At 43.4% G+C, this 69,677-nt stretch overlaps 3 protein-coding genes across 11 annotated transcripts in view; 2 read left to right on the forward strand and 1 right to left on the reverse strand.

The window, feature by feature from the left end:
* Positions 1–3,223, forward strand: part of htr2cl1 (5-hydroxytryptamine (serotonin) receptor 2C, G protein-coupled-like 1) — a 101,589-nt gene extending 98,366 nt beyond the window's left edge. For all 3 annotated transcript variants that reach the window (XM_079371986.1, XM_079371987.1, XM_079371988.1), the window contains 2 exons: positions 709–938; positions 1,494–3,223. In XM_079371986.1, the coding sequence (XP_079228112.1) occupies positions 709–938; positions 1,494–2,066 (803 nt within the window). In that variant the 3' untranslated portion in view covers positions 2,067–3,223. The remainder of the gene's footprint in view (positions 1–708; positions 939–1,493) is intronic.
* Positions 3,224–9,074: 5,851 nt separating this feature from the next.
* LOC306841953 (actin-binding protein WASF3) lies at positions 9,075–35,357 on the forward strand. Of its 3 annotated transcripts, none has more exons than XM_079371989.1 (11): positions 9,075–9,771; positions 22,411–22,555; positions 24,142–24,276; positions 28,542–28,695; positions 28,944–29,061; positions 29,934–30,002; positions 30,457–30,501; positions 31,454–31,587; positions 32,256–32,543; positions 33,290–33,705; positions 34,318–35,357. In XM_079371989.1, exons 2-11 carry the CDS (start codon positions 22,423–22,425, stop codon positions 34,473–34,475), a joined length of 1,650 nt encoding a protein of 549 aa, XP_079228115.1. In that variant the 5' UTR covers positions 9,075–9,771; positions 22,411–22,422; the 3' UTR covers positions 34,476–35,357. The 3 variants fall into 3 exon arrangements, with proteins under 3 accessions (XP_079228115.1, XP_079228116.1, XP_079228117.1); XM_079371990.1 differs by having other exon boundaries at positions 9,075–9,765; XM_079371991.1 differs by lacking the exon at positions 29,934–30,002 and having other exon boundaries at positions 9,078–9,771.
* gpr185b (G protein-coupled receptor 185 b) lies at positions 24,590–52,483 on the reverse strand. 5 transcript variants are annotated; one of them, XR_013781640.1, is made up of 3 exons: positions 52,112–52,404; positions 35,418–39,477; positions 34,556–35,371 (listed from the first exon to the last, which is right to left on the reverse strand). XR_013781640.1 is itself a non-coding variant. In XM_079371999.1 (2 exons), the coding sequence occupies exon 2, from the start codon at positions 50,328–50,330 to the stop codon at positions 49,260–49,262; it is 1,071 nt and encodes a 356-aa protein (XP_079228125.1). In that variant the 5' UTR covers positions 50,331–50,332; positions 52,112–52,434; the 3' UTR covers positions 48,730–49,259. The 5 variants fall into 5 exon arrangements, 3 of the variants coding, with proteins under 3 accessions (XP_079228125.1, XP_079228124.1, XP_079228126.1); XR_013781639.1 differs by lacking the exons at positions 34,556–35,371; positions 35,418–39,477 and adding an exon at positions 24,590–25,387 and having other exon boundaries at positions 52,112–52,483; XM_079371999.1 differs by lacking the exons at positions 34,556–35,371; positions 35,418–39,477 and adding an exon at positions 48,730–50,332 and having other exon boundaries at positions 52,112–52,434.
* Positions 52,484–69,677: the final 17,194 nt, after the last annotated feature.

Here is a 69,677-nt window from a genome sequence, read left to right on the forward strand (position 1 = left end):
TTTTTGATAACCCTTGTGAAGTGCCTTTTGTTGGTATTTTTCTCTTCTCATTCAGGAGGTTTTAATCTCTTAATTAAAATCACTAAATTAAACAAAGACGTTGCACAGACAGCTTCACTGATTTTTCCACTCTTGAGATAGTTGAGTAAACACAAATTGTGGTCCAACTGTTGCTGCAAATTAGCATTTTTAATAATGTCGATGGTTCCTTGGAAACCCAGAGCCTGTAAACCTATTTCTTGTTGTGCGTCTAATGTTTAATGTTGGTCTAATGTTTTTGTAGCTTTCTTTCCCTACTGTCTGATCTGTCCGATTTAAAGGTATAGGGCGTAGAATTGCATTAAAATGTAAAAAAATTCAGTCAACCAATTTTGAATATATTTTTTAAGCTGAGTACATCACCTCAAATCATTTGGAAGAGAAAATCACTCCCATGATTCCCCGCGAGCCTCAACGTCATCTTATGTGATTGCTTACTGGCGGCGGCTTTTACATACTGTATGTGGAAGAAAATCTGAGAGGGCTCCAGACCCCCCCGCGCCCCCCTCCCCCCTCTTTTCGAATGGGCACGACGCCCATGTACTTAGATAAATGATCTCATGTGGTAACCGAGTCGGAAGGAGTCATGCTGATAACAGAAAAATACGCTCCACTTGTACCCCTATATGTAGCTGCGCATGCTTGACTCCACATTTACCCCTCCCACAGAGCTAAAGCCCCCGCCTATTCAGAGCAGAAGGAACACCTTAAGCTGTCTTAAAGGCGCAGAGCCCAGCATGCTGCTCAGCGTCTCAACACCAGACAGCCTCAGCATCATCCCCAGCTCGGAGGTGGCGTCACAGCTCAGCTCGCCAGCAGCGGGGCCTTCACGGAGCGACGGTTGCAGCGGGCGGCGGGGGATGATGCAGGCCATAAAGAACGAGAGGCGGGCCTCCAAGGTGAGAATTAAGAGCGGAGAATGACAGCTGAGGGGCTTGTCGGGTGATTTAAGGTAAAGTCCTTTCCGGTCTCCAGGGCATGTAGTGTTAGCAAATGTACAAAGAGAATCTTCCAGTGTCTTTTCTGTTACTCTTATATTTCCTTATCTTTATATTTAAGGCTTGCACCAATACCAGTCGATGTGTTCGAGGCACTAGAAGCAGCTAATGGGATTCATAAATCTGTTTTTGAAGAACAAGAAAGACAAGTTCTTCAAAGTAACTCCCAGACATTTTCACTGAGTTTGAAATGTTTCGTCTGAAAAGTTCGCTTTCAGCAATGTCGAAAAATATGAAGTGTCGAAGGGAGCGCAAGAGGGCACAGTGGGTGATCCGCGTCGACTCTCACATAAATGCTAGATGAAGACCAAAGCACTTTCATATCGACATCAAAAATTGAAATCCCAGTAGGAACAGTACACTTAAAAAGATATTAAAAAACATCAATCTATGTGATCCTATCTGCCTTCTTCAATCCGTCTCATTTTTCTCGCTCGTTTTTTATTCTACTTTCAGGTCCTTGGGATCGTCTTCTTCCTTTTCCTCATCATGTGGTGTCCCTTCTTCATCACTAACGTCACTTTCGTCCTGTGCCGGGGCTCCTGCAACGAGTCGTTGCTCAACGACCTCCTCAACGTCTTTGTGTGGGTGGGCTACATCTCGTCGGGAGTCAACCCTCTGGTCTACACCCTTTTCAACAAGACCTACAGGAGAGCGTTCTCCAGCTACATCAGGTGTCGGTACAAAGCCGGGGCCAACGCGGCGGGACAGAGTTGCAAAACCCTCCTGGTGTCCCCGCCGTGCCCGTCTCAATCCGTGACTCCTCTTCTGATGGGCAGTCACGGGAAAGCAGGCATGGACCGCAACAGTAACTGTCGAAACGGCGGCAGGGGGGACAACGGGAGGCTGCCGGTGGACCCGGACGACTTGACGGACGACGGGACGCAAATCGGAATAGTCACGCAAAGCCTCTCCGAATGCCACAACATTGGCATGCTTTCGGAGACGGAGCCGGAAACGGAGGTGGAGCAGGAGCTGTCGCTAATTAGCTACAGCCCCTCCTCCAGAGAACACACAAGCAGCGTGTGACTGAGTGCTCTTTTCAGTTCGAGCTACATCTTCTTTTTGAAACCTGCAGATTCTGGGCCGAGAGGAAATTTGCCGAGGATGAGTTGATTCGCGTTGGCTATCTTGGGGGGGGGACAGGATACGTGTTGGGTGATGGGCCCTAATCCCATGACTGAAGGGGGCCAGAGAAAGTCCAAGAGGGTTGACCAATAGGATGGAAAACCACCAATGGGGTCAAATGGTTGTTTTGTTTTTTTTAACACCAAAAAAGGCGACAGGTGCTCGGAGGGAATGAGATGGACTGAGACGGTACCAGCAGAGATCCAGAAGGACTTAGTGTCGCTGTTGACCTTGGATGAAGTCCAAGGTCCTCAATAGAGCCCTGATGATGCAGGTTACGGAGTCATGGAGTCTAAACGGAGTCGAACTACTTCTTCAAGCCTCCACACTGAGTCACAATGGAGTCCAAGACTCCGCACCAAGCAAACCAAACCAAATCTATTTTTGTTGCCGGGTCAAGCTTGACATTGACGGGTCCTAAAATATATCCGAATGAACCTTTCCAGCATGTGTAATGAAACTGTTCAACCGTCAGAAATGAGTTTTTCTTCCTCCAAAGGAAAACTTTTCTAATGGCTGCAGTCAAAAGTTTGTCTGCAGAGGACCAAGATGAAGGAATGTACGACCACCGGGTCTCAGGTGGACTCACAGTGCCATCTGGTGGTGGCATGACACACAGATAGGTTGCATCCCTTGCAATGAACAAAGGGGTTTTAAAAGAGCTAAAAAAAAAAAAAAAGAGAGAGAGAGAGAATAAGCAATGGCGCAGGCCTTTTGGTCCAATACACCTGGCTGGCTCTTGCTTGTTTTGACCAAAACAACCAATCTGGATCGAATCAGACTCCCACAATCTAAAGGTTTCTACTGAAAACAAAGTCTCTTAGTAGTCATGTTGAAAATTAGATGTGAAGTTTTTTAATGTAAGGGTGCACAAATGTTCCTAAGATGTCATTCTTTTAAGGGAGGAAAAAAGAAAATACAGATTTATGACGTCACGTTTTTAATGCTCCATCAAATAGCTTTCGTTGTTGCACATTCGTGCCCCTGAAACAAAACCAAAATGTTCCACAAATTTTTTTTCTCATATTGCAAATGAATGCTTTATTTCTCACCCCTCCCCCCCAAAAAAATAAATAAACGAATTGAACAAATCCCAGAAAAATCCACAAAGCCACATTTTCTCACCATGAATGAGACATTTAAATGCGTCCCACCACATGCAGTGAATCAATCACAGTGATGAAGCAGAAATGAGAAGTTAAGACGTCAGACTGAATATTTCCAGCGCCTAATGAAGGCCTGTTAATCGTCCATCCGACAGTTATCAGCCTACTTAATATACATGTCATATTATCAGTTAACATCTCCGAGCGTTTGCATCATCCGAGGGCAGAAAGAGCGCCGTTTATGATTCATAGCGACGTCTCTGGAGGGTCATTTTTTTTGGACGACTGGAATATAAACTTCCCCGTCATTACGTGTTTTTATGCACGGTCAATCGTTAGTTCAGTTCTTCTCCCTCCAAAAAAAAAACAACGTACGTTTTCATCTTTGCTGCTGGTTTCAAGGATGGAAAACTCTGTCTTAACCTGTCCCAAAAAAAAAAAAAAGTCCTATTTTGACCCCTGACATCTAAGTCAGACTCTTTAATGTCAGACTGCTCTACGATTGGTTCAGCTTATAACTTAAGATTCCATCGGTCGCACGAAAATAGACAGGAAATCGATCGACTAAGAGACAGAACCTCGACTCCATCAAGACAGGTCAGCAGGCCTCACACCTCTGTCATGTTGAGTTTGTTTTTTTTCCGCCATGCCCCCTCTCAGATTAATCAGTGTCTGACAGGCCGTCTGATGCCTCCACACTGCGTCTCTATCAGCCAACGTGATGCTTTAGAAAATCATTAAATGTGTGGAAACCTTCGTACTGTAGATAAGGTCCCGGTGGCAGACGAGTTCAACCATGCTGCGTCTTCCCAAACGATTTCAGAGTCTGTGCAAAAAGTCCGATCGCGACGGAAAGAATCCAAAATCCCAAACACGTATGTCGACTGCAAACGTGCTGCAAATGCATCATGCTGTCAACGTATGCAGGTTTTTTTCTTCACTCTTTGTTGAGTTCATTCATTTTTTGTTCCCACACTTTATGGAATGCGACACACATTTTTTTAAGTGCCCTTTAATTGCAAAAAAAAAACAACAAACAAAAACAAAAAAAATAGAATGACATATTTACTGTGTTTGTGTCTCTTCCTAACAAGCTATAAAAAAAAGATGGAGTCCTCCCCAGTGATCAAATCAATAGTTTCTTTTAGATTTAGGACATCAAGAACTACCAGCACCTGAATGTACAACACTTTTTATTTTTTTTTATTTTTTTTTGTACGCATCATCTCCCATTTAAGGTCAAAGAGCTAAACGTCAAAGCCTGCAGTGGACCAATAGAATTCAAAGCCTGAGGTCTGCAGCCGCCTCTGCATTCAATTAGAACGAAGCAAAACAACTGGGAGTCGCTTCGTTCTAATTCAATGCTTCTCTGTATAATTGATCCACTCTTTGTATGCTACAGACTTACACAGTGGTCCTTCGCACCACTTCTCTCTCCACAAAGAGAGGTCCACATGAGCTAATGTTGGTAAGCCGGCACCATGGCTCGGCCTACAAATATCATGCATGTTTGAAGTGATGTTCAAACGGTCCTCTCTGCCTCACTTTTTGTTCTCTGGAAGGAATGAAAGGAAGGGAACGAACGAACGAAAGAGAGAGAGAGAGAGAGAGAGAGAGAGAGAGAGAATCGCTCCTGCAGGCGTTTCATCTTTATGAGAGTGAAAAAAAAAATGCCAACAAGAACAACAAAACAACAGAGAACAAAATGGATAAGGGAGGACTGAATGTTTTTTTTGTTTTTTTTGTTTTTTTCTTCAAATGGGTCGTATTTGATCCGTCCATCAAGGTGTGGGGCGAGCAAAGAGCTACAGCCAGGCCAGCCAACTCAGTATGTCGCAATGTAATAAATGTTCCCCCCATGTTGTTGTGTGTACCAGACCTGGCTCCAATTGTCATCTGAGATTGATTTAGTCACTTTCTTGTGTTTCATCGATTGGCGTCTGGCACGATGGATTGAATCGGAGTTTGTCTCTGCAGATGCCAATCCCCGGAGCGTCTTCGGGCTCCAGACAGATGAAAGCAATCACTCAAAGAAGGTGTCTGAAGAGGATTTCTGCTAACAATTCGATCCGGGTCTCTGGTGTGTGTAGAAATTGTTTGAGTCGTTTATTGGCAGAGTTTTATCTCGTTACATTTAAGCGGGGGTTCACTCGGACTCTGCTGTTGGTTGCCATGGTGATTTCCAGGGGCAACAAAATGCTCTAACTTCATGAATGAGATGTTTGAGCTCAAACTGTAGGAGCCTATGAAAACAACTCACAGAGATGAAACCATAGAGAGAAATCTCAGCACAATATTGAAAACAGGAAGTGGTGACATTTGTGCTTCTATGCTAGAATTCCCCTTAAATTGTCCTCTTTATGCTAGGCTAAGCTAAGCTAACCGACTGCTCGGTAGTATTGTATCCTTTCCCTAAATTACAAACTATCTTGAACCATTTGTCAGATGGAAAGGTAGTCGATTTCCAACTGGAGCATTGAAGAAGTTACAACATTTACAGTGCAGTTATTGTTCGCGTCCGTCCGATAACGTGGATTATTTCTTCTAATATTTTGGAAACGAGGGATTATTGTTGCGTTTCTTCCTCTCTGTGAAAGCAAAACACCTCGTATGAACGGAAACTTTTCTCAAATCTAAAAACGTAAACTTGCCTCGACATGCTGTTTTCAGAAGGCCTGGCATCAAACGTGTTCTTACCGACACAGGGTGCATAAAGACGTCACTGACTTCACCGTCTTCTAACACCTGAAACTCTGTCACTAAACGCCTCTCGTAGGATTTCAGCCCGAGCTGCAGCTTGTTCAAGAGTTTGGCAAACCGCACATTGGACTCGGACTCTTGAACCATCCGATTCCCCTTTTTTTTTGCATTGACACGGATGGGTTGTCTGGTTTGTCTCGCTCTTGTATGATCCAGCGCTCATTGGTTGGTTTAACTTCTTTTTTTTTTTTTTTTTTTGTAATGCAGTGGCTGTTTTTTTTATACCATTTAAATTGTGAATGTTTGTCTCAGACATATCTTTCTTGCATTTATACAATAATTATGCCATCATCAACACAGTGTATATTTTCTTTTTTCTGTGTGATGCTGCTATTTATTTATTAAAATATTATTCTAATGTGTGGACAATTGTCATAACTGCATTGTAACTTTGATGCCCATCTTTCGTCTCTCAGCGTCAGGGCTCTAAAACAGCTGAGTCTTTTAAATCAAAAGTTAGCTGAAGCAAAGCGCAGGTAGCCTATTTGTTAGTTTGCCCGCTCAAAGTACAGAGGCTGCAATCCTTGTGCGGTCGGGCAGCGTTCAAAAACCCCAATAATACCTGAAAATAAAATCATCATCATCATCATTTGTCGCATTTAAGCAGAAGTGAAACAACGTCCTGAACTGCTCAGCATTGTTCTGTAATTGTTCATTTGTTCATTTATAAAACCTAAAAAAAAAAAAAAAAGGTTTTAACTCCATGTGCTGTCTGCTCTCTTATTATGTTGTTTTCTACTCCAAACGAATCAAGGAGAGCTTTTAGCCAAAGTGCTTCAGAAAGAGCTGAGCCTGGAGCTCATTAAAACTTTAACCTTGGCTGAGTTTCAGTGTCAATGAACCCTCAGGATTTGAGAACGACAGTATGAAAGCCCGTTTTCAGGAACAAAAGAAAACTATGATTAAAACAAAACTTTCTTTGTGAAAAAAAAAAAAAGAATCAAACATTAAGTTGTTAAAATGACAACTATGAGGAATGAGCAGAACATGTGACACCTGTTGCCTCTCATGCTGGCATGTCTATCACTTCAGCTTTGTAGTAAAAATTTACTTGATTGAAATAATTAACTATAATCTATAATAAATGTTCTGCAGAAATGGGTCAAAACAAGCTAGCCTATACATACACCTATACACCCTTTGAAAAAGCCCAGATGAATTACCCTGCAGCCCAACATTGCTTTGTTACTGGATGTAATGACCACAGACAGCCACAGGGGGCAGCACATAGCATACAATCACATTAAAAATGTCCTTCCACAAAGCACACAAAAAATCCCCAAGAACCAAAAAAAAAACATGAATGCACAAAGCTGCTGTTTCATTTCATACTTAATGTAAGTTTCGATTTTTGGTTTAAGGCGAAGGTGATCCTGAGCAGCCTTCTCAAAGGTGAAGTGTTTCATGTTTCAAAGCTGCACAGGTCAGGGGCAGAAGTTGTAGCAGAGTCAGAAGTGATCTTTAAATGCGTTACAGAGGTTGATCTTTTTGGTTAGTCTTTGATCAGCACCATGGCGACAGCAGTTCCCACCACAGGCAACTCATCTAACACAGCACCATGGACAGCGACACTCTCTGAGGAGGCTGAAACCTGCAGGAGCCCTCCGTGTCAAACACAGAGCAACAGCGCCACCCAGAGGCGAACTGAAAAACATCCTCATTTATCTCTGAGGTGCAGTTTCAGGCACACAGACCTGTAGGGTCCACATGATGGTCAAAATGTTGTTATCTCAAATGAGCATTTATTTTATTATTATCAACATTTACCCAGAGACAGCGACTGTTATTTCTTGTAATATTTTCTCTGCCTTTATTTGAGAGACAGGACAGCTGATGGAGCCAGAAATCAGGAAGAAAAAAGCACCTTTTTCTAAACTTACTTTGAACCTTGGCTTAAATTTTACACTGAAAAATATCTGTCCGTGACTATTTCGCTTATAGAGCATAAATTAAAGCACCCGTAGTGTTTTCACGTAAGCCTCGTCCTCCCACAAGCCTGCAGCGGCTCTGCCTCCGCCCGCTCGCCCAATGGATGCTGCTCCTACGAGTGGGTGGTGGTCTCGGCTATCACCGGGAAACTTCGGGGCGGCGCATGCGCGGTTGAACCAATCCGCTGCAGCTCTCTGGTCCGTTTGAGCCAACAGCGGCGTCAAGCTAACCGGAGGTACGACGAGACATGAAAAAAACAGTCCGGATATTTAACGTTCAACATAAAGTCACTCCTCACCAATTCTGTAGTTTGGAACAAATAGTAACAAATAATCATGTGCAGAAAGTGTTGTCATGTCGAGAGAGATTTATTATTAGAAATAGCATGTGTATCAGTTAGCATCTTGAATTTCCCTCGGGATCAATAAAGTATCTATCTATCTATCTATCTATCTATCTATCTATCTATCTATCTATCTATCTATCTATCTATCTATCTATCTATCTATCTATCTATCTATCTATCTAGCATTAGCTCTGTCTCTCAAACATATCTAATCTCGCGATATTTTACATAGTTTTAAGTTAAAAAGTACACCTGGATGAAATCACATCTATTTTAATAAAAATCCTGAAATATAAATTAATTTCAACATCCTGGTAGTTAAGTTTAGGCCTGCATTTGCAATGAAAAAAAAAATTGCCTTATAAAACTAGGGCTTTTTTATCTCTCGTTTTGGCCACTTGCATAAACAGTTAAAATAGAGTTTTTATGTTACAAACAAAAGTCATCGATTTGTGATTTTTAAGATTTCCTGATGTTTTAAGGAAGCCTTGGAGGAAGGCAGACAATATTTGGTACTTTCTATTTTCTATTCACTTTAAATATCTTTTATATGATGGGTTTATGTAAGAGATAACGCTTGAAACACCAGGCCTGGTTCTTCGGAAAAAAGGGACTTCTTGTGCATCTGAGATAAAGATAGATAAGATAGATAAGATAGATAAGATAGATAGATAGATAGATACTTTTTTTGCAGGGGGTGCAGCTGAAGTGAGCAATGAAAAATAGTCTAATAAAGCTGATACAAGTCACTGTTATCATCTGAAATCCTTGATTATTTATTGTAAAACTAAAACAAAAAACGTCATTTCTCTTTGTTAACTCCCTTGGGGGTGCAGAAAAGTAAAAGAAGGGGGCAATGCAACCTTTTGCACCCTCGTAGAGCCGGGCCTGACACATACATGAGCTTTTAAATGAAAGTTTGTTCGAAAAAACGTTCCAGAAAATGTTAGAAATGAAGTAAATAATTGGGATATCAAGGGGTTTATATGTAAATTAATTGTATATATTATATTCAAGCTCCTTTTTTAAAAAGTACAACAGAAGTTCCCATTTGTTATCAGTTGTGAAAGCTCTCGCGAGACTTTTATTTTGAAATAGAAACCGGAAGACTGGGTTCTACATCAGGCTCAACGGGCCTCGGCTTGACGCTCGTGCGCTCGACGGACGCTGCCTTGGAAACGACATAAATCCAGTCCACGCAGCTGGGTCGCGCGAGCAGGGACCCAGATTTCCTCACTTCAAAGGCTTCCGCTCCTCACCGCCTCCTCCTCTTCCTCCTCCTCCTTCAACGCGTCCTCCACCTCTTCTCCATCCATCCATCCATTCATCCACCCAGGCAGAAAAAACGCTGCGAAACATGGACGATGAGGAGTGAAATGCAGAGCGGTGGAGAAGGAGAGGAGAGCAACCTTTAAATAAGCGAGAGAAGAAGAAGAAGAAGAGGCCGCGCGGCAGACAGGTGAATGTGAGCAGATTTTTAAATCGGCTTTTTGCATGTGACAGCCATGGTGTGGACACATGCCTCCTGTGGGTGCACGTACAGGAGGGAGGGTGCGTTTGTTATTGTTGTTGCATGCTACACACACACACACACACATAATGCACCCCCCCCCCCCCCCCCCTTAGATTAGAGGGGGAACATTGCGTTGAGCTGCATGTTTATTCATTATTAGATCTTCTAGGAGGCAGGTGTTACTCCCTTTCCCCCCCCCGTCGTCGTCGTCGTCGTTGTTTGACGCCCTGCTCAGGTGTCTTTCTGTTCTGCACGTAAAAAAAAAAAAAAGAGAGAGAGAGAGAGAGATGTCACCAGTTGGTCGATGTGTCATCGGATTTGGCTGCATGGAGACTTGACAGAGAGCAGCGGGGTTGATCATACAGGAGGTGTGCAGAGGATTAGTCTGACCCATTCAGTCTGTCACTGTGCATTTTGTTCTGGACTTATTCATCGTGTATCAGAACACAAGGTTAACCTTTGGTGTTTTTTAAAAAAAATTTTTTTATTGTCGATCATTAAGCTGTGACTTTGGCAATTCAGGTGAGATCTTTGACCCCAGGAAAAGAAAACAGGTTCAGGAAACCAGGGTCAGCTCGCCCCTGAGCAAGGCATCAAACATCATAACTACAGGAACAGAGTTGGGAGAAGTCGAGCCTGCACCACACAATACTCACCATGTTTTCATTTCACTTGATCCTATTGGATTTAAAGGTGAGGATCGGGAGGAGAGAGTTGGGGGGTACAACGTGCTGCAAAGGTCAGAGGTCGGATTCGAACCCCACGGTAGCCACAACAGGAAGTAAAGACTCACGTACATAACTGCTCGGCTAGCGGCGCTCCACCAAATATTCCTATTTTGTAAACGAAAGCTGATAGGTTTCCATTTTTTTTACCACTGGCGCTCGACTGCAGCGTGCATGAATTAACCACAGAGCGGGACAGGAAGTCAGACCCCGAAAAACAACACACGCTTTCAGAATAAAACGCTCTGTTTAGACGGTTCAGATAAAACGTTTGTATGTTTTTGTTAATGCGCTGATTAGAGTTTTTTTTAAAAGGTTTTATTCCACTTTCGACGTATTATCTCACGCCGTCACGATACTGATCTACGGTCACCGTGGGGCCGGGGCGCCCAACTCCTGTGTGGGTGCTGACGGACGACGAGGGTTCATTTCGGGGTTCGAGACAATCAACAAACCCACGATCAGGTCACGAGGCCGGTTGGGGATGATTTTACATGGATGTGTGTGTGTGGTTTTTTTTTTTAATTTCTCTGATGGTCCCGCTGTTCTAACACATCGCTAACGTTTCTAACTGGACGGTGAGCGTGAAGAGCGTGAAGCTGAGTCCGGTTCAAACCGGTCCGAAAAATGACTTCTCCATTTACCGGCTGAAAACAAGCAGAGCGTCATTAACAAATACGCTCACAAATGAGTCCTTTCAAGTCTAGACTCCAGCCGGGCCGAGAGCTGATTAGATAATATGTTTCCTTTTTGTGTGTGTGTGTGTGTGTGTGTGTGTGTGCGCGTGTGTGTGCGTGTGTGTGTGTGTGTGCGCAGTGTCTCCACAGTACAAAGTAGTATTCATAAGAGACGCTGCCGCTCAGATGAGTTTGTGCTGACTCCTTACATAAGTAAATCATCCAGGAAGAAAAAGGGTAAAACAGGCTGAGTGCTAAAGAAGCGTAAACGCTCAAACACATGAGTGCTAAAGAAGCGTAAACGCTCAAACACACACACAGGTGTATAAATAGACACACACACACACACACACACACACACACACACACAGTGAGTTAACTTCAGGGAGTGAAGCAAAGACAGCACGGTGATGCTGGATCCTAAAAGTTCACTTCCACGTTCACCAGATTATCCTCTCGTGCAGCCCTGTGACGCACGTTTAGCGAGTAAACTGGACTCAAATAAGGACTTTTGTTTTAAAGTCTCCAAAATAATCAATCAATACAGCTTATTGAAAGCTCCCGAATTCTTCTTCTTCTGCTTTTCGATGCTCTTTACTGTGTTTTTCAGATGTCTCGTTCATGTTCAGGCACATCTTGTATCTATCTAGTAGCTGTAGCAGCATGTAGCGCTCGGACCCCCCCCCCCCCCCCCCCCTCCTTGAAAGTGGGTTTGTGACATCACAAAACCCAAACCCAAAAGTTGCACATTATTCATTAAATAGCAACATGTCTTATTCTCTCCTTCCAAAAATCCAAACCAAGTTAGGGTGGGTGGGGGGGGGGGGGTGTTAAGTCCCTCCCCAGCCGACGCACCTGATTGGTCCTTTTTTTTCCAGTCCTCTCTTTAAACTTAAACACGGATCAGGATTCCAGAGGCACACGCCGTGTTTTCACAGTAATCTGTATTTGAGGAGTCGACCGTTATACGTTTTCCAGATGCACGGACCTTTTCTCTTCTGCCTCCCGGAGGACGTCCTCCCCTCAGATTTTGCTTGATTTTAAAACATTTCCAGGTGGGAAGGAAGTGGGATTGGAATTGTGTTATCCAAACAGCTTGCTTGGTTTTGACCACAAACACGTGTTTGGCTGCGTCTCGTCGCGGCTCTCGTAATGGTTTAAATTAACTGTGTAAGAAACCGCGCGGCCTCTTCAGGGTGCACTCAGACTGAGCGATGCGACCACTTAGAGATCCTCTCCGGGGCTATTCATAGTCTGAATAACCATCTGACACGTTGAATAGGATCTGTCATGACTCTTCCTCGCTCGGCGCTCCTTTGGAAAAATGCTTCCAGGGAAAACAGCTCAGAGTAGAACCTGAAAAGCCTCCTGCTCGGGTCACGTTAATGGACGCCACGAAATCCCATTTAAATGTCGTATTTTTACAAACTTTAATTTTGGCCGTCGACATAATTAAAGAAGAACGTTCATGAAGTGAATGAGTGTGCTCGAGCGTTTAAAGGTACAATACGTAGAATTTTCTGACATTTACTTTGAAATGTCTAAATTAATTTATCGAGTACTTACGTCACCTCAAATATTTCCAACATTTGTCAAAGCCGGAGGAATCTGCCATTATAAAGATGGCGGCCGCCATCCACGAAGGCGTGGATGTGACGTCGAAAAGGCCGCAGCATTGGGAAGCGTGAGCTGCTTACCGGAAGCGAAAAAACGTCCCGTAAATTCTTCTTTGGAATGCGTAGTTGGATAGCTCGTCGTCAACGTATTCTGGTCCTCGGGTCGGTTTGACCCGGTTGCCTTGACGACTGTTAACATGGAGTTTGTTGTCGTCGGCGGTGAGGGGAGAGTAGCGGAGAGAGAATCGCTCCCGTGATTCCCCCTCAAGCCACGACGTCGTCTTTTGTGATTCTTTCGATTTGGAGCCCCCCGGTGGCGGAATGAACACACTGCACACACGTGTGACGTTTACGTGATGTAGAAGCAACAGGAGGCTTTGACGTTATTTTTATTTTATTGACCTTGAAGACATAATTATGCTTGTGTGTGTTTTTCTCTCTTTTATCAGTCGGAGGATAACGTGCATGGACTTTATCACAATGAATGTTTCCCACTTTATTTCTGCTGGCAGCGCTACCGGAGTCCATTTATCATGAATATGTTCAGCTGGTGACCGCAGAGAGGGGAAACTTTTCCGGCGTCGTTCTTGTCTGGAAATAAAAACTGTATTTATGATGTGTTTTTTTTTTGCTGCTGGGAGCGTTGCCAGGTTGCGTCTCCTCTCTGAATTTATCAGAGCGTGTCGTCGTTCTTCCACCTGACTGTCCGCCGTGACAAAATAGTGTTGCTTCTTTTTTTTCGCCCTGGTTGAAATGATACAAACAGAGCCGGTCTACCCAGGATGCAAAGGAAGCGTTTAATCCGATCAGCTGGAAATCCGTCACTTCTGTCTAACACCCCCCCCCCCCCCATATCTACTTCTTCACCTGTTATTTCTACCTTTTCATTCTCATGCCTTCCACTGAAAGACGTCGGCATTACTCAGCGAATTCATCGCCCGTTTCGCACAATGTCGTCTCGTGTTCGCTCGCCGGTGAAGCCAATCGATCGGGCCGTTTGTCCTCTGAGTGATCGCACACGTGTTTAAAATCAGGCTCCTTTCTGGTCGGGGCGACTCTCTTCCCCTCCGTCTGCTCTGAGGTCAGATTTAAGAGCTCGACTTACGACTTCAGCGCCTTGCTCAGAGGCACTTCAGTATCGTATCATATTTTTCAGCATAAGAAATCCCAGAGCTGCGGTTTCTATCTCAGTGGTCTTAATCTAAATAATAATAATAATGTTCCACTTACTGCATGTTCTGTTTGTGATTTTTTATTTTTTTTGATGAAGATGATCGTGACCCTTTAATCCGATCCAAGAAGCCGAGCAGCATCGTGTCAGTAAACCGTCACGCCGCCGGACACGAGGAAACAAACGGAGGAAGAGAAGAGAGAAGATGAAATAATCCTTCATTTATCTCGTTTAATGGAGAAATTTACAGTGTAGCAAAATCGAAATGAAATTATGCATCAAAAAGGAGTTAAAAAGGAGCCATTGACGGGGCTGCAGTCGGTACTTAATGTTTGTCTCTCTCAGCAGGATCTCATAAAGACAGAAACAGCACCAAACGTGCTTTTTTAAAATGATTATTTAGGAGTACAAAGAGTTTGTTGGAGCTTCGATATTTGATTAAGGGGATTTATTTTTTCTTTCTGGTCTCGAATGACATGATGTCGGGGAAAGTCCGAGTTTTATTTTGTCGGTGAGGCTGTCACAAAGACTTGCATGATGGGAAACATGACGGACTGCCTGAAGGGAAACACACACACACACACACACACACACCGACAACATGCGCGCACACAAAAGCCGGCCATTCTTCGGGATAACTGCTTCCCTCTGTAGCTTGAGAAGACGGCGATGATGTAACGCTCTCCGCTCAAACTCAAAAAGGTTTCATATGTAGAGTCTCTCTCTGTGCTGGTTTTAAAGGCCGAGAAATCCTGAACGCTCGAGTCGTTACGGGACATGTTTCATCGTTGACACGGCCCCCTGGTGGTGGAATGTATGAACTTATCTCGGCAGATGGTTTTCTTTTCGTAGCGTGTCGTTCGTTAGCTTAAGTCGTTGAGTGTTTTTAAATAAAACGACCTTCGTGGATTATGTTTAAACCGTTTCAGAAATTCAATGATTTATTATTTTTGGCCCACTCTTCCCAGCGGATGATCCAGCCTCTGCCCAGTTCGACTCTTTGTGTCTTTTTCTGGTTTGTGTGTCACCTCTCCCAGTTTAAACTGGGACAGTGGAGCTCTTCTTCACGTCTCAGCCTTAATGTGACCTGTCTCTCCCTGCGTTCGTCCTCCAGAGGAGACCGTCCTGGCCAGTAACCCGCACCAGTACACCCACTTTAACACTGTGCGTGTGTTTGTGTGTGTGTGTGTGTGTGTGTGTGTGTGTGTGTGTGTGTGTGTGTGTGTGTGTGTGTGTGTGTGTGTGTGTGTGTGTGTGTGTGTGTGTGTGTGTGTGTGTGTGTGTGTGTGTGTGTGTGTGTGTGTGTGTGTCAGGTCACATGGTTCTGCCGGATGACTTGTTGCAATCGTGCTGAGGCCGACACATTTAATTGTGAGAGACCGGGTCGTAGAGGGGCACGAGGAGGGTTCTCACCACACACACACACACACACACACACACACACACACGTATACACACACACACGCAGAGTGAAAGGCTGAATGGTGTTCAGAAACATTGCATTCATTCTGTGGCTGACCTGTTTATTCACCACATTAGAACAGAACGGAGAGGCAGATTTTCAGGAACTTTAGAAATCAATCTTTGACGGATCCGATAAGTTTCCTTTTTTTCCACGCTTGAGCCCTTTACCTCCCTACGTCTGACAGTGAACGCCATCTTCTGGTTCCTGCCTTGCTCGTAGGCCCGTCAGTAGGACGTGTGCTCACTTAAGTCTGTTCATATCTTCTACCATAGGAGGGGAAAGACACATCGAACCGGCATGGCTGCTGTTGCCATGGTGATTTCAGTAGCCGTCTGCCAGTTTTCAGATGCAAATCAGGAAGAGGAAGAAGAAGAAGAAAAAAAACCGTTGGAGATGAGGAATCAGCTTTTGGCTCTTTTTTTTCGTGCAGTTGTAAGACCAGAATTTCAAACATATCAGATCATGTCATCGCGACGGGAGCAGCTGATTGGGCGGAGACTTACCCTCACGCCGCCCCTATACACTCCCCGACAAACGACTGTAACCCCTGACCTGAGGCCCGACCTGGAGCGAGGGTCACTTAGGGTTTCACTCCCTTGTCTCCGTGCGAGCCAGTGACATCACGTCCTCAATGAACTAACTAAACAAGAAAATCTCAAAACACAACGATTCAGTCATATTTCTCGTGTGACTTCCAGCCAATCAGATAGCGTTGTGGGCGGGACATGAGGTGAGACAGGGGGGTTACAACACACACACACACACACACACGTTGTAATTGATGAATTCAATCTGTGATAAAATACAACGCCAACACAGATAATCGTCCAAATGGCGAGCGTCAGCCATCTTGAGAGTTTTTCCGGAGTTTAGTTTGGTTCTGTTATCTTTGTGTTTGCTCGCCGTGTTGTTTCATAAAATCCAACCCATGTGACACACAAGTAAAAAAAAACAAAAACACCCCAACAAACTAATGAATTGCAAATACTACGAGTATCAGGAAAGCGGCAGCGTGGCGTTAGCTTGCTGGTGTTCCATGTTTTATTCAGCGTTTATTGAAATGGCTGTTTCATAACACTCCCATCAGCTAAGAGGCTCAATAAGATAAACACACACACACGCACACACACACACACACACACACACACACACACACACACACACACACACACACACACACACACACACACACACACACACACGCACGCACGCTGGAGACAATGAAGTTACTCGGGTCTCTTTGCAGGACTTCATTCACCCAAAATGTAAACTCTATTTTTTTTCCCCTCTCAGCTGCTGTGATAGCTTCATTATCATACTTCCAAAGAAACCGTCTCCGCAGAGCTTCTACTCCCCTCCTCTCTCGCTCCGTTTTGCATAATTTGTTTTTAGGGAGGATTAGTGCAAAAAGAGCAGAGGGGCGGAGGGGGGCATCATCGTAATTGTGATCATTTGGTACAATGGTAGCTCGCCCAAGAGCATCAACAAACAGCGACTTCAAAGAGAGAGAGAGAGAGAAGCTGGAGCAAGGCGACGGGATGGGGAATAAGGGAGATGGAAAGTTTAAGGATGGAAAAAAAGAGGCCAGACGGAAGCGAGAGTGTTGAAGGGGGGGGGGGGTGAGAACGAGGCTTTTAGTGAAGTCAAAGCGGTTTAAATTAAAACGTTGTCTCGCCGTGTGGTTTGAAAAAAAACCCCCATCAAACTAAATCGTTTCTCCTGCCGTATTTGTGACATCAAACAAAACATAGCAGCTTTATTTTTTTTTTTAACCTGATTTTTTTTCAAACATATGAAAGCCTGTTTTTCGTTTTTTTTGGGGGGGGGGGGGGGGTATGCGTGCTTTGTTCTCTTCATTCGCTGACGTTTGGCATACGACCAAGCGCAGAGCTTCCCGCGCCTGCAGAGTGAAACCAGAGTAATCCTGACTCAGAACAAAACATTATCTGTGTTTCACTGTGTTGGCTCAGGCTGCTGTTTTCATAGCTGTGTGCTCAGCGACACCCAGTCAGACCTGGATTTACAACACACACTTTCAGACTGTTTTTTCAGACTGCTTTCTTCAGACTCAACATCCAGCATCCCTACACTCCCCCCCCCCCCCCCTTTTCACTACAGTGGATCTGTAAGGCGGAGACACTAGAGCCCCGTTTCCACCAAGCGGTTCGGTACGGTACGGTACGTCTCGGTACGGTACGCATTGTGTGGCGTTTCCATCGACTAAAGCCGGGAAAGATCCCCAAATTACCGAGTCGTACCGTCCTACTTTTTGTTTCCCTTCTGTTGGGATGCAAAGTATACCGATCGGATCCCTAAATGTGGCGCTAAACACTGAAGTCCGTTCATTGGTTGAAAGGATCGTCACTTCCCGCGGCAAACACAACACGATTTTTTGTTCGTATTGAGTTTTCTAACAAAGAGCCAGTGACAGAGTAGAAGGACTGCTGGCGTTTTACTTCTTTGTTGAATTTATTAGCAGGGTAGCTGTTAGCAATTAGCTGCTAACGTGACGCTATTACGTAGCTGACGCGGCTATCGGCATCCGGCTTACACGCCGCCAACCAAATAGGGCACGGTTGGGCTGTGGAAACGCAAACAGGATCGGGCTTTACCAAACTGTACTGATCCATACCGGACCGCTGGTTGGAAACGCGGCTTTGCAGACTACCGCTAAAATATCTGAAAACAAGATTCTACGATCAATCTCAAGTAACGATATGCATCTCAAAGTTGATTAACTCGTTATGAGTACGGCCATAGAAAGTCTTTTCTGTGGTTTGGAAAGTCTGTCGGTTCACCTCCAGTCGGTGTCTTGCGACGACACGCCGCGTTAATACCTGGAGTCGCAGCTTCCCTGAGTGGGCGGGGCCAACGCGCCTCAGGTTTACATTAACCAAAACATGTCCAGCGATTAAATCACACACTTTCATTCAGAAAAGCCAGACTGCTGTGCTAATGTCGTTCAGGGTCTATCATGTCACATTAGCTCATCTGTGCAGAACATGGCGACCTCGCGCTGTTGCATCAGAGGACATAGCTCGGGCCCTCGTGCTGTATATCATCAAATTATGTCGTCATAAAGGATCAGTGCCAGTCATCTCCATTAGTCACTGTAGACGGCTGATTATCTGTGATTATACAGGGCCGTCCTGTGGAGCAGCGGGGGAGGGGCGACGATGGAAGGAGGCTAACCTTTCTCTGAGCAGACAGACCCAGTAGGAGACGTGTGTGTGTGTGTGTGTGTGTGTGTGTGTGTACGTCCAAGCAGACGGAGCAGTAATAGCATTAGCTTATGGTCGCTCGACCGCCTGTAGTAACGCTAAGTTTGGTTAAGGACAGTAATTAAGCCGTCTCTCTGTTTTTATCCGGCTGTTTAAGAGTCTATCAGCATGCGATTCCCCCCCCTCCCCCCTCCCCCTTCTTCTCCCCCGTGGAGATATTTGCTTCCAATCTGAGGGGTCGGGGGATATTAGCCCCAACATCACAGCGCGTCCTGGTAAACAGGCTGCAGTCAGCTTTGGATCAGAGGGTATAAAACACGCATCTGATTACGACTGTAATTACGGCCGTCAAAACACGAGGACGGGCCGCAGAGACGGGACCGAAGGATGAGGAAGAAATGTGTGAACGTATGAAAGGATAGCAGGTACGAGGTGGATGTTGATGTTGAATATATAGTTAATAGTTTGAACGAGACAGAAGGGTCAGAGACGTGACCAAAAAAAGCCCCTTTTTGTTTTTAGCTAACAGCCTTGATAGAGTGAAATGTCCGTCACTTTCCCCCCCCCCCCCCATCTCCTCGTGAATCCTCGATCCGAAGTGAGTTTGACTCGTTGAGCTGTCAGAGGAGATTCTCTGTTTTCATTCCTTCACCCTGTGTTGTGTACAAAGTGAAGGTGTCAGACGGCGATGAGTTCCTGAGGAAACCCCACTTCAAATTCAAGGTTTCTGGTTTTCCGCCAACTTCCCTCTTTTAGCGTTTTTTTTTTTTTTTTTCCCTCCCTCTCCTTCTCTCCATCCTTCTCTTTTCAGACTATTTTCGGCGGCGTCTGCGACAGGTTCCGCTTTTGAGCGGGCGGAGAGGATTCCTCAGCGCGTTGCCATGACAACGTTCCCACAGCTCTCTCCCCCCCCCCCCCCGACACACTTTTTGACTCTCACTTCTCGCGCTCGTCATCTTGTCAATGTTCATTTCTCTTCGTCGTCGGCTCGATCCAGAGAGGATGTCATTGTTGTTGTTGTTGTTGCAGACAAATACACAAAGGTACACGAGGTACAATTTAAGAAACATTTTTACATTCTAACGGGACCGTCTGTGAGTCAAATCCTGGACTCAGTCGTTCAAGCGGTCGAGCTAAAAACATCTGCATCCTAGAGACTCTGCTTCCAGGTCTTTTATTGGAGATTTAAAAACATTTAAGGACGCCATCAGATTCCAGTCTGAGGCTGCAGAAAACACAAAAGCCGTTTTTCCTGCTTTCTATTCGAGCGTTTGGGACAAAGAGCGTAAACAGGTCACAGAATACAGTCCAGTGATGTGAAGAGATATTTGTCTTTGTTAGTCTGTGATTTATATCCGGTGTGTCGAGCGTCTCGCCAGGTCACTTTGCCCTCCAGCTGACCTGAAAGAGTGTGTGTGTGTGTGTGTGTGTGTGTGTGTGTGTGTGTCAGGATGCATAACATGCATAAACCTACATCAAGAACCCCGGGCTGAGTGGCCTCTACAACGGGTCTACACTCTGACATCACACACACACACACACACACACACACACACACACACACACACACACACACACACACACACACACACACACACACACACCTTCACATCAAAACACTGGTGGGAAATACCTATTCGCTGTTGGACACAGAGAGATTCACCCTCTTCTTATTTATTCATGACACCAGGAGGAGATGGAGAGAATATCCAGAGAAGAAGAAAAAACAGATGAGCGTGTGTGTGTGTGTGTGTATATGTGTGTGTGTGTGTGTGTGTGTGTGTGATGAATCCAATAAGAGATGAAGAGCAGCCATCAAGGCGGCGATGGCGTATGTGGACGGGCGTATGTTTTATTAAAGAGCCGTGGTGTTAGATTATTTACAACAGCTGGAGGAAAGGCTTTTTATTGGCTCTTTCTCTCTCTCACACACACACACACATACACACACACTTTCTCTCACACACACACACATTTTCTCTCTCACACACACTCGCTCGCACTCTAAAGACACAATCTGAGGTGGATTGTGTAATTGGATGTCAGAAGCTGTTAGAGGGAGAAAGAGAGGGAGACGGAGTCTAGATAAACAAATGAGGGGACACGTGTGTTTGACGCATCGTGAGAAACAGGTTGCTAATAGCATGCTAACATGCTAACACGCAACTTCTTTTTTTTTTTCCTTTCATCAAGTGGGTTTTAATTGCACCAGCGTGAGAGAGTGCGAGGATGGCCCGTTTCCAGAGCGCTGACCTGATAACACACACCTCCCACGTTCACACACATCAACACACACACACACACACACACACACACACACACACACGAGATAAGAATTCATGCCTGCTTTGATTCTAAAGCAGATAGAGAGACACGTCACGTGCGCACAAGTCCGTCTCACACACTCGCACACAACGTCGTCGCCCAAAAATAACAAGCGTGTCCCACATAGAGCGAGTTCAGTGGTTAAAGCGAGCGGAGCCGAGCGCGCCCCCCCCCCCTCCCCCCCCCCCCCTCACGTGTCGGAGTCTCTCGCACACTTCTGTACAACTTCTTGTCCTCAATTTCTCTCCCTCTGTGCCGCTCACGTTCAGAGAGTACAAGACAAAGTGCAGGATCTACTTACTTCCTGTTGTCACTTTTACGTTCCGCGTTCGTGGCGTGATATTTACGTCCCCGTGACGTCTTGCCTTCACTTTGAATGTCTTTGAATCTCCATTTTTGTGCCGCCTTCGGAGGCAGTGGCGGGATCGGCCGAACCAGTGAGGGAGAGCAGTGCTGTGTGTGCGCGCATGTCTGAATGTGTATGTGAAGTACCTGCTTCCCCTGTAGCGCTGGAAGTCGTCGATGTCGAATGAATGAAAACGCATGATTACACTGTACACGGGTGAGTCCGCCACGCGGCGCTGGAATGAGAATATTTGCCTTCGTGTCGATGTGACGTGTCGTTGACCAGAATGACATCATCGACAAACGAGCGGCGAAGAACAGAAAACGTGATCGTAGTGGTCGCGTGCACACACTCGATGCACCGTGCAGCAGGCACAGTATAAATAAATAAACGTCACTAGCTCCTCCCACTGGCTCGAGCTGAATCTTCTGGATAATATTCTGCTGCTTTCTCACGTTAGCTTGTTTTGTATTTTGCTCACAACTTGAGTCTTTTCGGCCCCCCCCCCCCAAAAATCCTGCCTCTGTGTGTAGCTCAAAGCTCGTCCACTCACACACTGACACACTCTGTTCTCTCGCTCTGATGGTCTGATTGCCCCCCCCCCCCCTTTTTCTCTCTCTATTTCTCACCATCTTGTTCTTTCTCTCTCTCTCTCTCTCGTTCCGGTTCCCTCGTGGTTCCTCTGGCTGCGGCTCGTTAGCATCGTTTAAAAACTTCTCTCCGGCTCATTTGGCTTCTTGGCTCGTCCCCCGGCCGCGCTGACATTAAGCGGCGTGATAAGGCTCCCCCCCCCCCCCCCCCCCCCGCGGCAGGCGTGACACCTCCGTGTCCATCACGACTCACAGCTGAGCACGTTGTCCCTCAGCCTCGTCTTTCTCCTTTTGATCCGTCAGTGTGGAGCTGCTGCGTTTCAATCTCTTCCTGCAGGGAGATGAAAATAATACTTTTTTTTTTTTTTTTCTTCTGCATTTTAAGGTGTGTGATCACGTTGCCTCTGATTGGTTGATGCTGACTTTCACTCTCTCACTTGTGTCGTTTCCCCCAGGAGTAGACCGACATGCCGCTGGTGAAGAGGAACATCGAGCCCCGGCATCTGTGCCGCGGCGCGCTGCCAGATGGGGTAACCAGTGAACTGGAGTGTGTCACCAACAGCACGCTGGCGGCCATCATCAAACAGCTGGGCAGTCTGAGTGAGTCGTTTTTCTCTGGACGTTTGACACCGAGGAGTAAGAAGTGAAGGTGGATGATGAGAAGGGTTCGTTCTGGGGGGAAAAAATCACCAGGACAATTTGACGAATCGACCGAGAGAAAACGGCTCCAAAATCGGCCAATCGCGTCCAAGCTGCCCTATCGTTGAGGCGTTGCTATGGTGATTAGCGCCTGTCCTCAGACACTTTTTAGTGTCAGCAAATCAATCAAATAGACGTTGATGTTTTGAAAAGAGATGATTAACTATGTTTCACTCTGACACAGTCACAACTTCAAAACACGTTCTTGAGTAAAAAACTCCATTAGAGTTCATGAGCGGTCACTTCCTGGTGTGCCGGCACGTTAGCATGTTTTTCAGCTCGATCCCATCCCGACACATTCAGAGCTACGTTTTAGAGAAACGGACCCCAGAAACGTGTGTGAAACCGTCGTGGCGATTCTGTCGCTGAGAGGAAATCGAGTCAGCGTGAAGGACGGCTGCTGCCAAGGTGGAGTTTTATGGACGCCGTTAAAAGAGTAAACGTGCCGCCCCCAAAAAAACGGCCGCTTTGACCCAGCCGCGAAGGACGACATGATGAGTCAGCATTTTGCAGCTCTCAGCAGATATTGTGTGTTTGAGACGATCTTTGTGATAAGATTCGGTAAGAAGCCGGGGTGGAATGAGCGAGTGAGCGCGCTGCCTCTGCTCCATCTGTCATGTGATAGACTGTGTGTGTGTGTGTGTGTGTGTGTGTGTGTGTGTGTGTGTGTTTGGGTTTAGCAGTGTGAGCAAGGAAGAATAAATTCCTGCATCTCAGGAAGAACATTGAAATATTTGGACATCTCTCTGTCTGACATGCACACCATCTCTCTCTCTCTCTCTCTCTCTCTCTCTCTCTCTCTCTCTCTCTCTCTCTCTCTCTCTCTCTCTCTCTCTCTCTCAGACAGATATCTCGTATTAAGTATTCAGTCCGTCATGTCTCACAGCAGGAGACGGGCTGTCCTGCTGAGACAGACGAAGAAGAAGAAAAGAGACCTCCCTCGCTCTGTTTCTCTTTTATCTCCTTTATCAGGCTTTTTTAAATTTATTTATTTATTTACGCTTTTATTTTCTTACTTTTTTTCCCTTTTTCCATTGTCAAAAGTGAAAGTCATGATCTGCACACGCTAACCTTTTCTATCATGACTCCACTAGTTCACGCACAAACGGCGTCATGCGTGTCTTAATTGCTCGTATTTGTAAACGTATTGACTTCTGAATTCTGGAGGCGGCCATGTTTGCTCACATGACGGACAAACTGGGAGGTGTTGAAACAAAGGCCAGTCTTTGTTCTCTGCTGTAAATGTTCTCTAAAAAGTTTTCATATCAGAACAAATATACTCAGATATCTCTCCCGTCCGCTCCGTGCAAAGACTTCAGTAGCAGCAGAGAGAACTCCCATGATTCCCCGCTAACCTGGATGTAGCATCTTTTGTTATTGTAGCATTGATTGAGGGCCCCCTGGTGGTGGAATCTACATATTGCATCTTTAAAGAAAGCAACAATGTAAAACCTAAAGGTGTGTGTGTGTGTGTGTTTTCTGTGCAGGTCGTCATGCAGAGGACATTTTCGGCGAGCTGTTTAATGAAGCTAACAGCTTCTACCTGAGGATGAGCAGCCTGCAGGAGAGGGTGGACCAGCTGGCGGTAAAAGTCACCCAGCTCGACTCCACAGTGGAAGAAGGTAGGGACACCCAGTGTGTGTGTGTGTGTGTGTGTGTGTGTTTACATAGTGTGGTTCATAATCATTATCTCCACAATCAAGCTCATCACTGCCTCTGAAGGTTGATTCTGTAAACGCAGTGATCGATGCGTCTCCTCACACACACACACACACACACACACACACACACACACACAGTCAGACTCCCACAGTCTGAGGTAACATTTTAGGATTTCCGAGTGGACTACGGTGGCCCCAGAGGGTCACGCTAACCTTTTATCTGAGATGTGAGAAAACTTGAAGCTTGTTGTTCTATTTTTTTTTTCCTCCTCTGTCTTTCGTCTCTCGTCTCATCTTCAATTCTTCTGTCATTCGGTCTTATTTTGATTCATTTTTCATCCTATCTTTTTTTATTTTCTGTCTCCCATCGTCTTCTTCTGTCTCGTCCTTCTCACTCCTTTTTATTTTACGTCCCATCTACCTTCCCTTTTGTCTTTCCTTGCTAACCTCAATGTTCTCCTTTCTTTCTTTCTTCCTTCTTTCCTTCCTTTTTTCCTTCTTTCTTTCCTCCTTCCTTCCTTCCTTTTTTCCTTCTTTCTTTCCTCCTTCCTTCCTTCCTTTTTTCCTTCTTTCTTTCTTTCCTCCTTCCTTCCTTCCTTTTTTCCTTCTTTCTTTCCTCCTTCCTTCCTTCCTTTTTTCCTTCTTTCTTTCTTTCCTCCTTCCTTCCTTCCTTCTTTCCTTCTTTCTTTCCTCCTTCCTTCGTTCCTTCTTTCCTTTTTTCCTTCTTTCTTTCCTCCTTCCTTCGTTCTTTCCTTCTTTCTTTCTTTCCTCCTTCTTTCCTTCTTTCTTTCCTCCTTCCTTCCTTCCTTTCCTCCTTCCTTCCTTCCTTCCTTTCTCTTTATGCTGATATTGCCTCGTCATTCTGCAGCACAGCGGCCTCAGAAACAAAGCGTCAGATCAAGCAGCACAGTCGAGGATGAAAAGAAAAAGCTCAGCAGTTTTCAGTCTTAACTCTTCCCTCCTTCATCTTCTTCCTCTTACCCATCCCCTGCTCCCTCTTTCATCTCCCCTCTCCTCTTCTGTCCATCCCCAGGCCTCCCTCTCCTCCGCACATTTACTTCATCTCATAACTCTTGAGAGGAATAAGAAAAGACGAGGATGGACATCAATGCAGTAATAAAATCTTTTAAAGTGTAACTAAACAGATTTATTAAAACAATGCCAGTATCATTAATATGCAATCACTCATTTTAGCTTTCCTGGTTTAAATGTCTCTTTGTGTCTGTGGTACATGTAAATGTTTACATCCAATAATTCAACATTTCCAGACATCTTTCAAGTTTCTCAAAAAAACAAAAAACAAAACAGAATCTTGGACTCTCCAAACACAAATTGATTTTGACTTTCTAAATGTGAGTTCATGTGAACTCGCAGCAGGACAAAACAACGATTGTTTTCTGTTTTTCACTGTAGAAAATTGCATTTTCAAACTCATGTTCATGGGAAAAGAATGATAATGAGAAGTATAGCAAACCGTTTAACATGACTGGTTTAGCTACTATCATTTTGCTTGGATGTTATTGAAGCTTGAAAGCATTAGCAAGAGTTAGCAAATGCTAACTGCTAAAATCATCTGGTGATTCTAAAGCACTGTCTTATTAAACAGAATATACGAGCTAAACAGAAACTAAACAGGAGTGGAAAATGAAACGAAAGAAACCAAAAATATTTCTTTGTTTAATTTTTAATATTTGGCCCAATGGAGGTCCGCCTCTAGCCTCTCTTTAAAGCCTCCTAGTGGCCGTTGTTGGAAGTAAAAGTTTTTTTGTTTCGTGCGTTTGTGTTAGCATCATCTATCTGCCTCTGATGCTGCAAATATGTTTCGTAACCCATTCCCGCTAATTCAGAGAAATATAAATGTTTAAGTCGGGCAACAGCGAGCCACCTTACAAGACTTTAAGACACCAATCTGTTTTTTTCCACAACTTGTTTTATTAATATAAATGTGCAGTGAGTTAAAGACACAGAGGAGAGCAAAACGAGTGAGATGATTATGTATGGTTAAAGAGAGAGAGAGTGTGTGTGTGTGTGTGTGTGTTGAAAAAGAAAGGAAGAGCTTGAGGTCTCTTTGAAGATGTGTCTGAATGAAAGTTGCATTAGCTGCTAGTTTTGTGGATTATTCATTTAGCTGCAGGGACAGAAGCTTAGGAAGGAATGATCAAACGGCAAGCAGACAGGAGTGTGCTTTGACTGCAGAATCTGCTCGTACGCACACACACACACACACACACACACACACACACTCCTGCATCAAACAGCCAACCTCTTTTCATTTCTTCTTTAGGTGCGAGTCTCTGCATTTGAAGGTTAACAACCTCCATCCTCATTCCCATCAGTGCTCTTTATAGCCAACACAAACAGTTTACAGTAAGGAGAGTAAAGTAAATCACTGGTTGGAACATATGTCAGACTGACACGGTTTAACCTTATTATGTACTGGTCCAATGTTCACTGAACCTGTGTGTGTGTGTGTGTGTGTGTGTGTGTGTGTGTGTGTGTGTGTGTGTGTGTGTGTGTGTGTGTTAAACCATCTGCTTGATCCTGGATAGCGTTGCAGTATGGTGGCGTTAAATCTCCCCTGGGGTTAAAGGATTGACACACATATGTGCAGATTTTTTTTCCGTCCCTTACTCTCCCTTTCCCTGTTACTGTGTGTCTCACACACACACACAGGCACACACACACACACACACACACACACACACACACACACACACCCACACACACAGACACACACACACACACACACACACACAATTGGCTCTTGCAGAAAAATCCTACAATCCCACATTCCTACAGTTTGTATAGGATATGAATCCTTCAGAGATCTCGTACACAAGCGCTTTATTTGATGTACTGGTTTAACTGCTTTGCGAGGACATATTTGACTTTTTTAACCGTCATTACTGGGACCGTTTTGCTGTGGACATTTGGGCAGACGAATCACATCACTACACATTCCTACAGGCTTTGTAAGTCACGACACATTCAGAGATTTCATGAGTGTCGAAAAACAAAAACGGATCTGCTGTGTTTATTTTACACATTTATTTGCTTTTTGAGGACCAGTTCAGTTTTTGTAGCAACATTACGGGGACCGTTGTGCCATGTGCCAAATTATGTTTTCACACATTCCTACAGGCTTTGTAACACTCAAAGCATTAAGAGATCTCACAAGGAACAAAAAGACAAACACAACTGCATTTTGCATAGTTGCTTTGTGAGGACATTAGTTTTTTGTGCGGCTTCGCATTGGGGACTTGTGAGAACTTTGTGGTCACTAAAATGATTGCGACTGATTTGAAGTCTTAAGATTTGCTCTAAAGGTTTGATTTTTAGAAGATTATTTTTTTCTGTACTTGTTGGGATCAAGAATTCAATTGTGATGCTTGAAGGTTAGAATGAGATGCTCTGGAACACATTTATGTTAATAAAGGTCCTCACATGTATACAGAGACAAGCGTGTGTGTGTGTGTGTGTGTAAATGATGCTCATTAAGCTGGTGCAACAAGCTCTGAGACTAATCTGTCCCTGCTGTCCTATTATCACCTTCTGTGTGTCTATGCATATGTATGTGTGTTTTACCACACTGCCTACAGTATAATCGCTGTTTTACATGATGTTTTAGTCTATTTGCGTGTGTAGTTTGCGCCCTTATGAATACTCACAAAATGTTTTTATTTCATATTCATGTACTCGTGATTTCATTTTCACGTTTAAATTGTGTCGAAAGTTGAAGGCAGGGTTGTTCATTTTCGAAAACTAGCATGATTTGGAAAGTAGCATTCCCTCAGTGCTCCATCTGCATCCACTAAAAAAAATCCCTGTTCGATGTCATGAGTGAAATCTACAAATTATTTTTCCAGACAGGCAGGTGCTGATTGGTCCCTCAAGATGGACTTGACTTTTTTTTGGACTTTGAATTTTAGATCCCAGCTGATTTATGATTTTCGGATCATGTTCTCCTCCTTCGTTCTCATAAACACTGACTTAATTCTTGAGTCTAATTTGGAAAGAGCTGAGACCAGAGAGCAAAGGACACTGCTGCACATGTCGGATTTAGCTGTTAATCCAACGCCGCAAGAGTTAAAACAGCTGTTTTGAGGGATTATGTTGTCAAACAGTGTCGCGGATTCCTTGCAAATAATTCCAGCCATTTATTTTGGCTTAATTCTCCACATGTTTACTGCACGGTTTATTTAAATCCTTTTTGTTTCTCCCCTTAGTTTCCCTGCAGGATATCAACATGAGGAAGGCCTTTAAGAGTAGCACCATTCAGGACCAGCAGGTGGTGTCGAGGACGTCCGTCCCCAACCCTGTGGTGGAGATGTACCATCGCTGTGACAAACCTCCACCGCTCAACATACTCAGCCCCTACAGGTTAGAGACCTTAATAAAGAACCTGCTAGCTCCATGAAATGCTCTCACTCCTAGTTTTTAAAGGTTTTTGTCGTACATGAAGCATTTTATCAAAAAAAATGTAAAAAAAATTGTGATCTGATTGGCGTCTGTTTTCTACACAATAACTGAGGGGAATTTAATCAATCGAATTTGTTGATCCAAAAGCTTTCGGAATAAACTTGTGTGGATGATTTTTTTTTTTTTGTGTGTGTGTCCGCTCTGTGCAGGGATGACAAAAAGGACGCTCTGAAGTTCTACACCGACCCGTCCTACTTCTTCATCCTGTGGAAGGAGAAGATGCTGCAGGCTACCGAAGACAAACGCAAGGAGAAGAGACGTCAGAAGGTACGAGTGTGTGTGTGTGTGTGTGTGTGTGTGTGTGTTGTTGTGTGCCGCTGTCGTATCTGCGTGAACGTGCTAGTGTGTTAAATTGTTTAATTGTAAACGTGCGTGCTGGATGTGAGAGTGGAAATGTGGCAGTAAAGTATAATAAATTCATCTGCTGCTTTGCCTAATTGTCCTTGTTTTTATTCTGTAATGTCATTTTAAGTACATGTGTGTATTCGACTGTACCAACCATCGAGCTTTGCTTTGTTCTGTGATTAGTTATCAATACAGCAGCAGTTGGACGGGTTCATTATCGTTAAACAGATTAAAATCCAAAGGGGAAAAAAAACTTGATGAAATGAGTTGTGAATAAACGTAAATGTATGTGTGTGTGTGTGTGTGTGTGTGTGTGTGTGTGTGTGTGTGTGTGTGTGTGACGACTGTGGTCATTTCCAGTTAGTTCTCTTTGAAGCATTTTTTTTTTTTTTTTTTTTTTTTTTCACAAAAAACTTGACGCAGAATTTTAAATATTTTTTACTTTTTGATTCAAGCCCCTGACCATCTGCTGCTGTATGTTCGCTGCGATTTGTCAATATTTCTGTTTAATTTAATGCTCTTCACTTTTTTTTTTCAATGTGGAAACTTTGTGGAACAGAATAAAATCCCTCTTAAAACAATTTTTGTTCCCCATAAGAAAAAAACAAAAAAAAAACAGGTTTGAAAACCTTCTTCTTCTTCTTCTTCTTCTTCTTCTTCTTCTTCTTCTTCTTGTTGAGTCAAATTAAAGAGCAACTTCTCCGTGTCCAAGACAAACACCCCACCCTTCCTCTTCCTCTTCCTCCTCTGCTCAGTATAACACACCAGCTTGTCTTTCTCCCATGTTTCCATAGGGCTGTCCGGCCCACCCTGACAGGCCCCACTCCAGACAAGCCCCACCCAGGAGCCCCCTGTCCATCTCTGTAAGATAACCCCGACCCCCCCTAACCTGCCCTTTCACTTTACCCCGACATATCCCACTAACACACAAAACACAATCCAATCATGTAGACAAAGTCCGACCTGAGGTAAGACACTCACACTGTTTGAAACAGAGCAGTAATAGTACACCGACACTCACCCGTCCTCTGTGTGTCTGTTTCGCTCGCTCGCCACCTCACCTGCTCTCTAACCCCTTCCTGTTTGCTTCCTGTCCCGTGTTTCCAGACGATTTCTGGGTCCATCATTTGTCTGGTGTCAGTCGTGTCCGGGTGTTCATGTGTAGACTAGTCCAGTGTGAGTGTGTGAATTTGCCCTCGTGGTTAAAAGAGCTGGTGACGGGGTCCCTGTTTCCTCCCTCGGCCCTGCAGAAACCTCGAACTCATTCTGCCCCGTCTTTTATCCATCTCTCCGTCTGCCTCTGTGTGTCTGTTTCAGGAGCAGCAGAAGCAGGTCGAGGACCCGGGCAGAGAGGTGAAGAAGGTACGTGAGGAAGCGTTGACTGAATGAAATCGTAAAGAATTAAAAACTGCAGATTTACATGAATTAGTGCTCAAATGGACAAAGTACATTCATCAAAGTCTTTAGTTGAAATCAGCTTTAATAAAAGCTTCACCGTGGTTGTTTGCATGCAAACTGCCTTTATATTGCATACTGTTGGGTTACAGACTGGGTTAAGGTCAGTGGCATAATGCATTTAGCGCCCTCTGTGGTTAAATGAAAAGCATTACAATGTATTTTTTTTGTCAAATCGATTAAAATGGTCCATATTTGTATCGATTTTAAGTGTGTAACCAGGTATTTTTACGTCCCTCACTGTAAATGATTTAAACAATTTAGCAAACTCAACTTTTTTTAAAAAGTTTCAGAGAGTGAAGCTTTCGTAGCTCGGGCTAAGTTTGTAACCGCTCGCACTATTAGCTTAACTTCTTCACCAGAGATAGCTAACAGCTAGCTTGTAAGATAAACTTTACTTGCAGCTTTTTTAATTAAAAAAAAAAATGTGACGCTGGTGCTAAAAGAACTCTGTGAACTTAGATTTTCTGAGTAGATTTAAAAAGCGGATATTGGAGCCAATATGTGGAACACTTAATCACTCAAAAAAAAAAACTGTGTTTATGAAAGTCATTCGCTAAAGTATAGACAGTGAGCTGTTCTCCTATGGCCATTAGCAAGAAGATGATGGATGGATTCACCGACAGACAGACAGACAGACAGACAGACAGACAGACAGACAGACAGACAGACAGACAGACAGACAGACAGACAGACAGACAGACAGACAGACAGACAGGAAGTTGGTGGATAGATAGATAGATAGATAGATAGATAGATAGATAGATAGATAGATAGATAGATAGATAGATAGATTGATAGGCAGGATTTGAACCTGTAACATGTAAACATGGACATTTCCTGTGCTTTCCCTTCAAAGGTGCGTAAGGCTCGTAACAGACGCCAGGAGTGGAATGTCCTGGCGTACGACAAAGAGTTCAGACCAGACGCCAGGCTCACCCCCTCCCCCTACCATGGCATGTCCTCAGAGGGCTCCCTGTCCCCCGACAGCAGGTACACAAACCTTTAAAGTCCCCTTGACACAATCCAACCTGACAACAAGACTCTCCAACAACAACACATTATGTGGAGTTTGTACACACGGAAGCAGTTCACATTTTCACGTCTTATTTTAGAAGTAATTCTTTCTACACGTCGATGATCTGAAAGAATTACTTGAGACCTGTGACTTTTAATATTTTCCAAAGACTTAAAAATCTATAAATAGTATTGGTACAGTGTAAACCGCTTACAGTGTCCAGGTACCGTTACACAACCACCCCAATACACGTATTCAAACACACGAGTGTAAATGGAGACATGAGCGAAAACGCACCTATTCATTGTTTTTATTTAAAGCTCTTTGCTGCCCTCTTCTGGATAAAAGTGGATTAAAAAGCTTTCATGAAAAATTCATAATAAACGCTTCAGAGGTAACTTGACAAAGATTTCCCTAAAAAACAAACAGAATATAAAAATAAATAAAATAAGTAAAATATTAACCTCATTAAAACAGCTTTATTTGATCAAATATCTCAGCTTTTTTTTTTTTTTTTTTTTTAAGCACCTGATTTTTATTAAATTGTTATATTTGTGACAAAACCTGATTTATCTAAGAAAATGTTGAATTACTAAAACTTATAACTTTCAAATCTTTCAACTTACCACCTTTCTTTATTCAGGTCGATGGCGTCAGATTCGTACCCAGCCAGCCCCAACCACCCCTCCAACCAGGCTCCTGGCGCCGTCCACCCCGCCGACCACCTCAGCGCTGCGGCCCAGACTCAGTCCCTGGACCGAGGACTCCGGCCGGCCAACCAGCCCCCTGGAGCAGCAGGCCCCGCGGCAGGAGGGCGGCATGCGGCCTCGCTGGGCAGGACCCCATCAGGACACGGGGTCCAGGCCGGCGGAGATCCAACGGTTAACGGGCCGAGGCAGCAGTCGGTTAAAGAGTACCGGGCAGGACACGGGTACGTTAAACCCTTAGAGGTTATTGTCTTTCTATTCTTTAATGTTCTCGTGTTCGATCTTCGGTTTACTCAATGTTCCTGCCAGGCAACCAAAGTGTTTCAAACTCAGGGTCAAAACTTTTCTTCATCTTAATCGAGAGAGGTGTTCAGTTGGTGCTTCTGTCAATGACAAAATGTAATGTAGAAACTAGAAAGGCCAGGCTAATGTCAGCAGGCTGCTGCTTCGAATTTAAAATTGGATTTGTCTCACCTTTTTAAAATGTCTCTACGTGACTCCTCCTGGACCCAAACACCCCCCCCCTAAAACAGAACGATCTGAGACTTCTAAAAATACACATTTACCCTTTACAGAGTTCATCTCTGTGTCTCTTGGCCTTCATTTGAATCCTGGCCCGTAGCTTTGCACAGACAGACACAGAAATGTCAGAGATACAGACGTGTCTTACAGAAAAGAAAATCCCATTTGGTGCATTAAAAAAAAAAAAAAAAAAAAAGATTTTGCAGGATTGAAGCAAAATGAACGTCCCGCCCCCTCTGAATAAAGAGTGTCACTGCACAAGGCGCTAAGTCCTTTCAGTAAACGTTTTAATATTTTTTAAATGAGATTTTTTTTTTATTGTGAAAAGTGAAATAAAAGGTTTGAAGTCTCTAAATATAAAGTTAGCGTTGGACACGGTAAGCTTAGCTCGACCACGAGAAGAAATCCAGTCTGACCCGCCATCTTTTCTCTCCTCCTCCCCTGCCAGCGGCCAACCCTCCACCATCCCCGAGTATTATATCCCACCCGCCCCTCCCCCACCTCCCCCCACCATCCCCTCCGCCCAGACTGCCTTCGACTCCGCCGCGGTCCCTCCCAACGCCGCCGCCGCCTCTGCTGTCCCGCCGACCTCCTCTGCCCTCTCCCGCCCCTACTCCCCTTCCCCTCCTCCTCCCCCAGCCAACTACGTGCCCTCCCCTGCCCACCCTCCCTCCGGCGCACCCCCTGCCGCTCCTCCGCCTCCTCCACCCGGAGTCCCCACCGGACTGCAGGCTCACCCATCGCCGTCCCACGCGGCTGTCGGCCAGGCGGTGGACGGAGGCCCCGCGGCGAGGAAGTCCACCATGCTGGGGATGATCCCGATGAGCGACGCCCGCTCCGACCTGCTGGCCGCCATACGTAGAGGTAAGTGTGAGGTTAGGTAGGTGTTTTAAAAGCTCGAGATAACGTTTATTTCAACACTGTAAAAACTAAATATTCATCTTTTTGACATAATTTATTTGTATTAAACGGTTTTATCATCCATAAAATCATAAATAAGGTTCCTGATACTTTAACTCGAGCACATATTTACGGGATAATACAATCAGGTATTACCGGTCAGCCATTGTGTTGAAGTGTTTACCTACTTTTAAATAAGGAAATTAGCAGTTTTATTTGTAAAAGGAGATTCTTAATGAACTACATTATTACATTATGAATGATAACATTTCAAAAGTAAAACTTTATTTTCTTTTGCGTCATGAAAAGGAAAACATCTTCACAAAAAAAAGCTACAAAAGAAATGTGAATTGTCTTATTTGTTTTTAAATTTAAAAAAATAAAATACAAGATACAAATTCCAACCAAATTCTGCAAGTTAAACATTAAAAAAATAAATAAATAAATAAATAAATAAGGAGGGATATCAAAGCCTCACTTTACCCATGGAGGAACATTTTGCCCGGGACCCCAGAGTTTCTAGTCACGGCCCTGCTCACCCCCGCCATCCTCCCGCCCTACTCTCGTCTCCTCCAGGTATCCAGCTGAGGAAGGTGCAGGAGCAGCGGGAGCAGGAGGCCAAGAGGGAACCCGTCGGCAACGACGTGGCCACCATCCTGTCCCGCCGCATCGCCGTGGAGTACAGCGAGTCCGACGACGACTCCGAACTGGACGAGAACGAGTGGTCTGACTAGAAGATATTTAAACGAGCAGGATTAGACGGGGTGGGGGGGGGGGGGGCTTGGTTGGGTCGTGGTGACAGGGAAAGCGAGCAAGAAGCCGGGCTCGAAAAGAAGGGTTTGACTTTACGTGATTAATATTTGAATTTAAAAAAAAAATAATCTAAAACATTCAATCATTCATTGAACCACACACACGCTGACATCCCCATTTTTGCTGCATTTTGAATATTCAAGACTTGAACGGCAACAGGCTGTGAATTTTAACCCTGCTTTGTTGTCCCTGACGACGCCTCACCCGTGTCTAACCACCCCGGTGTGTGCGGCGCTAACAACAACCACACGCTCGCACCATTTAAACACCCCGCCGCCCCCGTCTGCTCATTCTTAACCACTAACACTCAGCTGTGAAAAACAAAACGCACCGACTGTTTGACTGATAATTATCAGCAATATTACATGATCTCAAACTGAAGGTGGGTGGACCCCTGAGGGGGGGGGGGCTTAATGTGTTTACAAAACACTTGATATAGCACAAGAAAACAAAATAATGATCGTGCAATCCTAACTTATCTGCCAAATGTTGAGAGAGAATTTATGAAACCAAGTCAGGGACATCAGGGACAAGCTAGCTCCTGAGAGGGTCGGTGTGCTTCGCCGGCCTGTTTTAAGAAAATCGTGCACTCGTCTTTTAAAGGCTGCACCGGCGCTGTGAGAGTTTGGTTTATTGGTCACTTTAAAAGAGGCGAGACGATGGAATCAGCACCAGAACCATCTCTGGAGCGTGAACTGTGGCGGGATTGAATGCTAACGGATGAATATGCAGCTAGCTTGATAGGCTAAACGCTTTCTTCGATAATCGAAGAAAGGTTAGTAAATAGCCTTCGGAGCTACTTACTTCCTGAATTTCCCTCGGGATCAATAAAGTATCTATCTATCTAAAATAAAAATAAAAACCATCACACCTATTCGAACCGCTACATCGCAAGTTGTACCTTCGTAATTTTTAAATTAATTTTAAATTAATGAACCATCTCTGGAGCGTGAACTGTGGCGGGATTGAATGCTAACGGATGAATATGCAGCTAGCTTGATAGGCTAAACGCTTTCTTCGATAATCGAAGAAAGGTTAGTAAATAGCCTTCGGAAGTACTTAAAATTTAAAAAAAAAAACACATCACACCTATTCGAGCCGCTACATCACAAGTTGTACCTTCGTAATTTTTAAATTAAAATGTTTGATTTAATCCTTTTAACACGTCGTTTTAAAATCAAGAGAATTGTGTATAACACGTATTTTACTATGATCAGGAAAATAGATGCAAAGTGTTTTTTTAATTCATTTATTAGAAATGATGCAGATGCCCAGAACACAGGACAAAGTTCATATTCGGCCATTGTTGTCATGAACTCTTTTCAACATTTACTCCTGTATGTGAAGTGGATTATTAGGTGTGTACAGAGAGAACTTATGATGCTGGTTCTGTTGTAGTTTTGGAATAAATCGACTGGAAGGCCAAACTCTCGTCATGTCAGTGTAAACCTGGAACTCCTTCTTTAACAGTGTGATAAACAGCAGGTCTCCCTCTGACCAAGTTTCATAGTTTTACTGTGAGAAAAGACAAAACCCTCTCAGATGTAATCTGTTTTTTTTTTCTTTTCTTGTTAAACCGAGCTTGTTGAAGCTCGTCATTCAGCCTCCATATCACAGCATTGAACAAATAAAACAAGTGAGCGAGCTTCTGGCATCACTTTTGGTTTGTTTCATATTTTTTAATTTTAGGTTTCTTTCATAATTAATCAGAAGCTTGACATTTTCAGCCAGTGACTGTGTGCTGTGGTTTTGCTCTTATATAAACGCTTCCACACTGGACAGCATTGGACTCACAAAGCTCCTCGATGAGACCCGGGGTCAAAGATCACGTCCACTCTGTCATACGCGACCCTGGACCTGCACTGCTGTCCATGGAGGCTTTGTGAACGCAGCCTCTGGACTATAAATACTCTTTAAGTGTAGGAGACTTGCAACAGTAATATACAGTATATTATCTATCTCTCTTTTCAGTATAGGTTTGGCTAATTCTCGGTATGAGCTGATTGGACTGTAGTGTTTTTATAATGTGGTTTTACTTTTGAAATGTGCTGCAGTGAGTTGTGCAATTTGGTTTATTTTTTGGGGAGGGGTTTCTACTGGAGGGCCAGGATTGACGTTCATGATAGAGAAGTTGTACACATGTCAGAAAAGCCGCCAAAAAATTAAAAAAACTCTTTATGAAGAGAAACCTTTTCTTAATTTAATCTCAAGCCAAAGCACTTTCAAACCATCCCAATAAAAACAGGATTCAAGTCGATGTTGACGCTCGTTCGCTAAGTCAGCTTGTTTGTCCGTCTGTCCAGTGCAACCTCGATTACCTTCGAGTCTTTCTTTGGTAAATCTTGTCAAGTGTTGTCTGACACTGAAACATGACAATGTACAGAAGCCTCTGTCCAACCTACTGACATTAACTGATACTGTTTCATTGGTTGACTTCAGCAGTGGTTTCTTCATCCATTTATGAGGAAGACAGATTTCTTATACTGCGGGTATTTACTTGGAAATCCAATTCAATCTATTTGCACATAAATATATATCCTGCTCCAAAGAAAAGGAAATTAGGCACGGGTTTCATCCATTATGAGATGAGATGAGTGTAGCAGTTATTCACAGGAACAATGTAACTACAGCCTTCAAAATAAATAACTAAGCTGTATCTGTGATCGCTACATCATTTTAAAGTGTGGCCCAATTTAAAAAAATTAATTTAAAAAAAAAGCAGTCTGGATCTGCGAAATACCAAGTTTGTTTTAATAACTGTAAATGACGTAACCAAACCAAGATCGCAGCCGGTGTAATCCATGTGTCTCAGATGGTTTGAATGTGTGAATTTTGAATATTAGTTCAGGACAGAAAACGCCAAGTTTTTAAAAGGGAGAGAACCAGTTATTTAGTTTTTGTACATAAATACCGCACAATAGTTGATGAATGGTTCACCTAACAGCTGCACTACCGTGATGACTTTAAATTCTAACGGGAAAAGCAAGTGGACAATGGAAATGATTGTTTGGGGTAAGATTTTGGTAATGTATCATGTTTGCATGGCGGCCGTTGTTCCTCTGACATCACACGAAGGATGGGAAGCTCAAATAGTGTTAAAATGTCGTATCTTTGTTGTCCAGGTCTTAAAATGTAAAAAAACCTTTGATGACAAAATAATAATCGTCAAATCTAAATCTATCAAACTGTTTACTGAGGGCTAGCACAACATTTGGCTCGCTAACACTGCTGTTAGCTAGCATAACTGCTTGCTAGCTTTCATTACGTTTAACTTAGACCAAGACCAGAGTTCTCTAAGACTGAGTCAAGACCATGACCAAGGCAGGCTGAGCCAAGACCATAAATATTGCTGAAAAAACCATCATCTCGTGTACCTTTTAGCTTAACTATCGTACTGTGTAACACAGATGTAAATATTAGCCAGGAAGTGGTCGGACTCTAGTGTTAGCTGTTAGTTTGATTTAACTTGGTGTGACCTTGTAAATGAAGACGAACTTACTACTAACCGTTCTCTAATGCAGCGTTTGAGCTTCCCACCAAGAATATGATATCTGAGAAAAATGGCCTCCGTGAGAATAGATAGAAGTCGGCCAAAAACCTTTTAAACAAACATTGAGTAGAGAAGCACAATGAGCAGCGAGAATGTGGATCTGGCACTCAGAAAGAATATTTAAAAAATACCCATTGATAACAGTATATCCCTTCTTCAAATCCGAGCACTTCGAGACCTGTCAACTTCAAAGAATGTAAAGTTGTGACTGTTAAACCTGGGATCTGTTTTCTGTGCCGGCTCCGTCAAATATTTCAACTTCGTGCCCTTACTGATCAAATCTGGACGACAAAAGAAACCAGACACTGAGATTTAATATCTCCATCTTTTTTGTTTTTGTATCCTTGGCGACTGGCTTGTGAGAGTACTTTATTATTATGTGTTGAAAATGTGAGAAATGAATCATGTTGTAAAAACTTTTTGGTAAGGAAGCCTGTAAAGTACATTTGGGGTAATATAACATAGACAAGGGAACAAAATAAAACTGTGTAATGCACACTAAAACCAACTGTAAGCAAGTATGCATGTTACTATAGACAATAAATGGTGAAAAAAAATGGATCTGTTATTTATTTATTTTACATCTGCATTTAGTGTATTGGTACATGTTCCAGTGCACACTTGCACACACGTCTTTGTTCATGTTGGTTGACACACATCACGTGGACTGACGTCAAGCACAGACGCTTGTTTATCAAACTGTAGGAACGTGAGGTATCTGTACGTCCTTCTAGTTTCGGGACAACAACTCGTCAAACTAGCTTTACACTTCCTGGTTGTACAGCTCAGGACTCGAGATGTTTTCATCCACATCTCTTTGCATCTTACTTCTCCGACACAGTTTGAGAAATTCTCACCAGCTTGTGTGCAGAACATCTCTTGGAACTGGTTTATTTCCACTTGTTTTAACATCCTGTACAGTTTTCCAGTAAGAGGACCTTTGAAGCAAATGTTAGCAAAAAAAAAATGGAACACAAATCTTCTCAACACTTTGTTATTGCTTCCATATTTGGTGGAAATATAAAGATATGATGGCTGAGTGGCTATTCTAAATTTGGTGCCATTTGACCCATAGGTGGCAGCGTAGCAGCATCACCTCACTAAAAACAGAATAACCAGTGTATATTATGCTGTATACAGGGCATCAGAACTTGGAGCTAATAACTTCATATGTATAAAAAGAAAAGAACCCAGCCGTTCTAAAAAGATTAGCATTCATTTATCGTTATCAGTCATCTTTTATTTGTGGCGTAAATCCAGCGATCGTCACTCCGTTTTCTCAGCTCCGCGACACGCCCGCCACTGTCGACATGGTTTGTTCCAGAGCCGTGCTGTTCTGGGCGTTGGCAGGATGGAGAAGGAACCAGTGGGTGCTGTTTGGTGTGAGAGGAGTCATTTTGTGACACAGATGGCGACACAGCAGACAGAAAGAGTGAGAGAGAGGTCAGTGCAAAAAAGCACAAAAAGAAACGATCCGATAAATGTGTTGCTCAAAGGTTTGTTTGTCAGAAGGGATGCAGACGATTCAGTTTAAATGAGACTTTTCAGGTCACTGATTTCTAAACAGTTCTTGAATCCTTCTTTTCTGCTAGTGTCTAAATTTAATCCTGATCTAATCCTGGAAGAAAGACTTCAGATAAGCCTTTTTAAATGCACGATGCTTTCCTGATTTATCTGACGTATCTGATGACTCATCCAGATGTTTATTTTTGTCTTCTCCAATGGAGAGATAAAGGAGATATTCGTCACTGACTAAAATATTAACCTACTTTATAGACTGATATAATTACACAAGCGTAAAGCCATTTGCAGCAGTGACAGTGACGTACTGTAGGTGCATGTAAGCAAAAACGTTTTCATTTTCATTCCTGGTATTTGACATTTGGCTTTACTGCGTGACCTTATTTTTTTTGTTACCCATGACATTTATAGCTACTTCAAGGCCTTACTGGTCCAGCATGATACTGTTTATCAGCTGCCCAAGAAACAGCTGAAGTGGAGGACCATCACTGTATGTGACTGTTTACCTATATGAAGGGTCACTCAAGATCACAGGCATGCTAATGCTAAACAAAAGGGGACCAGACATTGAGCCCTGGGGGACTCCATGTTCCATTTCTTTTTAACCGAGACACAAATATTACACTTCCTACACATAGCACCTAAATCTACATTCACACTGCAGGACAATGTTACCCAATTTGGCCATTCTGATTTTTTATATTTTTTTTATTTATATGCATATTCAACTCACGTGACAGTTTGCCCAGCTCAAGTCACACGGAATCGAATCTTTTCAAATCAAATTTAAGCTAACATCAAATGTCCTGAAATCGGATAAATTTCAGCTCTTTTCCGATTTGACCTCAGTCCTAACGGTCAGCTTGAAAAGCATGCTACTTTGACGTCAATAAACAGCATTGCATTCAATTCATTTAGTTTAAAAAAAAATGGAAGCACCAGGCAGGTATGCAGTTACTCACCACAGATGTTTACCTGTCGTTAGACTGCTAAAAGAAACCACTGAAGACATGGTCGACACTAATGGCAGCAAGTCTGCTGCCAAACAGCCAAAGACACTTAAAAAGAAGCTTGTTGGCAGAGCATCAAGGCAGCAGATGGGAGGCTGTGGATGCTGTTAGGTTCGCTGTATATACTCTATTATTTTGATGGCATAAAGCATGCCATACGTACTCGCATGTAAATCTCTGTTTTCTCCAGCAAACTGTCGGTCTCAGTAAACAAGAATCAATCTGGGTCACATTTTACACATAGACTGGGTTTTTCTAACGACACCAATAAAAACCAGTGTCCCGATGTGTTGTCGAGGTATTCTGGGAGATGTAGGGCATCACATTAGAGTCACTGGGCAATATGTTAAAATAACTCCTGGAAAGCTTGAACACGCTGAAGGATAATTTGCTAATGAAGTCTGGTTCACATTAAGTACACCCTTGGGTCATTTCCTGGCCACGTGGAAGAAATAATCTTCACAGGTTTCAGTCAAACGCTCATTTGAATTTCAGATCAGGGTGAAGAAGAGGTGTGTGTGTGTGTGTGTGTGTGTGTGTGTGTGTGTCAGACACGACAGATGCAGGAATATCATCACCTTCTGTGCTCTTTTTTGGCTGTCAAACATTCAGGTACACAGAGGTGATTTTCAGCATCCTGCAGCAGATGGTGAAGAGAGCTTTCTGACTCATACAGGGAAAAGAGAGATGGGGGGGGGGGAGACAGACAGGGAGGGGAAGAGGGAGAAAATGGAGAGACAGAAAGGTTGGGGCAAAAAAAAATAAAGGGGGGGGGAGAGAGGCTTTGCTTCGGAGCTGCTGAAATGACGTAAAAGAAGGGAGGCGAGTGTGTGGGTGGATGCTGCGTCTTTTTCCTCCTCTTCTGTCCCTCTAGTACCTACGTCTGGCCACATGGGGGAGCTCTTTCCCTCCGTGAAGAGACTGCATAAAGGTGAGTCAAGGAGTCCAACACACACAAACACACACACACAACATCAAGCTTGTTTGTTCGACACGAGAATCAACGCACACATTTGACTGATTAAAGGTTAAATTTTCACCGGCGTCGTCGACATCGATAACTATTCATTAAGAAGCCTTAATGGGAGTCAGTCCCAGTTATCGTAATGTTCTGACACCAGTTTGACTTCCCTGTATCAAAAGATGTCAAGACTTTGATATTTTTTTGACGCAAAAAAAATTAAAGAAAATGTAAAAAAAGATACCGAGAATTGTCCTAGTTAATATGGATATTATTTCACCACTGTTTGATCGACCTGGCATAGTTCTGATTATGACTCATCGTTTATTGCCTGGCTTAGCAAGCCCAAGTTCATCTTTTTTTTCCCACCTACAACAAGCTGAGCTAACATTAGGAGCAGCACAGCTAACAGCCCCCCCGAAGAGTGACTTAGAAACATATTTGTAACATGACTAAACACGTGGTTTAGTCTGAAGTCTTAAAGTTTAGTTTACGGCTCATACTGGTTCTCATTGAACCCAGAAAAAAAAAAAAAAAAAAAAAGGATCCTCCAGGAAAAAGCTGATCCAACGTTCGCAAACAGCCTGTCCTGCAGATTGTCTGACATCGCGCGAGCGTTGGCTATCGCGCACGCTAGCTGTCCACGCTGCACTCGTTAAAAGATGTTCAATGTGAATTGCATGATGTCATGATGTTCCGTGTTTTACGACAGAGCACTTCACGTCTGACTGGAGTCTCCCTGTTACCTCCTCTCTCTCTCTCTCTGTCTCTCGCCCCGTTATTGCTCTTATGCAAGCAAAGAGCGGTTTTAATAATTCATCAGCTTTTCTTTTCTTTTCTTTTTTTTTTTTACATGCCGAGGCTTTCCTTTGACACCACAGTGACCCGTGATATAGACTCGATCCCCACACACGCACTCGTAAGAACACCCACACGCACACAATGTCACGCTAACGCCCACCAACGCACGTCAGTGGATTAACATCGATCCAACACAAAAAACATCCAAAAAAAAAACATCACAGCTTTATTCTGTTGTTGTTCTTCGTTTATTTGGCAAATTATTCTCCACTTTTTTTCCAGTTGTTTTTTTTTTCTTCTTGTTTATTTACAATAGTAAAAATAAATCTCTTTCTTTAAGGTTTTACATTCGACATTTACAAGTGCAATGTGTAACATGTCCAACTTTATAAAGTGCATTTGTACTTTTTATCGACGGTTTCACAACACGAACTTAGGAGGACAGGAAATAAATAAGACGTAAATAGAAAAGAAAACATGATTTGAAGGACCCCGCTTTAGGTCTCTGACATCACAGTTTCATTACCCACAACACTTTGCTCGCTTTGAGCTTGAACAGTGACGCTCGCCACACACGCCGCTTCCTCATCCACACAAACATCAACGCATAAAACAATGTGTTTTTTTTTCCATGAAGGCCATACTCGGTCCAATAGAAAATTAGCTCTGTAGTGGTATTTTTTTGATTGACAATCTCTCCTTACTCAGTTGTAGGTTTTTGGATGGAAAATGTTAGCCTAGCTTAGCATAGCCTCGCCTTGGTGATGCTTACTTGTTAGCACTCACCGTAGAACCCTGCTTTAAAAACTCTCTTTGCTAATGTTTGTGCTCAGATGAGACAAAGAAATAACATGGATGAGAAATAAACAGGAAAACACGAACGGGTAATTGTGCGAAGGATTTGACAACATCTTAGAGGACGGTAAATCGGACGTTTTGTCCACTGATACGAAAAGAAGAGCTGATTCTTCCTTCCCACCTCACTCCTTTCTTTTATAGTCTTTCTTTATGTGTTCGTTTTCTTCACTCTCTTTACCTGCAGAGTGACTATTTTTAGACACGGACTGACCGGCTCCCTTCCTTCGGTTCTGAGGACAAAATGTAATCGGAGACGATGGGAGGTTTTGAGACGATGACAAGGAGAAAAAGCTAACGAAAGACGGGGGGGATGTTTGAAGCAGCAAAGACGGACAAGAGGGAGATGTTAGAAAGAACGAGGAGAGAAAAAAAAAAAGAAGGCCGTTGTTAAAAAAGGAGAAAAAGTAGGAGTGAAGAAATGAGTGGGATGTCTTTGAAACGACCTGCTCTCTGAGACACGATTCAGACTCAAATGACGTCACTGGAAACCGGACTCTGTGACGTACAATGCTGTCACGCTCACAATCTCCCCACCCTTCTTTCCCTGTCATTTAGTGGCAGAGATTACTGCAAGTCAAGAAGACATATCACAGAAACACTATCATCTTTCATCTTGTTGCTGCCTGCGGAAAAAAAAAAGTCTGAAGTTACAGCACATTTAAAAAAAGAGGCAAATTTCCCTCGACAATGTCAAGGTCAAGTCCATGTACTTGTTTTCTTACTCTATCCAGCTGCTCATGGCTGCTGTTTGTGACCCTTTTTGTTGTTGTTGTTTACAGATTTTCAAGCTCAACCATGAGAATAGCATCTTTGACACACGTGTATGTACATAAACAGAAAGATAAGACACTAGAAAGTCAAAGAATATGGCACTTTTTTCAGCATATCCGACACACAACCTCTTTTTTTTCCCACCTAAACAATTCTTTTTTTGTAGGAAGAACACCGAAGAAGAGGAAGAAACACACACACACACATACACACTCACAGCAGCGACCATATTTTGTAACTCATGCCCTGATGAACATTACAAAAATATACATTTCTGTACAGCATTGCATAATAAAAATAACACCCACACTCACTTGTACAGTATTTCTCTTTTTGTCTGTTTTTAAATTGAATTAGACTCCTATATAGCGGCCGACAGAACCATCGTGTGTGTGTGTGTGTGTGTTTACAGTGAGAGTAGGTTGAGTTATGGTTCATTACAATTGGCTATGATCCCAGCGGGGAGAACACACACACACACACACACACACACACACACACACACAGTGAGAGGTCGCTCCACTCTTGCCCAAGGAATGGTTTGACTAAGTTGTGGCATATTCACAGATGAGCGTTAGCGTTTGTTCAACGATCGCCGGATGGACACGCTAGATGGGACAATCGATGCCGCTAACAACGTTAGCCGTTTTGTGACGCTCTAGATCAAGCTGAGCTGTGGTCCAGATTCCCTCAAGACTTGGGTCAAATAGTCATCCTGGAAAATTGCCATGAAGTTGATGTTTTATTGGTAATATTCACACCGTGTTTAGAAGCATGAGAAGCTAACTGCTACCAGCCAGAAACATGCTAGTGCTAGTCAGGCATCGTAACATCCCAGTCGTCCTTATATTGTGTTTTTACACTGACATTTGAATTAGCGGACAGTAAACCCTTTAATTTGACTGTGAAACTACAAATAAATTACCCAATGGTAACATGTTTATTGGAGCTCTGAAAGGTCATTGTTAGCATGCTAGTAGGCGATCAGATACATGATCGCTAACAATGTACAAAGCCTGAGTGATGTTAATCTTGTTACTGCTGGGGGGGCTCCGGAGGCTCATCAGCAGCGGAAAAACGGAGCCGTTTCAAAAACAGAAGGCGTCAAGCTTTCTGCTAGCATGTAAGAGCAACATCGAAGAGCTAGCAAAAACACTTACATGCCGCATTGTAATGGTATTTGTTGCTGTATGTTGGTTAGCAAATTGTTAGCATGCGAGCTAATTGGCGTCGTGATAACAATAGCCAGGGTCATTAAAGTACTGAGCGTCTTTTTATTTTCTGTGAGGTTATTGGGCGCTGGTGGCGCAGTGGTTAGCGCGCGTCTCCACATACGGAGGCTATTGTGGGCGGAGCCTACCTGTATTTCCATCTCTATCCACTGTCCTGTCTCGCCGACAAAGGCCTCAAAAAACCAAATACAAATCTTTAAAATGTGCAGGTTATTTATAATTTTCCATTTTAGTAAACTGACACATTTTTTTTCCATCATTCATTCCCGTTTGATCTAAGTCTGGTCCCATCTAGCGTCTCCAACACACAGGTGACTAAGCAAGTCTCACACATCATTGTGCGTTGTGCCAACAGGACCTGCATCAGATTCCTACTTGAAATAGATTCAATTTACTCTCTGGGATCGATTAGTTTTGCCTTAGCACAACTGATGATTCACCCCCGGATAGTACTGCAATTCACCAAGTGTGCCAAACATCCATCTATCTCCAACTTCTGAGGCGTTGGAACTATTTCAATGTATAAGAGATGCAAGTCTTTAAACCAATAGGCAGTTCTATCAATGCAGCGATTGAGCAAAAAAAGAGAAAGACAGAAGGAGGTGGTTTGAATTTTCCAGCACGTGTGACCCTTCAAACGTTATTTTTAACTGCTCACGTGAAGAAAAAAAGAAGAAGCTAATTTTAAGAGTAAATATGATAATGTGGCGAGACCTGTTTCTGCAAATGCATCTATAAATGGAAATAGAGCATTCGCTTTATATTTGGGTTTGTCCTACTTTTATAACTACCCCAGCCAGCCAGGCCACATCTCAAACACAGAGCAATCTGCTATTTGTTGCTTTGACGTTTTCATTTTCAGTCCACAGTCAATTCAAAGTTAACCACCTTCTTCTGTCACCTTTCTCTCTTTTTCTCCATTGTGGCTTTTTGTACACAGCAAAATGCAGTTGGACATTATTGCGAAGGACTTTTTTTTTTTTTTTTTTGTTCCAATAAGGCAGAAAACAACAAAACAAACAAAAAAAAGAGACAAAAGAGATTCTGTCGTTTCCAAAAAGAAGATCGTTGCGTATGTCTGCGGACAACTGATTGTTTGCTGCCGCCGAGAAAAAGAAAAAAAATGCCCATACTCTTACTTTGAATGTACACTGTAGAAAAAAAATAATCAAAAAACCTGCATCTCCTCAGCGCCAAAGTTTGTTTGTTTTCTTTGCTGTCGTTTATCTTTGTTTATTTGGTAGAAAGCCTTAATTTTGGAAGTGTAACAGAAACAACCTGTAATTTGAGTTTGTTGAGTTTACAGGGATTTAAAAAAAACCCATTTCCAGCCCGTACAGTTTCCATGAAGTTTTCCCAAAGCCAGTTCACCTCTTACACAGTTTATTAGCAGCGTGCCAGCAGCTTAGTCATGACTCCTTTCTGAGGGGAAAGAAACTATCGGCAAGGATCATTTTCATGCAGGCAGAGGTTGGCCATAAATCTCCTTCCCAGCTCATCCCGACTACATCCTCCGAACATTAGGCCAATTCCCCGCTCTCTTATTACTGAGATGTTAATAACGTTAGCTGGATTAAACTCACACGATGGCCTTACACGGGGGAATAACATTATCCTGATTGGGTTGTGTGGTGGACGTGACCCAAGGTTACGTTAAAGCGTCTCACTTGGCGTTTCTATTTCACGCCACGTCACCTCGCCTCTAACCCGCCACAGCCTTCAGGGAGGGGAGGGGGGGGAGAGCTCGCTCGCTGCTTGTGCGTGCGCAGTGAATTAACTGCTACTGCTGACAGGTAGGGAAGTAGAGAGGGAAAGCTTACGGAGCAAAATCCAGAGAAATAAAGTCAGTTTTAAGGCTCGTGTTAGAAGATCTTTGGAATAAATCATAGCATGGAAACCAAAGCAGAGACACAGTTGTCCAACTTGGATGTCCTGTGGACAACCAACGCTGTCCAAATGAAAAATGACCGACTCAATATGGATCATGCTCGGCTTTAGCTAATGGATAATCAATCAAGCAATGGAGCTAAAGCACTGCCTCTAAATTTAGAAGCTTCGGGGCCTGAATGGTGCTTTGCAGATGCAGATAAACGTCGAAAAACATCGGCTGCTTTCACCTTGCCCGTGTCAAACGCCTTGTTTTACCGGCGCTCATGGGGCCCATACATCGCTTTTTGCTCATGCATAATTTGTGTGGTTGAGATGTAGTAGAGATGAGGAGACAACAGAGGACAATAAAGGACGGGGATCATAGTCGCAGCACACGATCTCAAGTGGACGTTTAAGGTCGATTTCAGCTTGATTGGAGTCATTTTGTGCAGTCACTTCTTTTTCGACCTATACGTAGATTGACTTTAACTGTCTTTGTTCTTCCTTAATTTTACCTAAATGCCTTCAAAATAAAGGCTACAAAATCAGTAATTCTCATAAGAACCATTTTGATTTTTAATAACTGATGCAACTGCTTTGAGTCTAGAAATGAGCTAATCGCTGAAATGTTCTGTGTGATCTTTACTTAAAACCAGAAAATATAACAGATTTGAAAAAGAAACGTTTCTCTCTCACACTTTAAAAGGAAAAAAAATCCATACTTATTGTTTGGCTTTTCAAGGTTGAATCAGGGAAAATGCAAAAATGTATATTTAGCTAAGACTTCAAAAAAAGACGGCAATCACCAGTGAATCAGACGAACAACTCCTCTCAAGCTGGAACAGTCCTCGACTCGCGCTCTCCTCTCAAGATGGAGTAGAGAACAGCGTAGCCTACTTTACAGCGCTCTTCCCCCCCTGCAGCCGAGACCATTCCCAGGGAAGCGGTGCGCTGCAGTGCCGCTGTCCTTGGTGCTGATTTCAGCTCTCTCCCTCGCTCGCTCGCTCGCCGCTTCACAGTCACGGCGTAGCAGCTGGCTGAGAAACTGTTTTTTTTTTTTTTTTTTTGGGGGGGGGGGGGTGTTCTCCAACAGAGAGCAGATTTGATTTCATGACACTAAACATAAACACACCAGTCTACAGATGGAAATCCCTCTCTAGGTTTTGCACATTGACACAGTTCTATATGCTTTCAAGGCCTGGCAGTTCAGCTTTCATTGTGGATTTAGATTTATTTATTTTTTTTAGCAGGGATGGCATGTAATTAAAGATTTCTCTGGATTGTGGACCGCTAACTTCTTACATTAGAATTCGTTTTCAGGCTTTTTTGGCAAATGGGAAAAGACAAACCAGCAGCGCTTTAACGATCTTGGAAAAAAAAAAAAAAAAAAACCCATCTCATCTCTATCCGAGCACACACAAGTTATTTTTGCATCCTCTGTCTACAAATCATGAATTAATTAATCTGCACCAGATCAAGGGAACACGGCTGCTAAAAAGGTTTCAAGGGAGGGAATAGTCTTGATTTTTCCCTTTCAGGAGAAGACTGCAGAGATAGCTCATTGAGACGACTCAAGGTCATTCATTGGGTACATTTAGCTCATTGTGTTTTTTTTATCCACTTCAGTTCAAACAAATACAGTATTTAAAGACGTGTTTAACTCCTTCTGATTGCATAACCATGCAGTGCTGCCTGAGCTCAGGTCCTGTGGAGATTTAGAAAAACTCCGACCCTCACGTAAAGTATGCTACTCTGGAGGAAGTAGGCCTCGCGTCTCGCGCTCTGAAGGAGGTCGGTTGGGAAAGTCACCCTGACTAACTTCCACAACCGCCATGAGGACACCTTCATCAGGTTTTTGCAGTTGGTTTCACACCACCTCAATCACATGATCTTTATTAGCTCTATTTTTTTTTTTCTTTTCTTTTTTTTTTTGACCATGCAAGTTCCTTCCTGTGGCCGGCGCCACTTCTCGCCCCCGGGCCAGACATGCCTTTCCTCGTAGCCTACCTACCGGCGTTAAGAGGAAGTCTCTTTCCTCGCCCACCAGCCTCCCACCCTGTTTCCCCGTGACTCTCTCGCACCACCCGGACTCGCCGTGAAGACTCAAACCGAACATACACAAACCTTCCCTGCTACACGTCACTGGAGGTCCTGGGTCTGAGGGAAAGGTTGGATGGGACGCACCCACAACACGCCATCCACAGTGACTTCTGGATGTCCGGGTTTCGGAACGCATAGATGATGGGGTTAATCACAGAGCAGCAGGTCGCTGGTAGAACTGTGGCGTAGGTGTATATTACAGGGTAGGTCGAGTCTGCAACAATTGAGTACATGGCGAACGGAAGCCAGCACGCCCCAAAGGCACACAAGATGGCCGACAGCGTGGAGACTCCTTTTGTGGTGGAGATGGCCACGAACTGATGCTGCACGGCGATCTGCTGCGCATGGCGGAAGGCGATCTTGCAGATTTGCAGATAGAGCTGCATCATCAGGGCAAAGACGAGGAGAAAGGTGACGGCGAGGGCCACGGCGTTGATTTTGGTGACCGGCCTGCAGATGCTGCACGCTGAATCGTCTCGAAGACAGTTCCAGCCGAGCGCCGGCAGCAATCCCAGCGTGAAACACAACACCCAGATGAAGATCACCATCACGTAGGTGAAGGTGACTGTCCGTTCTGTGTGGTAGGTCAGGGCGTTGTACAAGGACAAATAGCGGTCCACTGTGATGGCGAGGATGTTGAGGACGGACGCCGAGAAGGCCGAGATGAGAAGTCCGACTGACAGAAGCGTCACGAACTCCACCGAGCTGTCGACCAAATACGTGAAGACAAAGTTCAAGATGAGGCCCAGACCCGCCAGGAGGTCCGCCACCGCCAGGGATCCAATCAAGATGAACATCGGAGCGCGTAGCGTCGGCGTGTAGAACAGCACCGCGATCACCAGGGCGTTCTCGCAGGAGATGAGCGTCCCCGTCACGCAAAGCGCAATATCCCACGGGCTTACTTCCTGGACGACCACGGCGGTGGTCGCCGGCTGGAGGTCCGGGGTCAGAGTTCTCACGACCGGTTCGGAAGAGGAGTTGGAGGGGTCTTCGCCGAGGCTCCAGGAGGTGGAGGAGTCGAAAGGGTCGAGGGGCGAGGAGGAGTTTAGGCTGCTACTGCCGCCACTACTCATGGCTGCGACCGCAGCCAAGGAGAGAATCATAGCTGGAGAGAGAAAAGGAAGGGAAGGAGGGAAAGAAGCAAGTCAAAGAATGAGTGGAAGAACAAGCGAGCAGAGAAAAGAAGGAAGGAGAAGATTGATGAAGAGAACATTTGAGTTAAACGAGGACAGAAGAGAGAATAAGAGGGACATGGAAGGAGAAAAGGAGGTTGTTATGAAAGAGAAACAGGAAAAGTACTGACAAGGGAAATCCATCAAATATGCAGGAGAGGAAACCAAAGGGATTTGGGAATAAGAGAAGGGGTTAAAAGTTCAGAACGATAGGTCGAAACAACGGAGATATTAAGTGAGAGAAAAACGGCCAAAACGAGGAAACGAGACGTACCTATAAAAAGGAGAAGAGCAATTTTTTTTAAGGTTGCGAGAGAAGAAACGAAGGGAAGAGAGGGAAAAGTCAAGAGACGAGGAGAGTGCAAGTAACGCGGAGAGAGAGAGTAAAAAAGAGCGAAGTCGAGGAGAAAACAAAAGAAGGAACGCATGGAAGTAAAAGGACGGATGCCGTATATCCCCCCGTGCTGAAGAGGCAAACAAGTCATGTTTCATCCATCCGCCCATTCAGTCACTCACTCATTCATCCATTCATGAAAACAACCAAGCTCTTGAACCCAGGCACGCACGTCACCAGCAGCTCCCACGCACCATGCTGACAGGTAATTAGAAGCAGCACAATAGCAGGTGGGAACACGCACACGAAGATGGTTATGGACTCCTTAAATCACAGATATATTCCTTCCATTTTGTCTCAAGAGAGGCCGGTCAAGAAGCTCAATCACACATAATAATATGTATAAAAAAAAAAAAAAAAAGGAAATCCAACAGCAAAAAAAACGGATCTTAAAATAGGTGCATTCCTACCTACGAGGTGCCAGAAATTGAAGCAGATGTTTGATTTCCTCACAGTCAAAACCATCATCAACAAATTCTATTTTTAGAGCATCTCTAAAAATGGTGCATGACGTCCTGGGGCATGGCGCGGTGGTAGCTGCTGTCCTATTCACCGGTGGCGTGTATGTGCGCGTGCCCACGCGTGCGTGCGTGCATGCATGCGTGTGAGCCCGCTTCAGCATCGACAACCTCCTCGTCGATTTGGATTCTTATTCCGTATGCTACTGTCGCCGCTGCCGCACGCAGACGCATCGAAAGACAAGAAATCCGACGGAGGCTAATTTTAGCACTGCCAGCCGTGCGCGCCAAAAATGTTGATGTGGAGCTCCATTCACAAAAAAAAAAAAATCCTCCCCTCTCACACCTCCCACCTCAATCTCCACACAAACCTTCCCTCAAACCCCCCGCCCCCTTTATTTCTCATCGCACTCCTCCTCCTTTCTTTCTCATGTTCGCGCGCACGCGCTCATACACACACGCACGCGCGCACATGCCGTCAATGACTGCAAACGGCCGGGGGAAGGTCACCACCACGAGCTCCTAAAAGCCCCCGCAGCCGAGTGGCTTTCATCCCTGCGGTTTAGAGGAGCTCGTGCAGTAGCCACGAAGCAGCCACCGACAAGCAGCGCGCGCACTGCAAAAAAAAAAAAAAAAAAAAAATCCATTCACGAGCGTTTATAACCTCTTTGGTGTGTTTGTTTTTGTTTAAGCAATAACTGGAGGAAAAAAAATACCTGGATCAGTTTCATTCAGCTGCAGCAGTGCAGTCCCTGAGCCAGCGAGAGAGAGAGAGGGGGAGAGAGAGGGACGGGGAGGGGGGGAGAGAGAGCGACAGGGAGGGAGACCACGCCACAGAGACAAAAAAAGGAGAAAATTACCAGCTTGTCTTCTTCTTCTCCCCTGCAGGAAACCGGGTCGTCTCTCCTTCCTGTCTCCTCCACGGTGTATTTCTGTTTAGATTTTGAATTTCTTCTTCTTCTAGGGTTTCCCCCCTCTCGTTCTCCCCCCACCCCCCCTCTTCTTCTTCTTCTTTTTTCTTTTTTTTTTTTTTTTCCTTCTCAGTCAGCGGAGAGCGCTATATTCCTCGGTTGGCATGGTTATTAGCCTTCTGTCGGAAGCTCCGTCCTCGCGCTGCACATCCTCGGCCCCTCATTGGAGGCGCGTGTCATTCTCCTCGTCTGACGTCAGAAAGAATCCGCTCCTCCAGACACCGTCATCATGGTCGGCGTGTGAATCACAGAGATGAGACTGGGGGGGAAAAAAATAAAATAATATGCTGGATTATTACTTAAAAAAAAAACTTGTAATCTGTGTTCCTCTTTGAATCTGAAATGTGAATTATTTATGTATTTATTTTTATTCAAATAAGCTGTTAATAAAAGTGCGAGGTGATGTTTTTATCCCACTTTGCACGCTGACTCAAAAGTACAACGTGTGAGTCTGACTCCGCTCTGTCCTCCCACCTCAAACGCTGCGTGACAAGGTGTGTAAAATACAAAAAAAACAAATTTCTACTTGTATCTTGCACATGTGGGAGATTAGTCGTGGTTCCAGTGAAACCAGCTCGTGAAGCAGGTTGCTGCTGGTGGTGGTGGTGGTGGTGGTGGTGGTGGGGGGGGGGGGGGGGGGGGTGGTGCTGCTCATGCCGGTGGGGGGTTTTTGCATCTCGGAGCGCTGATGGGTATCCGACCGCATTGCTCACACGTGCACGCACATGTGCACGCACGCCGGGCACATATGTGTCGCCATGCGTGAAGGCAGAGAGAGCTGCATGTGGAGTAGACCACCAGCTTTGTTCAGACTGCAGTGTGTGTGTGTGTTCCTGCAGGCTGCTTTCCATCCACCGTGGCACAGTGTGCAGACTGGTTAATAAAGACATACTGATTAAGATGTTGAATTCAGGCTACAAGATAGAGACAGACGTGCGTGATGGGCAGGCTCATCTATAAGAGGAGGAAATTGCTTTCAAACACAGAATGAACCAACGTAAAAAATAAAAAAAGAACAATTGAAAGTGACAGTTTCACTCTCACTTCATGTTTTTATCATTAATTTAAGATGTCTACTGTTCAAATGTATACATTTAACTAACAAACTTGTGCTTATTATCCGTACAGACAATCCAGACCCTGGTGATGTGTTCACACTGGAAAAAAGCGTTCGAGGATTTCGCCCTTCCTCCTCTGGATCTTTCGTTTCCCACACCGCTCTCGTACCACCCGGACTCGGACTCAGACCTTCCCTGCTACACAACACATGAACACTGAAAGTCCAGGGTCTGAGGGAGACACACCCACAACACGGTCCATGTCCGGGTTTCAGAACGCATAAATGAAGGTCAGATTTAAAACCTGATTTTTGAGTCACCCGGCTGATTCTATCATCGGCTCAAATATTGTCACGTCTTGTTAGTTGAGCAGTGTACGGCGAGTCAGGACGATCCTGGCCTGATCGGCTTCTCCTGACCAGTCGGATTATTGTCTACGTTTGAAGTTTTGGTGACGTGGCTGCACACACTCGTACAGCGTGAGCTGACCTCCCACTACCAATTACCCTCGGACGTTGTGTTTTACGTGACGTTAGCATTTAGCTATATACTAGCACGTCTGTAGATAGCTTGATGTGGGGGGGGGCTTATTTTATGAGTGACGTAGCATGTCAAAATTGCTGTTGAGCTAGTAAGCTAGCCTGTTGCTAAGTAATGTGATATAACGTAGTTCGATAAGAGATTTGGGGTCTTGTGGGCAATTTAATAAATCAATTTGTTTAATGGGCTCCTTTTAAATTGGTCCAAACTTGATTTTAGGACAAAATATTAAGGCATTTTTGTCAGACATTAGACCTTTCTTATCCTTGCTGAATTTAAGATCAGGGAATTTGTTTTCCCAGATATTTCAACAATGTTATCCGTTTTTTGTATATTTGGTGCGTGATGTTCTGATTTCAAGTCTCGTAAAAAAAACAAAAAACATTTCTCTCCTGGCACGATATCGAGCTCAGTTGCATTGTTTCAAAACTCCTGAGCTGGCCCACACGGTCTCCAAACTGCCAACCTTTTCATTTGTCTTTGTCGAATTTCTTTCCCTCTTTCTTTATGTATCCGTTGTTAAGCCCACACGCCAATCAATAAATAGAAAAGGAGAATTATTTATATTTCTTTTTGATAGTCAACACACCCTACTCCCTCCAGTTAAAGCATCTTGTCTTTCTTTTTCTGTTGTGTATGAATCACCACACATGATCAGAATACAGATGATGTGCGTGCGTGTGCGTGCTTCTTCATTGACGCCCTCTCCATATCCAACTTCATTCATCTTTCCAGCAAAGCACCATGGGTAATTGAGAGCTGTTACATCATCTTGCTGTTGTGGTATGCTTTGTAGCAGAAAAGCTGGCCCTTCGCTCGCGTCTCGCTCCCCCTCTCTCTCTCTCTTCTTCTCACTCAACGTCTACTACACGCACACGCTCTCTTTTACACAGTGATGACAAAGCACGCTTAAGTCAAACTGCATTACATCACGTATGCAGCGTGAAGCTCTGATCTTTAGCTGCTCTGGGATGACAGTCACCAGAGGACAGACGCTTCTCGTTGAGATTGAGTTGTGTAACTCTGCCTCGTATTTGGGGCAGCGGTGCAGAGGTACACGTATACGTTTCTTTATGATCGTGAGGCGGCGTCACGTCACGTGGAAAATGCCACCGCAGAAAAAGGTGCGCGTAAAAAGTAGAAGAAGTTGTCGTGTAAACACGCGAAAACGGAGGATAAACAGGGTCGTGCTGGTTTAAAATCCCCCTACACACATCGGCGGGGAAAATCTGAGCAGTGAGAGTGGATGACTAATACTCCTCTCCTCCTCTCTCTCCCCTCACTCTCACACCTACACACGCCTTCAAGTAGCAACAACTGGGTTTCCCTTGAGTGTGATGCTTAGAAGAAAATCCACCTAATAAGGACAGGCCTTGTATTGACACTTACTGCTTATCTCTATTTAAATTGGAGGAGATAAAGTGTTGTTGTTGTTTTTTTAAAGAGATTTCTTTGAAATTGATTTCTCACAGAGGAGAGCATTTTTCTCTCGCTCCAAAGGAAGCAGATCTGTCGGTGACCTGCGTTTGAAACAAACCAGGGACTTACATCTAGTACTAAGGTCCAATGTCCTATCATATGAATTTTAAAGGTGTTTTTTTTTAAAGTTATTTTATGCACACTTATATAAAGTGTATGTGTTGATTACATAATGCTCCATGCATTACTTACAGCTACTTTCATTTTGGCGCCCCCTCTGGCCGAAGCGGCACCTCACATCTCACATTCGACAGGTTAGCCTGTCGAATACAAATGTTAGAAGAGTTCTGCTCGCGTTTAACCTGCAAACACACCGATCGTTATTAATCTTTTCTGTCAAACTTGTATACAAAAAAACGATGTTTGGTATGTTTGCTGTCAATCGCGTCTTCAGACACCGTTGCCATGGCAGCATCGATGGGCATTCAAAACTACCAAGAGTAAGTCGGTGAGCACAAACAAGGTCAACCTTCGAAAGTCAAAAACTGCTGCGTCACCGAACAGATTTATTGAACGAGAGTAGTGACGTATGTTGACGCTGAACTCGTCAAACCTTCTGGGCTTTCCGCATCATTTGCCAGACTGTGACGCGTTCGCCCTCGTTTTCCTCGTCACTCGCCAGGTCTTTAAGAGCCGTTTGAGTTTGAATCACGAACTGAATCACCAGACGGAGCCGAAGTCTCTCTCCACAAGCAAAAAAAGAAAAACATGAATTATTCAGCGAGGAGCTGTAGGATTAAGAGGAGGACACTGACTTTTTACCGTCTAAATCCCCGCAGCAGTGTCAGGACGTGTGATTCGGTAGTTAGCGATGGCTCAGGGGAGCTATAACTCTGCTTTGATTAAAGGTCTCAGCGAAAGGTCAAGAGGGAAAGCAAGGCAGCGATAGAGAGAACAAATTGATGGACTACACAGAGTCTTTGCTTGATAGAAATGTAAAGTTGTTCCTCTTTATTGTGAGAGTACAGCTTGAAGTGAGTGTGTATGCTCCTAGCACAACACTGAGCTGGGCCGATTGTGTTCACAAAAACATATTCAAATCAGTTTTTTTACACATTTTTACGAAGAAGGCTCCCATGTCAACCTGACTTTTATTGGAACGTTTGCTGAGAATAAAATCGCTGCACGTCCGTCCTGTCTCTATGGCAACTGCCGCTGCATGACCGACACAGCTCCGTTTCTTTTTACTGAATGTTTTATTATTATTTTTGTTGAGATTTTTTTTTTTATTTCTTGATCAGACACGGAGAAAAAAAGAGTGACTGTCACATCAACAACGACTTTCAACTCAAAGTGCTAGGAGCGGCCGCGCAAAAGAGGCGAAGTGCTCAGGAAAAAAAGACGCTGGGTGCTGTGCTATTTTCTCCATGCGGCTGCCTCTCTCTCCTTATTGAAAACAACTGATTCAGGATTAAAAAAAAAAAAAAAAACACATCAAGGAAATGGAGCCTAGGCATCTCCAAGCATCTATGTAATTTCAAACGTGAATTATGTTTGTGAGTCAAGCTGCTGTGATGGGAAGTTGATGTCTGCTCAGCGCTAATGTAAGCTAATGTTAGCTGTACTGTAAAGCTAGCTAGCAACTCACCAGTTTTATCGTTTAGTTTAGCAGGAACACTCTTTCTTTCTTTGTACATTTGTACAAAGAAAGAACAATTATTGAAACACTCGTAGGATTACAGAGACCAGATGACAATTTGAGTGTGTGTGAGAAGGAGTTACAAAATGGTGTTGAAAGATTTTGTGTGCGTACTTATCACATTAAGGTGATTCATTGTTCTCTTCATTTGTCCCGTTCTCTTCTAGTGTAGCTTAATGACATGAGACATCACCTGCCCCAGTGAGCATTTTCACGTGCAAATGATCCCCACTGTGACATGTAATTGCCGGAAATCGGTCATTTAAGCGGGGCTAAGTACTGGAGATGACGACATTAGTGACACCATGAAACTTCTCAGGTATGAGTCAGAGGGAGAAAGAGTGTGAAAGGATACTGTGTGGGAAGAAATCTTGGCTGAAGTATCAAACATTTCTGATCTTAGTTTATACAGAGTAATATAAAATCTCATATGCGACGGGCAGATTCCCGCGTGATCTTGTAGTTCTCCTGTGATCTTGTAGTTCTCCTGTGATATGCGTACAGCTGCTCATGGGTGCGCAACGCTACGCTGGTGTTCTAGAAACGGACCCAGTGGGGAAGGGCACGAGCGGTCTGAGGGCGTAAAACCCTAGCGCTGACGGACCGCGGCGTACGCGGAGTATGTGTGAATTAGGGGTTGGAAAACTCAAAATTCCTACATGGTCTCTTTTTAATAAAAAAAAAAAAAAAAAACTCTGTGTAGGTCAAGCAGCACTTCACAATAAAAGCCCCCAGGTCGTAATTCAGAAAGCTCTTTAAAGTAAAGGGGGCGCTGTGCTCTTATTAACGTTATATGCATCCACGTTAACGGAAACCAAGTTTCACGAAAGTTCAACGTTTCAACAACTATTAAAAAAATATTCAAGTCCACATTAAAAATTCATATCAAACCTTGTGTTGATAGTTAATAACTAACGGGATCTTTGACCTTCTGTGATTGATCTTACTTCCCCTGTCCTTCTTTGCTGCCTCATTATAACTTTGGCAACTAGAGGGCGCTGCCTAACAATACACGTAAATGCGGCTCCATGAGTCATGTGGTCACACGTTGATTCTGGTCGTCCCTGCCTCCTTATCTCCATCTGTCCATTAAGACCAACATGCCCTCCAGTCATGGCTTTAATTCTTCTTCTGCTTCCAACTGGAGCCGTCCATTTCTTTGTCACAGTCCTGTCATTCACTGACTGCCCTCCAGCTCCTTTTGGATCGAGCTCCTGGCCTCTGTAACCAGATGCCGGCCAGCTGCCGTGGCTCTTGTCTCGGGCCAGTCAGTTAACAGATGGCCCCTCACCTCTGGGCCCATGTGCATTGTCCTCCTCTTTCCCTCTGTTTGGCTGAGAAGCCCATCAGTCCGCCAAGCCCAGTGGAGTTTTTATTCCTCTCCTGTCCCTGTTAACATGATGAAAATCAGATCAGATCATTTTCACACCTGACACCGACTCGGGACTTTAACACAATTTGGCAGTAAACAGGATTTCCATATAAAGCCATGCCTAACTCAAGACTGTGACCGGCTGGAACTTGTTACCTTTTCGTACGCACTTCAGAGTTTTCCTTCAAAAAGAAGAAATGGCATGAAACTCCTGTAACTTGAACTAATTAATTCAGTTGTCAATGTTTCTGTTAAATTAGTAGGGACTGATTCCTTTTTTCTACTTATGACTAAGATGTGCTAAGTTCTCATTTATGATTTAAAGTACAAGTAAAAGAAAATACATCAACAATTAAAGAAAGGTGTCAGTCTGTGAAAACTCTTTGAATACTTGATAAGTCCAGCCTCTGATAAGGCAAAGAGCGAATCATGGTGGAGGATTTTGGGTCCGTACCTGAGGTGGCCAAACTGAAGTGCCCATGCCTCCTCTGGACACGCCTCTGGGTCCTTTTGGTTTCATCTTAAAATTTGCTGGTTGTTTTAGACAAACCATCCAAATCCTTACAGAATTTGCAATTTGTTATCTTTTAGGACGAAGCAGCAGAACCTCATGTTTGGAAAAACTTAAAGAAGGACCCTTTCCTTGTCTTTGTTCCAGATTAGTATTTGGTTTACTAATCAGCTGGTGGACAAACTGTATCCGCTCCATATTGAACCTCTGGAGTTAAACTGTACTTTGTTAAACAACCACATGACCTCCATCTCTGAAGTCCTTTTGACCTTTTCTAAAAACGTCCGTGTGTTCGATATGCTGCAATGTGAGGGAAACAAGTCTCCTTTATTTGTAAGATCAACCACTTAATTAGTCTTTTTTTTTTTTTTTTAATGTTATGAAGCCTTGAGGGGAAACTCAATGCTGTGACACAGAAATGTTTAATGTCAGAGCACAGCTAAAGGGAAGGACAAAACCCACAAACTTTACGTTGTCTCTCGGCCCCCCTAAATGAGCGTGTCACGTTTGATGCATTACTGATACACTTTCTGTCAAATCTCACAGGGAGGGAAATGACACCAGAGAAAACCGATGAGTGCTGTGACCATTAACACACTCGACGCACAGCTTGATTTTGTCAAGGGATTTTAGAGCGTGACGTCAGAAAGAGGTCAGTGAGCGGAAATAACCTCATGTAAAACCTGACATACTGTAACACACTCGTTCACTCGTAGAGTGTGTGTGTGTGTCTCCTGGTGTGAGTGATGTGTCTGCAGGCCTTTCCTGCAGAGACCTGTGGTGCTGTAAAGTCGCCGCTGAGACGAACCCTACAGAGAGCGTCTGTGTGTGTGTGTGTGTGTGTGTGTGTGTGTGTAACGCTGACGGAGGCAGAAACACAGAAGAATGAGATCTCGGAGTGAGTTGATTTGAACGATATTGCTTGCAGGACAGAGAGAGAGAGGATAAACCAGATGGGCAAGAATAAAAATGTGACACAGAGACATGAAGAGAGATAAATAAAGGATGAGCGAGGCATCATACAATAACGCCCCTCGGAAAATACAATAAAGTCAATATAACGCCATAAATAAAAGATGGAGACTCACTCACCTCTCACAGACAGCAGACTGGAGCAGCAAGGATATACTGTAACGAGTAGTGTTATGAACCCAGAGGCAGCACACTTGAACACACAAAACCTAACAAAAGGTTTTACTGTCTTCTGGAGCAAGGTGATACAGAAAAGTCCAGAATCCTAAATCCTAAACCGAGACTTGAGCAGGTAACCCAACACAAGGACTGAGCTAATGCCGACCTCACGTAACATACGAGTCATGTAAAGATACTAAAGGTCCCATTGCTGGAAAAAAAACAATCATTTATGGAGACTGGGATGAATGCAGCTTTTAATATACTGCGTTTTCTACATAGCTTGCTAGCTAGCTAGCGAGTTAGCTAGCTAGCGAGTTAGCTAGCTAGCGAGTTAGCTAGCTAGCTAACTCGCTAAACGGTGACAAAGATACAAATATAGCTTATCTGTAGTTATCAAAGTCTTTTTTGTCAATTTTTCAACACAAGCTGGACATACAAAATAATTAAAAACACGTTTGTCTCTGAACCACGGTGTAAAGTAACTGTAAAGGTTTTAAAAATATCTACTAAATACTGTATAAAGGTTAAAAAGAAAGGTTGACAAACATTTCAAGATAATATGCAACCATGTGCCATTAAAAAGAGCAGCAGCAACAACAAATGTGCACGGACATGTATTAACCGCAAATGAATAAATATAAGGCCCTAACTTAGAGGATAAAATAATAAACATTTATCTTTTAATTTAGCTACTCTTTGGCCTTATTTACCACTTATCATTCGAGCTTCGATCTGTATTTAAGAAAGTGAAAGGAAGTCAGAGAACAGGGAACATTGTTAAATGGACAGTGTTGTGTATGTGTTTGTGTAAGTGTGTGTGTGTGTGTGTGTGTGTGTGTGTGTGTGTGTGTGTGGTTGTGTGTTTCAGTGACAGAAACAGTGATGCGACCAGATAGACTGTTGTCACTGTGAGCAGCTGTGGGTCAGGACCCCACTGTGCCACACCACTGCTGCCCGACACACACACACACACACGCGCACACACACACACACACACACAGCCGTCAGTCCATATAACTGTTAGCACTGGCGACTTAGGAGCCTCACTGGGTTGTCAGATAAAAATAGCACACTCTCCTTATTCATAGAATGAACAAGTTTGACGCTGATTGAAGTAGGCAGCGTGAGTGTGTGTGTGTGTGTGTGTGTGTGTAGTGTTTGTGCACGTCAGCTTGTGTGTGTGAATCTATGTAGCTCCACATAATCAAAGTTATGTGTCAGGCGACATAAATGTTTCATAGCCTAGATGGAGCGAACGACGAACGTCCAAACTGCTCGGCCCTCAAAGATAATTACCAAATTCTGTCGGATTTAGACGGTTAGTCCAGAACAGGTTACATGAAACCAAAAGGACCAGAGATGTATCCAGAACGCCCCCCCACCCCCGATATCCAATTGGCCACCCAAGGTGTTGACCCACAAAACGATGATAGGAACCGCCACACATTCACCAAAAAACTCAAAACTGTACAATGTCAATTTTTCTGTCTCTGTTTGAATGTTACTCTTTTTTTTACAACAGGCACTCCTCTCTTTCAAAAATATTATTAGACAGCCCAATATATTGCAATTAATTTAATTGATTTAATCAACTCAATTCCAACACCATTCTTTATGCTCTGTAGCCATTCCTTCGTTTGACTCGTCACCCCCCCCAGCCCGTCTCAGTATTGACCAGGGACAATTCCCTTCAATTGATCCCTCTGTTTGCAGTTAATCAATTAGTGTGGTACGTAAACAGCGATTACTCAGTCATTGATCCCTGAGGGTTCAATCGTACTGTATTGGTATTTGAGAATTAAAGGGTACTTGCCCTTTAAGAAAATGTCCCTTCCATCCGATATATGAAAAGGTGTCTTAAATCCAAACTGGCTTCTTCAATCTCCTTTAATTCATCTGTTTCGTTTTTTTAAGTGTGTATTAGTTGTTGTGTGTCTGAAGGTGTGACTGTTACACTTTTTCTACAGTAGTTTTTTTTTCAAACACACACACACACACACACACACACACACACTTCACAACCAAACTGTCGTTTTATGTAACACGCCAGCTGTTCCTGCAGTGAACTCTGTTTGAGAGCGTTCGCTGTTTTGCTTTAATTAGCAACTTTCTCCCTCTGCTAATTGGTGTGTGGAGCGTGGACGTATACATGCGACAGTAACACATACACAAAATCTACACACACACACACACACACACTACGCTGTGCATTATTATATAACACAGATTCATTAACCATACAGTACTGCACAGCACACCTACTGCTGGTTGTATAATCCTAAACACCAGAGTTTAAACCTTTTAAACGCACCTTTGTCTCTTCATGATAAACAACTGGTTTCATATATCAGATTATTTTAATGACGTCATTTTAATATTGTCAATCTTTAATCAATCTGTATTTCTCATATTAGTTTTTCATTATTCTATGTAAGACTTTGGGAGTGTTAATAGTGTGAGCATAGAAGATGATTTATGGATAAGCTAGTTACACTCCCAGTGTGTGTGGTTTGGTTCATATTAAAAAAAACAAAAAACAAAAAAAAAAAACTCAATATTTGGTGAACAAAGAGGTTTAATGATTTGCTGTACATTTTAATTACAGGAGTGTGAGCGGGAGTATGGATTCAAGACAGGAAATGGAAATGTAATGGATCCCTAAGAGACTTTCTCCAATGAAGTCGACCCCAGTAAGTCGCTGATCAAATCCTCAAAAGTAAATTGATTTGTTGTTACAATTTGTTTTAATTTTGTGTTAGACCAATAGATCCCAGCTTTTTTTCCTTGGAGCCCTTCCTACTGGTATTTTATGCAGACTGGGCCCCTCTACGACCCATATGGGGCAAAAAAGTGAGACATTTCTGTCAAACATTGGCTTCATTTTCCTTGTTTTCATTTAAAAAATTGCTACAGCACCGGTCTATTCTCACCAAAGGACCTTTGTATGCACCATCCAGTAAGTGTTTTTCCATCATTTTTAAAAATCTAACCTCAGAGGTCACAAAGCCATGCACCCCCTCGAATTGATGTTTTAGACAAACATTTAAAAAAAAATCTGGTTTCTTTGGACAGAACAATATATTAGGTTGATGATTTTCAAACGACACTTTCTCTGATCTGAATCTGCCGTGGATGCCATGGAAACAGGTGTGATCGTTTTTTTTTTGTTAAAGTGTATTTATCTATTCTGGTCTGTCGGGGAATCTTATCGCAACCTTGTTCAACGAAACGTTAAAATAATTGTCATTCTTCCTTCACACTGACAACCACATTAGGGCCACTTTCTTTAGCTCCACAGACGATTTGTCCCACAGGGGGTACTAAAGTGGTCCAGTGATGGATGACGTGATGTTTAATTTCAATCCATGCATTAGAAGAGTATTCACTCAAGTGACCTTGCACACGAAGCTTCAATCCCAGCAGCTTCAGGGAGGCTGTTCAGTCTTCATTAGCTGGCTGTGTTCCCCGGAGTGAGAACAGAGAGAAGAATGTCACATTATTATTAACCCGACAGCATTCACTGAATACAGATCATAATTTACTGAATGCAAATCATTACAATGCGTGTCAGTGTGTTTCTGTGATCGGGGGGAACTCCAGCTCTTACACAACGTTGAACGTAGTCATCCAACAATAAGTGAAAGGAGTCTATGCTTGTCATTTCGCTTTGGCTGGAGCCGTTTCTTCCATTAATGTCGCTCGAGACCTCCGTTTGACCCTCGAGGAGTGTTTGATCATTGTAAACAGGACAGTGAGCGTGAAGCATGTGCGAGTTAACGGAGGGATGTTTGAGCGGATTGCTCCGACCAAAACGTCAATAATGAGTGAAGAAGCCTTTTTTTTTTTTTTTTTTTTGAGCCACACGTTCATTGGTGGCCCCTCCATTATTATTTTTCACAGCAATAATGCCTGCAATACTTAGCAGGGCATCGAGAGTAAACGCTGTCAGATGGGGCCCCATTAGGGGGGGGGTTCCGACTGTCATTGCAAAATTTGTACATTTGGTTTTAAGTCAGTCGTTTGGTGGTGGTGGTGGTGGTGGGGGGGGGGGGGGGGGGGGGGGGGGGGCTACTGGCCTGGGGCCCCAAGCAGTTGCCCGCTTTGCCTGTTGACAAGCAACACCTCTGGTTGTGATGCTTCATTGTGACCACAATTAGACAGTGAAATTGCTTTTTTTCAATCACTGCTGCTCTCTGTGTTGAAGCGCTCCTCTCATTTTCTTGCGGTAAATACACCACACAGTAACACAGATGAAACACATTTTTTGCATCATCTGGTAAAGTAATCTCCCACTGGAGGTTTAACAAGCCTCAACAACTCTTTGAGCTTTAATAACTCTGCTTATCTTTTCACACCCCTGTGAGGGGCACATCCTCTGTTCCCAGGCAGAAACAACCACAACTCTCATCGTGTTAAAGCTGTTCAGGTTCTCATTTTTATTAGAACATCCATTCATGTCAAATATTTTGTTTTCTTCTGTATTATTTGCTGACTTTTAAAGGGTCAAGCTAAGTTTTGAGATTTTATGCAAAACTTGTTAATTTAGTTTATTAGCACAGTTATATTACACACGGCACATTTTGTTTGTCTTTTTTTTTTTCCCAACACATTATTGACATGTGACCAGCAAACTGATGATCCCCATTTTAAAACTCACATATCCTTTTTACAATGCTCAGTGGTGATTCTAGAGTCTGCTCACAAACTTAAACCAAAGCAGTGGTCCAAAATGTGCAAATTTTGCAATGACAGTAGGAAACCTCCCTAATGGGGCCCCATCTGACAGGCAGGACATCTGTTGCCCTGTTAGTTTGTCGATGAAAAGGCCATCTGAAGGAAAAGGGAGAGGAATTAACTGTCTGAAAAAAAAAGGAGCCATTAATAACAACGAAATAGCATTACCTCTGACGATGCTAATGCTAAGAGTAAAACGTGGGCAAAGTTACAGATCATGAAGTAAATGTATGTTGGATTCATCAGCAAAGCACTAAAGGGCTTGTTCTGTGAATTAAAACGATAGTTCCCCCGAAACTAAGACCACTAAAAAACTGTTGTATGCACCTTTAACTTTGGTTAAAAAAAAAAAATTAATTAATTAAATCTAACATATTTGACAAAAATCTGCTCTTGCTAACTACGGTTGCAAACAATACCGGTTGCCTCATCAGATACAGGACAGAGTATGACGAGTGTGATCCCAGCAGCAGTGACTGACACACGTGTGTTTTCATACACTCTGCGCACAGCGTGTAGCTTCATTAGCGGCTCTGTGTTTTCGCCGCGTGTCGTACAGCCCGGTTGTCAAAAAAAAAAAAAGCTAACAGGATGTGTCGCTGTGCTCTTTGGAGGCTACCACCTGTTCGCTCGCTCCATCTCCTGTTCTCATGGAAACCAATATGTTGAAGAGACCAGCCAATCACAAACACACAATGGCCTCTTTTGTTTTTTCCTACTCGAGTCTCTCGGGTATGTTTTTTTTTTTTCTCCTGTAGTTCACCTGTAACGTTCATTCAGAGCTCTGAAAGTTTGACGTGCTGTCTGACTTTTGTGGAACTTCAAAGTGAGGCTGATGCATATAGACTTCAAGTGGATGACTCAAATGTTCCTGATGTATGTATTCCACAGAGCATTTATAGCTTCAATAGATCACACAGGGGCGGGGGGGAGGCACTAATTTTTTTTCTGCCTTTTTATATTCTGCCTATTTCTCTTTGTCTTATTAAATTCTTTATTTCTCTTCCTTTTTTTTTTTTTTTGCCAAGCGTTTGACCACAGAGAGGACGTTCTATCACTTTATTACCTCTTTGTTGTTTTCTTTCTTTGAAACCGTTTTACCACTCATGGTGTCATTTTCTTTTCCCCTGCCGTTTAATCGATTCACTCAAAGCAGCAAACCTGAAACGGTTAAAAAGTTCTCGTTTTTTTTTTTCAAGTTATAATGTTCAATTCAAGGACAGGACAGTGCTCAAAAAATAACGTGAGCAGCCTTTGCTTAAAAAAAAAAAAAAGACTATACATGTAATGTACCACCAATCAGTGTTGAAAAGTGACGCCTGTGCGGAAGTGCAACATGTGTCCACTAGAGGCTGGCTGCAGGAGAGACGTCACATACACACACATTCAAAAGAAGCAGAAACAAACATGTTCGCTACCTGATACAAAAGACAATTAGCTCACGTCTCCTTCTGCAAAATCATCATTTATTCTCTGGAGGATAAGAGTTCTTCATGATGAGGCGTGTAGGACTTAAAGCCCGCCTCAGCTCCAGCTCTCATGTTGTCAGGTCGCATCATGACGACAGGCTGATGGGACTCTAAAGCCCACTGCATTAACAGATGGGGGGACATCACCCATTAATATTTACCATCTATGGAAAATGCAGAAAGCATTGCTTCATGTGTGGTCATGGAATCTGAAGAAACCGTCCAACGAGGTGGACGTTGACATGAAGGATCCTGTTCGTCCTGTTCTGGACCCTTCTGGACTGATGTTACTATCTGTATACCAAAACAATGTTTTAGTCTGAGTTCATTCACAATGTTGCACATTTTCTGACTCAAATTGTTCAAATTCATACAAACGCTGCTTCAACATCCAGTTAAAAGTCTTTAAATTTGAGAATTTTTATGCAAAACTGTTTGAATAATTTATTAAAATGTACTTTTTTAAACACGCAAAGCTCCAAATAGTGACGCCTTTTTTTTTCTTCATTTGCGTGAATGAATTTTGAAGATTGCATTTTGAGGTTGATTTCAAGTAAATTCCTCATTTTCACATCACAACACTGACAGATAACTCCTCTGTTTTTATTTTAATCCTCCAGTCTCACCTGTCTCTCTCTCTCTCTCTCTCTGACCCGTCACCCGCATCGAAGCCTCTTCCTCCCTTCCTCTCTCTCTCATCTGCTTCTCCTCACCCCTCCTCCCCGTCGCAAGCCTCATTAGCGAGAGCAGCGATTACCCCGCTCTCTCTGATCAAAGGACGACGTCGCAGACTCCGCTCAATAATTGATGCTTTTAAACAGCTTATCATTTGGAGTCCAGCGCCGCTTATCAGGCCTCCAATAACCGCCTTTCCTTTTCATTCTGCCTTTTTTAACCGCACATTTCCACGGCATCCAGAGTCTCTCTTCCTGCACTCTCGTGGTTCAATTTTCTCCATCATGTTTTAAATGGGAGGGATAAATCACTAGGTGGCAGCATAGTTACACACGGTGCATACGTTGACGGAGCAGCAGGCTGGTACACAAATGAACTGCACAGACTGAATCATGAAGGATTCTAATTGCATACAAAAAAACCCCAAAAAACTGCAGGATTGAGTGAAACAAGCTTGTTCCCAGATCAGTGTAGATGCGTAACAACTGCTGCACTATTCATCTCTTCATTTATCTCCAATTCCCCCAATTATCCAATCAATAAGCGCCCTGTCGACTCTGGGTAGCTTGAAAGAAAAGGGTTGCCTTGACCCATTTGACGACCTTTTAAAAGCACGTTGCCTCTCTGCCGAGGGTCTGTTGACCCTCAATAACTCCGGGCATGACAAGGACGCCAATTTCCCAAACAATTACAGGCCAATTAAAATTTCATTTAGTCTGTCCTTTAGCCATGCATTCAGACACCGTTTATTTTGTCTTCTTTTCATCAGTTCTGAGTCACATTACAAATGTCACAGTCGATTCTTCTAACCTGCAGTGTCAACCGTCTGCGGCACGGATAAATAATCCGTCGCCTATTATTCGGGACAGTGAAGAGATTCAATCGAATGATTAAACGCCTCACGGTTGTTTAGTCAAAACTCGTTCAAGATCCCCACGTCTGAGCGACAATACCTGCTGCTGATCGAGTGGAGAAAAAAACGGAACAATAATGAAGAAAAATGACAAACTGAATCCTCATGTTGTACCATGTTGGTCAAACTAAACATTTATTGGGGGCATCAGTAGCCCAGTGGGACAATTGTCCTCCGAATGGACGGCCTGGGTTTGAATCCCATTTCTCACTATCTACTGTCTAATTTCTACATAAAGACATAAAAAGCAACCTCTCAAAGCAAAATGTTAACCTTTATATAAAAGCCAATTTTAAAATCTAATTGTGAGCGAGAAGACATTGTCTTATTTTCAGTTGAAATAGCAAACAAAGGGAAATACTTACGAGGGAATTTGGTAAGGTGGAAACCCATGTTGGTTAAACTGAAAACCTTTTTTTCCTTTTTTTTACTGCCAATTATCGGTGTAGCAATATTTGCAAACATTTTCCAAAAATCAAACAATATTAGTGTAAAACAGGACCTCCATTTTATCTTATTTATTCAACTTTAAACCTTTTCTGTGAAAACTATTTCAACCTTTAAATATTGCTGTAAATTTTGACTTTTTCTTGTAAGATTGCCTAAAATAAACAGAAAAAATATGCAAAGAAAAACAGTCAATTTTCCATGTTTGTGCCTTTGTAAATGTGGTTCGATTTTGTAAACAATTAGTCCGACTTTTTGGGTATTGATTAAGTAATTGATTGATTGCATTAAAGTCCAAATACTTGTCTTTCAGAGGAGACCAGAATCAGGTAGGTAAACACAAGGGTTCAAAGGTCATTATGGGTATATTAGGAGTGCTTGCTGACAAATCAGGTCCGACTTTTAATTTACATTTTTAACTGTTTTCAAAACTCTGAAGACTTTCAATGCTTTAGTTGTGAAACCAAAGATGCCCCACATGTCACTATCACCACAAAGAGAGACGCTTTATATAATGGTTGTGTAAATGTAAGGTTATTTTTCCACCACAGAAATAGCTGCAAACAGACAGATCTGTGAATACTCTTTAAATGACTCATTTTATTATACTGGTGTGTCGGCTTATTTTCAGATCTGATGTAACATCTCTTGTGTGGTTTCAGCTTGTGTGGAGGTGTCTGTGTAGGAGCCGCATTCAGCTGTAGGTGGTGAGAACATGAATGACAGCCGGATTAAAACTGGGATTCAGGCATTTCCCATCGGAGATTTGTGTCACTGAGTTTGTCTCATTAACACCAGAAACAGACGTCCCTGAGAACGATGATTATGAGGGTGAACATTTGGGCACACACCTGCTTTGTTTTTGAGTTAGATGAAAAGAATGTGATGTCCGTATGATAAGGCGGAAAATAGAAATACTAAATAATTAAAATAAAAGTGGGCTGTCTTTAAAATTAAAAAAAAAGTTTCAAATTTTGTTCAACGTGCTTTTTCACTTTACTGCTGACAATTTGCTGAGAAGTTTGATACCACACTCATGTGCGCCTTAAGTTTGAAGCAGGAGCCTGCGGCTGATTAGCTAATTAGCATAGCATAAGACAGCAGGGAACAGGAAACGTACGCCAGACATTGTCAGACTGCAGTTTTATTACAAATAAAACAATAATATTAACCCTGAAAGGTGCTGAGTTTTGCAGTCTTCTTTGCTATGCTGGGAGAGAGAGAGAGAGCTAGCTAGCGCCGCTTCATGTTTACCAGTGAGACACGACAGTGTAGTCGACCTTCTTATCCAACAAGCAAATAAGCATGTTGGTGGAAAGCTGTTTTCATTTCAGCACACTGAATGTCCTTTAGCTACGCTTCAACGCTGCTGAAACGCGTCTGTGGTTTCGCTGCTTTTACCCAGATAAAGAAAATTCAAAAGACACTCAGTGTGTCTGTTTTTAGTCTTGTTGCAGTCATGCACCTGAAACTGTGTTTACTGT

Source organism: Symphodus melops (genome assembly GCF_947650265.1).
Source record: "Symphodus melops genome assembly, chromosome: 20".
Classification (NCBI taxonomy): domain Eukaryota; kingdom Metazoa; phylum Chordata; class Actinopteri; order Labriformes; family Labridae; genus Symphodus; species Symphodus melops.

Bases quoted from the DNA above. Each gene is read 5' to 3' on its own strand.
- LOC306841953 (XM_079371989.1), top strand. From the start codon at position 22,423: ATGCCGCTGGTGAAGAGGAACATCGAGCCCCGGCATCTGTGCCGCGGC. The intron at 28,696-28,943 runs GTTAGAGACCTT...CGCTCTGTGCAG, and splicing joins AACATACTCAGCCCCTACAG to GGATGACAAAAAGGACGCTC. The intron at 32,544-33,289 runs GTACGTTAAACC...CTCCCCTGCCAG, and splicing joins GAGTACCGGGCAGGACACGG to CGGCCAACCCTCCACCATCC.
- gpr185b (XM_079371998.1), bottom strand. From the start codon at position 51,261: ATGATGGTTTTGACTGTGAGGAAATCAAACATCTGCTTCAATTTCTGG. The intron at 50,333-51,203 runs GTAGGAATGCAC...TTCTCTCTCCAG, and splicing joins CAATTTCTGGCACCTCGTAG to CTATGATTCTCTCCTTGGCT.